Source organism: Scardinius erythrophthalmus, assembly GCF_964197995.2.
Source record: "Scardinius erythrophthalmus genome assembly, chromosome: 17".
Taxonomy (NCBI): Eukaryota; Metazoa; Chordata; class Actinopteri; order Cypriniformes; family Leuciscidae; genus Scardinius; species Scardinius erythrophthalmus.
The window spans coordinates 33,554,518-33,621,524 of NC_138237.1; the positions used below are offsets into that span (position 1 = coordinate 33,554,518).

The window sequence follows — 67,007 nt, forward strand, 5'->3', positions numbered from 1 at the left end:
TTTTTGCGGCGTAGTTTTTCACCTATATTTAACAGCACTTAGTCAGAAGTACAATTTCAACAGCCGTTTTTTAAATCCTATCCAATAGTTGAAAAGAAAGGAGTAAACCATAGACTGTAAAAAATAGGAGTAAACACGGTCACTAGTAGTGACGGTTGTCAATCAAAATGTGGACCGGTGATTCATTCCATGAGTTTCCTGTCAGAAAACAAATGGATAATTCGGTCAATTAAAATTTTAATTTAACAGAAAATGTATCAACTTGTTGCCTGCTGTGGTTGTTTTAATTCACGTCCTTTCTAAAAATATGAGTTTTTGGTTTAATATATTCTTAATGTATAAGACTGTCATTGATTTCATGTTGTTTTATATTTTATTTGTTCATTGTTTATTTAGTTGGACTTGGTCAGAACTGTTTCAAAAATAGTTATCTGCATGATGCCGCTGCCTTTGAGCTCAGTGATGTTGAATTTAAATGGCATGTAAAATAAAGACAAGTGATGTTACATTGTGATGTAATGGTGTTTTCTGGAAGGGACTAAAGAACAAAGAACTTTTATCAGCTGAAAGACACAATTACAAATGCTTTTATTAAGTTAGATAGACATTACATAACAGTTTCAGGTTATGTTTTAGTGTTGGTAACATGTCCCACATTGTCCCACACAAACTTATAATCGTCCCACATTTGGTTTGTTTGATGGTGGTCACCCTAATTGGTAGGCTACTAGGAAGCACCACCGAACAACAAGCTGAAAATTCGTTGACTTGTTTATGACATTTTCAGTTCCATAGGGAAACAAAACAACTCCAATCAGCAATAAATGGTAAACACAAAACTGTATTTCGAAATACCAGCTAATTTTAAAAACCTATTACGGAGAAGGCTTTGCTCATTAATATTTCTCGAACCGTCATGGAGAATCCAGTCACATTACCTACTTAATATTCATGATCCACGCCTTCAATAACAGGATTCGCCAGAGAACTGGCGCCCGCCCACTGACGCTGTCTTTCAGCCAATTAATTTGGACCATTCGCGTTACGTAATTAATATTCATAATTTTAGCCTTCGCCATAGTAGAAATCGCGTGCGGTTCCCCGCTACGTTCTGTCAGGGACAGTAACTACGCAAATGCGCACTCTAAAGGGAAGCTGCAGTGTTCCAGCCCCCTCCTCATACTACTGTTTATGTGCTTTGTCGGCTGTGTCTTGCCTCTTGCGCAAACTCCGGACTTCGAGCCCGAATCTCAAGCTTTATCTTCAACTATCTCAAGCTTTCTTATCACGTCGTGTCGCTCTACTGACCCACCCCTTTCGGACCTTGAGCAGACCCAACGCGGTCCACACTATTTTCCCTTTTTTTCTACCCCCACCCCCTCAAACTGTGAAACATGACATTAAATTCCAATAAAAACGAACCTGCTGTCACTCTGGAGCGTGTGAACAGCGCGCGCACGGCTCTCTCCGATCTCTATCTGGAACAGCTGCTGCAGAATAAACCCAAGTCTGACAAGGTAAGAGGATTCGCATTAAACAACACGATCTAGAACGCGACTCATTTCCTTATTTCAGCATTTCCATTTGACAGTCGGATGTTGACCGTGTCTGTCGATAGTTTTTTATCAGTGTCACAGATATACGAGTTTCTTCTTGTGTACATTGGGGATGAAGATGTGCTGGTTTAGACTGGTCTGGTGCAGCCCGGTTTGACATCACACACCGCTGCTCAGAACAACTTTCCTAAATACCATTAGATGTTTTGACCATTAGATGTTTTGACGATTTCAGCCTTGAAATAGTTCGCAAATGTTACATGACTCACATTTACAGGCTTTGAATACATTATAGAATATTATTTTGCATGACGCATCGTGACGTCACGTTAATAGTGGCTGGGAAGTCCGATTCATTTATGCGAATCGGTTCGTTCGAACACTATTAACCGGTCTTTAAAAAAAGTTACGGTGATTATTTTTAATGCCACGACGTTTTTCCAGTACGATTATATGTTTAATTTGTTTTTCTGTTTATCTATTAAGGCCTTCGGAGAATCGCTCAGATAGTCTGCTTTGTGAACAAACCTTTCATAACGTTTAGTGAACCGGTTCACCAATTCATTGAAAAGAAACGATTCATTTACGCAATAGCTACTGGCAGCTGTGTGCGCGTCGTTTCTCTCTGGAACAAATAAATTCATTTATTTAAGTATGCAATTTAATGCTGGTGGGCATTTTTTCTTCTCTGTGTCTGGAAACATATTCTTATGCTCTCAGATAATTTAAGACAGGCCTACTGTTTCTACTTTTTGTTGATGTCATATACTCGAATCACCGGTCATATCAAATGACTAGTTTGCAAATAAATAAGGAATTTGTATTGCTTAAAGGTTGCTCTTTTATAGCTCAATACATCTAGTAGAGTTCAGTTAGTTTATGTATGAACTTTTTTTCTGACACAAGTCTGTCAATTGTGGATATATTAAGAGTATAATAGTTTTAATATTTAATGTAGATATAATATAATATAAAAAATCCTGAGCGGGTCTGGGGTCTTTTTTAAGGAGTAAATAGAACTCTGACACTTCAGGTAAAGTCTTAATTTAATGTTGTTCCTTTCTAAGTTAAACAATAGAGACAACAAAAGTGATCTCATTAATTATTCCTATGGGCTAGCAAAGATTATAATTACACCATATAACATTTATCTTAAAACACAATCATACTTTGACTGATAATGTAATCAATCATCATAGTAATGTCTCAGATTCACAAGTCAACTCATCATTATTACCAGTCTCTCTACTCTTTACTTTTGAGTTAACGTCATTAACTGCTTTTCCTTGTATTATCAGCAGTGCTGGTGATTGTTCAGAATTCATAGACCTGGGATTAGGGATGATCAGATTATGATTTTTCTTGTCCGATTTCATTTCCTTTTTTGATTCCAATACTAATTGCAGATTTTTTTTTCTTTAAGCAAAAGGCAAGAAAGATTGCAAATGGTACATGAATTTGAAATTAAATTACAAATGAATTTTTATTTTATTATTATTGAGCAAAAAACAGAATGGTCTGACGTTATAGTAGCTTTGTAAAAGTACATGAAACCAAAATAAAATAATTAAAAACATTATTAAATGCAATCAAAAGATGTCAATGTGATTTTAAGATAAAATTAGGCCTAAATTACAATCGTACACAGAATAGCCTATATTGCCTTTATTCATGGCTTTTCTTTCAACAGCTTATGTAAGCTTTTTCTTCTTTTCTTTTTTTTTCAAAAACGAGCATTTCAACTTCGTCACAAGCTAGACTTTTTCTTTTCTCGTCCACCACGTTAAGCCGAGCTGAACCAACATTCACGGTCTTGTGCTGGGTGCACACAGTTATGTTCACAATTGTGCAGCAATTGACCAACTCTAGTTCGCTTCTTGGTATCTGTGTATGTTTAGCATCATTAACACATTTAAAATACTCATCGTGTTCTTCTGGATGATGGACTTCCAAATGTCAGATCAAATTTGTCATGCCGAATTTCTTCACTGTAATTCTTCTGCGATTAACTTGCAGTCTTAACATCCTGTTCACAGACTTTGTAATATGACATTTTGGGAAAGACTGTGACAGGTTTATTGGCAAACTCTACAGACTTTCAGCTGTTTGCAATGAACAAATTGAACAAAAGTAATTGAAATAGCTCAACACAACAAGTGGTTTCCCCAAATTCAAATGAAACTGCAAAATTATTCAACACCCTGAATAGAATCCCTCACAACAACACACATCTGCAAAACAGGTGTTGCCTCAAGCACACCTGATGCAACTAATCAAGGGCTTCATTAGTTGCACCAGGTGCGCCTGAGCTAGAACACATGAAATATCTGAACTGGCTGGGTTTGTTGAGTGTCACGTTTGACTGCATGCTAGAAATATGGCTAAGTCAAAAGAATGGTCCAAAAAGTTAAGAGAAGATATCATCGCCCTTTACAAACAAGGAACTCTGGGGCTGCTTTGCATCCTCTGGCACTGGAAACCTGCAGTGTTTGGAAGGCAAGATGGATTCATTTTTGTATATCAGGAAATTCTAGTAGAAAATGTCATGCCGTCAGTGAGGAAACTGAAGCTTGGGCGTCATTGGACCTTCCAACAGGACAATGATCCCAAGTATACCTCAAATTCCACCACTGCTTGGTTTCAGAAGAAGTCCTGGAAGATTCTACAGTGGCCTGACATTCACCTGAATTGAACCCATAGTAAATCTCTGGTGGGATTTGAAGGCGGTTACAGCACGCAAACTCAAGAATATTACTGAACTGGAGGCCATTGCTCATGTGGAATGGGCTAAGATTCCTCAGAAATGCTGCCAGAAGCGGTCATAACAGCAAAAGCCTGTTCTACTAAAGCCTGAAGTACTAAAGATGCTTGCCATGAAGGGGTTGAATAATTTTGAGACTGCATAAGACATTAAAAGTTGCATTTTCAGTTGAATTTGGGGAAACCACTTGTTGTGTTGAGCTATTTCAATTACTTTGGTTTCATTTGTTCATTGCAAACAGCTAAAAGTCTGTAGATTTTGCCAATAAACCTGATAAATAAAATAAATAAATAATAACCTAATAAATAAATAAAATGTATATTTATGGGCTTTTTCAGTTATTTCTATGCAAATGGATGAAATAAGTTCACAGAACTTTCATTTGCTTGCATAATGAGACAACAGAAAAAGATGAGGAGAGCAGCCACATTTGTTTATGCAATAATAGCCGCAAGACCCTGTTGAAAGCTGTGGGTTCACGCTAGAAGTCAGGACTTGTGGAAGAACATTATGCTCGGTATGATGTCCATCCACGAGGATGCAATGATTCTTTTTCATGTTTCAAAAAACCCCTTTTGCCCCGGCAAAATTTAAAACCCACCTGACCAGTGCGCTTTCCAACAACGCGCCCCACAATGATAACGCTTTAGGTCAGTTGGCGGAGAGTTGGCAGTCATTTTCGACTGTTCGAAAACATTCGGCCACAAGAGTTTATACTACAAAAGCAATCCGGTCAAATGTGTTTAAGACTAACTCTGAAAGTGGTCAAAAGTGGGCAAGCTCAAAATGCTTTAGACCCCGTTTACACCTGTATTTAGCGTCGTAAAAAAAAAAAAAACTCTTAAAATCTGCTTTAAACAAGTTGGCAAATACTCTCCCTTGTTTTTTAGATATACTGGTGTAGCGATAGATAGCCAGTAAATATTTTTATGTAATAATCAGTATACAAAAATCTAATGCTTACAATAAAGCCCGACTGTGTAATTTTATGCTAAATCCTAAATTGAAATCAAAACAATTTATTTTATGGTACAAAGATGGAAACCTTAAATATATTCTGATGCTGACTGTCCTGATTCAGTACTAATATTGGCCATTACATTATGGCACCAGTATACTGTGAATTGTCATCAGAATATCACTTGTAAGTGGATCTTTTGACTGAACCTGTAAGCTACCCTAGCATATGCCACATACACTGTAAAAATAAAAGGTGCCTGGAGGAACCTTTTGGGGTTCTTCACTTTGCCACACCGGCGGAACCGTCTGTAGATCCTCTAGGCACCCTTTAAAAAGGGCCGGTTCTCTGAGGAACCACACAGGTTTCCTGAGGAACTCTTATATGAAGCACTGTGTGGAACCACTTTGGGTGCCTCCAGGAACCAAATTTCATTTTTTTTAAATATTTAATTTCATGTTGTTACTATGGTTACCTTTGACATCTATTATAATAAACAAATTGAACCAAATACAAAATAAGAATTGTTTATTACATATTTGATATTCATTTTTATACATACACTTCCATGCACATGGGGAAAAAAGCTAACTACAGATTAATATCAATGACTACAAAATAGTGTAATACATAAGCAACATGAATAATCAACCATGTATATACAATAGATAAAAAAGAAAAGACATCTCAACAAAATGCATGGAAACACATATGTTCCACTAAATAAATCACTGTAAAAAAATTACATTTGAACTAATTAAAAATGTCCATCATACTTAACTTTAAAACATTTGTGTTTCAGTCCGATGGTTAGTCTGACATCACTGTTTCCAAGTCCAAAAGCTCTATCAGATGCCAAAAACAAACAACAGTGCTAATATACACTCATTGTGCTGTAACCTTTATCTCTATACCGAAATCTCAGATGGTTAGTTATTCAGCTATTTTGAATCATAAAATGTTTAAGTCTGGGATGCCGTTAGACTGGAGACTGTAATGTACACTATGGCTTTTGAAAAGCTTAAATGTGTGACTTGAATCAACAGTGTTCATAAATGGTTGTTGAGTATTCTCATGAAACAAGATAGAGGAAGTAGAAGTAGAGGCTTCGACCCGAAACAGAGTTAAGGTGCAGTAAAATGATCTGTTGTTCTGTGAATGTTCACTGGTGAATTCAGTCATTTCAATATGAATTCACACGATCAGCAATTTCGTTTGTGGTCAAAAAAGTCACTATGGGACCAAGTTGGTGTGAGGTACTTAACGAGTTAGAAAAGTGAAAAGGTACAGCATCGTTTTCCGTTTGTTTTTCCTCTTTTCTGGTGGATGGTCCAGGCACTTCGATGATTTTCAGGTCTACAGGAGGATTTTTATTCTTGGTCAAACTTGTATTTCAGCTTACTGAGATCCCTGCAAAGTACAAAATTTACTGTTAGTAATGTGATTAAAGTGATAGTTGTGAAATTTAAATAATTTCCTCAGCCTTGTGACGTTCCAAACCTGTTTGACTTTCTGTCTGTGGAACCCAAAAGCAGATCTCAGGCATAATGCAACCCCAGTCACCATTCAGTTTCACTGCATGAAACACAAGAAGAAAACAAATGTGTAAATCATTCATGAAACCATTCTTATGTACACTTGTCTAGTTCAATTCAATGCAACAATTTATGTAAAAATGGTTAAGCTCCAAAAATGTCCCAGAAAAGATCCTAAAAATAATCAATGAGTTCACAACTCATGTGTTATGGGTTGTGTTGCAAGTCTTCTGAAGCCTAATAGCTTTTTCCTTTTTTTTATTTTTTTTTGTCGAAAAAGACTAAACTTGAAGTTATAATTCAGAGTTAAAATGTCTATAGCATTTTTTGTGAATCAAACCTGTGATATTATTTTTCTGAGTAACATGAATGAGATTTGAGATCATGAGAAAAGATTTTCAGAGAGTAACTGATTAAAAAACACAAGTACACAGTCAAACAATACAATTTCACACAGAGAAAGTTCATAGTAATAAAGTACTTGCATGTGATGCAGGTAACTTACTGTAATTCAATGTTGCCACTGAAATGTTCAGATTATTTTAGAAATGTAATGGTTGTTCTGGGGAAACAAAAGAACAAAGATGATTATTCACAACATAATATTTATTGACCAGTAAATGGCTTTAAAATGGTATTTGAGAGAATGAGGGCACCTGTAGTAAAGTTAGGCTAAACAAAAACAGAGCAAACTATAACCTGTTTTTGTTATTCATAACAAACGCCAAGAATCAGAGAATTTTCTAAATTAGTTAGGCTATATCAGCAATTTGAAGACACAGTTGTACAAAATATGTTGAATTGAATGACTAAATCAATCTAAGACAATAAGTCAATCATTTCCATTTGTTCATTAGATCAACGTAGTTAGCATCGCGGCTAAAACCTTCATACCAGATACTGTGAAATAAACGAGTGGTAAACACTGTAAAAACGTAGTAATGTATAATAAATTTAGTTTATATATATGTGTGTTTAAATATATAGTGAGTAGACTCTGTATTTATATTTATTTGGCGAGTTTACAAACCTTGTAATGGAGAGCCGAATAAACGGCGGAAGCTTTGATGAGAGGAGAGGAGCCGTTACTTTCCTGATGACGATCAGCTGAGCTTTGTTGCGCGCGAGCAGCGCGAGCATCACTGAAGCGACGACAGCAGAGGAATAGCAGCAGTTTCGTGACAGAATAAACACTTTTCTCCTCCTGCTTCTTCTTCTTCATATAATATTATTATTATTTAGTGTTGTTGTTTAAGGTTTAAATGACTTAATAAAATAGGCCTATACTAAATATATGTAAGCTACCCAAGTGAAAAAGACTATAGTTACTGTTAAATGTATTAAAAATGCATTAAAGTATATTTGATTTGTAGGTCTAATAAAAACACACTCAAGTACATTTTTAATACATTTAATAGTACATCTTTTTCACCTGGGTATGTATACTGAATCAAACTTGCCTATAATAATAATAATAATAATAATAATAATAAAAATGCATTAAAGTAGGCTATATTTGTATTGTAGTAGGTCTACTAAAAACACACTCAAGTACATTTTTAATACATTTAATAGTACGTCTTTTTCACCTGGGTATGTATACTGAATCAAACTTAAAGGGATAGTTCACTTTGAAAATAAATTTTGGTATGTTTTAGCTTACCTCAAGGGCATCCAAGATGTAGGTGTCTTTTTTTCCGCAGTAGTTTCAATTTGGATATTTTTAGGTCAAACCGTTCTTGTCTGTCAGTCATATAATGCAGGTCGATGGTCACTGTATCAAAACACAAGCACAGAGTCCAAATTAAAACAATTCCCCATCGTCCAAATTAAACAATTCCCCATCGCAAGTACACATTGACGGCCTAAGACACGAAACGAGCGGTTTGTGTGAGAAAACGAACAGTATTTATATCGTTTTTACCTCTTGTAACACAGCACACGTCCAAATGATCTGACGGCGCGGGCGGGTATAGATGTATACATAGATGTCGCCTTGGCTACGGTTTCGTTCCAATGAACTGTAGTAGCAAAGGCGACATCTAGTGTATACATCTATACCCGCTCGTGGGCGGGTATAGATATATACACTAGATGTCGCTTGGCTACGGTTTCGTTCCAATGAACTGCGTAGCCAAGGCGACATCTATGTATATACATCTATACCGCCCGCGCCGTCAGATCATTTAGACGTGTGCTGTTTTCAAGAGATAACAACGATATAAATACTGTTCGTTTTCTCACACAAACCGCTCGTTTCGTGTCTTAGGCCGTCAATGTGTACTTGCGATGGGGAATTGTTTAATTTGGACGATGGGGAATTGTTTTAATTTGGACTCTGTGCTTGTGTTTTGATACAGTGACCATCGACCTGCATTATATGACTGACAGACAAGAACGGTTTGACCTAAAAATATCAAAATTGAAACTACTGCGGAAACAAAGACACCTACATCTTGGATGCCCTTGAGGTAAGCTAAAACATATCAAAAATTAATTTCAAAGTGAACTATCCCTTTAAGTAGCCTATAATAATAATAATAATAATAGGATAATAATAATAATAATAGAATAATAATCTAATTCGGGCCTCACTGAACCATTGGGTTCCTCCAGATGCTGGCTTTAACATTAGAGATCTTCCAGGAACCACTTAAATGATAAAAGATCTTCCAATAACCCTTTTATCGCATTTAAGTTCCTCTATTTTCCCCTAAAGCACTTCGAGGTCTCATGGTAATGAAAAGGTGACTCCAGAACCTCTGAAGTAAATACAAAGTGCTTAAAGGATCACATAAGTTCCAGCAAGAACCTCAAAGATTGTCAGTGCTCCTCCAGTAACCCTACTATAGGAAAAAGAGCTTTGAGGCACCAAAATTACATTTTGAAGTTCCTTGAGTATCCGACAGGATACTTGAGGCTCCTTTAGTTTTTACAGTGTAGAAACACTTTAACTCTTTTTAAATGAGAATCAAGGAGATAATAAACAAAACAGTTTGTTGCAAATCTACTCACCAACATCTCATCAGAATAGCAAACCTGTACAATGGTATTGCTGACAGGGGTGTCTATTGGACTCTGAGCATTGTGGGTGCTGGCTTGCTGGCTCAGCACCTTCTAGTCATAGATCTACAATGCTTCACTTCACTAGTCAAACTGAAGAAGCACACACTTTCTATAAATAGAAGCCATAACTTTCTCTGCTGATAAAAGGGGGGAAGTCTGGAGAACAGTTTGTAGCTGCTTGTGTAAAACACAGTGTCCCTGTATTGTGTTTGCTTTAGATAAAAGCAAAAGACATGTAGCTTCCCTGTTCACACATGGGTGATTGTAAGTGCTGAGACTCTAGTACATCTATGAGTAGCTGGTCTACCGTGGAAATGGATATTCCCCATGTAAACGTTTTGCAAAATCTTGCCAAAATGTGAGCACACCTTATATAAATATAAAATATAGCTGCGAGCAGCGATTGCGGGCCCGGCACCGGGGTGGCGGTGTCACTGGCTTGGACCCTCCATCGCTGCTCGCAGCTATATTTATATATATAATAATATATATATTTATTTGGTGGGAATAAAATAAACCATTTAGGAGGAGTAGCTAAAAACTTAGAGTCTGAAATATCCAAAAAATCTACATTCAAACCACAATATCTGACTTCCTGTTGGTCGGAGCTAATGACTTTAAATTAGAAAGTTGTCCGGCTCGATGAGAGCAATGTACGTACTGATTTTTGTAACTGTGGGTAAAAGTAACCCCCCCACTTTTGTCAAAAGCATTTTGAAAGTGACACACTTCCTGCTACCAGCTGGTGGCGCTATAACTTTGACTCACTTTAGTTACATCCATATGATCGGCCTCTTACCACGAACACACTGCTGAAGTTTCATCGAGATCAGTTAATGTATGCTGAAGTTATAACACACTTTCTGTTTCTATTTTCCCGCCATAAATTCGTTTCCTCGCCACGGCCAAACCGTTCGAGATATCAAAAATCCGTCCGCAATTTATCATCCTCAATGTTTTGACTTCATGCTGACCAAGTTTGGAGGCGAATGGATGAATTTCCTTGGAGGAGTACATCAAATTCCACAGCATGCGTTTCCAAACAACCCATAATAGCCAACTTCCTGTGGGGCTGGCGTAAAACTTAGAGCACGAAAGTTGTTTGGCCCGATGAGATCTATATGTGTACCGAGTTTCATATTATTACACCATTTTTTTTTAGGTTAGTGTTGGTGTGATGAGTTTATGGAAACTTTATATGTAAAGGATTCTTAAGTAAATACATCTGGTTATTCGGGCCAGAAAAGTAGCTACACTTTATTCCTCTTAAATTGTTACACTGATCGAGCCATATTAAAAATCAAAGTACAAATTACCATATGGGGAGAAAGAGAAAATCTGACTCCTCGGCACTGGCACCATCATGTAAGTGTTAGGGGTGGGCAATATGACCAAATTCTTATTTCACAATATGAGAAATGTTATTTCACGATAACGATATATAACAATATAGTTATTTTGTGTTATTTTATCTCATTTATGTTATTAGAAATAAGAAAAAAGAATCAAATTACAAACAATAGGACAAAAACAATATAACAAAAATATTAAATAAATTGTTGTTTTTTCAGGTACAATAGGTTTATTTAACATGTTAGAATTAGTACAACATTTAATAATAAAATTTAAAAATAAAATATTGCATTGTAGAATTCACTGTATGAATTAAATATACATGTATTCTTATTAAAGCTAAAAAAAAAGTAATTCAGTCAAGAACAGTAATTTATTTTCTCTTTTGTTTGATTCACATTAATCACACAGAGCAGAAGCCAGGTATATTAGGCTGCTGTCACTTTAAGATCAAACTCATGGATCCATCATACTGATACACATCCGGTTTACACCCAGCTGTATACCTTTACTTGAGACATAACCGGCTATGATTACATACTCTGATAGCAGATCACTCTAAATTGTAATGTGAACTCGTGCATTTTCTATAAAGCTGCTTTAAAACGAAGTGTATTGTGTAAAGTGCTATACATATAGCCTACATGTGAATTGAATTGAATTGAATTTAAGCGCAATAAGACGTGAAAGAGAACTGAAATTGCTATTGATAGACTGATAGACGCGGCTTACCGTGCACGTGCTTACGCTGTGTGTTAGTCAGTATGCACCGCATTGAGTTCTTTTTCACTGCTTATTGTGCTTAATAACACTTTTTAACATCGAGAACATCCCAAATTCGTGATCGCCTTCTGAGAGGCAGCTTTCTGTGCGCGCACTTTGGCAGTGTACCAGTCAGCAGGAGCACCGTACCGAGGTTCTTTCAGGAAATATTGCGGAAATATAATATTAACTCTTTTTAACATCAAACATGTCCCGCTCTTTATATTCTCATTCATGCATTTCATCACTCTGAAGTGTCAATAGTGCTATACATTTACATGCCACGCAAAATCTCTAATGAAAGACATTTATACTTTGGTAAAGATATATATCATCATATTCATACCACCCAGCCCTAGTAGGTGTTATATTTATATTTTGAATAAAATATTGTATTTATATGCGTTCTGTGGAGACCCATTACAATTTTTTTATCAGATAGCAGTCTAATCGAACAAGATTTATGAAGTGACCCTTTCAGGCAGGTTGGTCTACATGGTTTGGAAGATGACACAGCTAAATCTCAGTAGTGTTGTTTTAGCTTGTGTTCGCTCAGTGCAGTCTTCATAGATCAGCTTTGTCCCCCAGGGCTCAAGACTGGAGAGTCAACACACTGCAGATATCAGCAGAGACACTCAGTCTACCACACTGGTTTTGGTGAAGTGCACTGCAGTGCGTATCTCCAGAGCTCTTCTTTCTCTTAGATTTATTTGCTTGCTTTAGATGGAGAATAAAAGACTGCAGAGTTTCAGAATGAGGTGTTTGAAGTGATTATTTACATGATAAATGATTTCAAATTTTTAGGAGTGTCTTGGTTATTGCTGCTGCTCCTTTTTGTTTTCAGCACTCAAATTCAGGTGACCGTTGAACGTCTCAAGCCATGCGATGACACTGCCTTGAAAGCAGAGGGTTTTTTCTTTGTCTATTGAGTCACATGACAGTCCTGACACAGTGAAACTCTAAAGTAGGAAGTGTAGCGAGCTGAATAAGGCCATCATGTCGCAGACCATTATTTTGACATTGGGAATGAGGATGTTAGGGCCTGCCACAGATTTTCATCTTCCTCAAATCTACCACCATTTTTTGGGAGTGTACAAATAAAGTGCCCAATTAGCATTACAGTCAGTGGTTGGATATGGGATTTGCTTCCAGAGAATATGACCTCTGGCTGCTGTAAACTGCAATATCTGTAGTTATGCCAACACTGAATTCTACATGAAGTGTTGATTTCACAAGACCTGAGTCAACAAGTTTCTTTGCATGGACACGCATTAGTAGGTTCTCTTTAGCTGACTCATGCATTGATGTTTTATCAGCCAAATCATGGCATGCAAACTTTGCTCAGGATGTTTGGCTGTTTCCTATGAACATGTGACTTCCCTCTAATGACGACAGCTGTGTCAGCAGTATGAAGCGAGTTTACAGGAGGCTTTACTAGGAATGGGGACCAAACTTTACTTTCAAGGGCACCGACCGTACGTCGGTACTACCGAGTGCCGATTCACATTAAATCAATCGGAGAGAACGCATCTGGGCACGAGAGTATTTAAATACGAATCCTGCATGTTCTGCGTGTCTCTGTGTGAATGAATGGCATAGATGGGGTAGTAGAGCTGGGAGCCTACTATTTACGGGTAAATATTATAGTATACAAACATCACAGACAAGCAGTGTGTACTGACAATTGTCAACTTGTGTGTTTAAAGGTGGTATCAGTGATTTCAGGCCCAAAAATATTTTTATCACATTCATCTAATCTTTCCTAACGATCCGCTAGCTGCCCGCCCCATAAGCATGCCGTCAAAAAAACGCGTCTCTGTAGGCAGCCTAGGCTCTGAGATCTGCACACAAAAACAAATGGTTTAGCCAAACACTCAAAACCAAAACAAATAGTGTTCCAACCAATCACCGACAGGGGGAGGGTGTTGTGAGGTTTTGAGCCAGCTTTTTCTTCAGCTCTGACTTCGCTTGCAGCCGTGCACGAGCACAAAACCTTACAAAACCCTCCCCCTGTTGGTGATTGGTTGGAACACTATTTGTTTTGGTTTTGAGTGTTTGGCTAAACCATTTGTTTATGTGTGCAGATCTCAGAGCCTAGGCTGCCTACAGAGACGCGTTTTTTGACGGCATGCTTATGGGGCGGGCAGCTAGCGGATCGTTAGGAAAGATTAGATGAATGTGCAAAAATATTTTTGGGCCTGAAATCACTGATACCACCTTTAAGGGCATTGAGACATGATATTAAACTTGCACCTCTGCCTCTGGTCTTAATTTGTTCTATGCTATATTTATACTGAATTGAATTAAGTGTAAACGTATATGAGTAAGCACGTGTTTCAGGATTATCATACAGTACATGTGTGTGTGTGTTATGTGTGTAAATGGGTTTCTGCAGAGAATCCATATGATCGGGAAACATTATTTGATTTGCTTAGTTTAGTCTCCCAGACTTGGGGCTCCTCTTCTGTCCTGTTATCTCACACTAATGGACCCGGTCATAATACCTTTCACTGCCACTATCCTGTTTAGGCAGAGAAATAAATGCAGAGCATTATCCAACATGCTTTTATTCAATTACTGACTTCAAGTTTTCTTATGGAGGTTTAGACAAAAGCATCTTTGATAGTTGATTATGACCTAAATGTCATATAATGTGTCAAGTCAATTTTATTTGTATAGCGCTTTTCACAATTCACGTTGTTTGTTTCAAAGTAGCTTTACAGAAAATCATGATGTTAATATTTATAACATCTTAATATCCTTATGCATATAGACGATATATCGCAGTCTAGTCAAATGTATTTGTTCCATTTGTTAAACAGGTTATTGCCAAAACTTGTCATGTGTCATGGATTTCAAAGAATACTGCTGTTTTTCATTAAAACTTGTGTCAAGTTCAAACCGAAAAGATTCATGGCTAGACCATGACAAGCGAGATTTTGTGTCATTCTTTGCTTTCAAAAACAACTTCTTTCAACAGACATGTTAAAGATGTTAAAAGCTGCAGTAATCTAATCCTAAGAGTTTGTTCATATGAGTCTAATCCTCTGTTTCTAATAATTGCCCTGGTCCAATGGAAGGGGCCAGCTATAATACATGTTGATGAATTGCCAATTAATAAAACCATGTACCAAACTCTCCTGTATCAGCTACAACTAATGTTTGAGGACGGGTCAAAGTAGACGTAGCTCACTGGCAGCCAATGCTGGTATTTTGCACATTTTTTACAAACCTACATAAGTTCAAGCAGGAAGTAAGACTGTAATTACTGATGAAGAAAAAAAGGGACACATTAAGTGTTTTAGTTCTGCCCTTTTCTCCTTGCCTTTTTTGTCCATACAATAGAAGTCAATTGGCACCAATACTTTGTGGCTACCAACATTCTTCAAAATATTTCCAAAATGTGGAAAACTTTTGTTTTCCACAGAAAAAAGAAAGTCATTCAGTTTTGGGATGACATGAGCGTGGATGATATCATATTTAAATTATGGGGTGAACTATGCCTTTAAGGAAAAGGTGTCACATCTTATCCCACTGCCGCTCATGTGGAAACCCCATAAAAACATAGTGGATTTCACAATGTGGGAAAACATCATACTTCATCACAATATCTAGCTGACACCGGATTATGCTGGTTATCAAAATCTGACATCAGCCAGTCGTCAGTCATCATGTCTTAAAAGCCGAGTTCCAAAGTCCTGATCGTGTAATACTAATATGGTGTGAACTTTGCCCTGAGCTCGGGTCATTGATACACTGTTGATATTCAGCATCTAAGAGCTTTTCTTATATCACTGCTTGAAGGGTTGTAAAATGAAGACATGGCATTTTTATGCAAGTCTTCATAGAATGATTAAAATTACTGAATGCTGCCCCCTAGATCCACTGCTGTGTCTGTGAAAGCAGATGATTGACTAACTGAGCATCTCTGTGAGATCATTTTGCTCAAAAATAGGCTAATGCATGATGGCAGGTTACCAGAAATGGTTTTACCATAGTCCTGAACAATAAATAATTACAGAAGTTGACCTGAAAAGAAAACTGTCAATAAAAGAAAAAAAAATACTGAGAATGCAACATATTAAGTTTGTTATGAATTGCATCTGTGCAACAACACATAAAATCATGCTTTTGTTACTAAAAGCATTTGTGTTAATGTGCTTGAGCAAAAAAATGTTTAAGCCTAAAGTTTTAGAGCACTTCTGACACTGCAATGAATAAGATATGATGTCAGGCTTTGTGGTGTCTTTTGTAAAAGCATAAATTCAACAACAAAAAGTAAATTAATACAAGATGTAAAAACATACAATCTACTCTACTTTCCTGCAATGTAGAAACATTCTAATTCAGCTAACACCGCGTTTACACCAGACGCAAGCGGCACGACGTGGCAAAAGCAAATAGAGCCCATTATAATCAGTGATGCTGTCTACACTGGATCTGGCGCGAGACAACAAATACCCGACGCTAAACTGACGCCCCATTCTATTTCGGATGTACTTTAAGCGCTCGCACTACTTTTGACACAAAGAACTTTTTTTTTTTTTTTGCAACGGCTGCTTTGTCGCGTGCAGTGTAGACAGCCTCAAGCTGACTCAACAACTGTCACGTCCTGTGTAGACATGGTGTTAGAGATCACACTGAGATGTCTTGTTCTTCTTTTGGTCACACATCTACATGCAGGTCAGAGTTCACCAAACTTGAATTTTGGAAGGCCGCAAAATGCACAACATTTTGCACAAGAGTGCATTTCCAGTCTCTTGCATTCACATGGGCATTCGTCCCTGTGCGGAATTTTATTTAGCAGGTTTAGGTGTCTAGTTTGTAATACATGTGTTAATTCAAAATAAAGTCATTCATTTTATTTGAAATTTAAATTAAGGAATCCTTTTCTAATAGTCACATTCAATTGGAACTTCACCAAATGGATCTCGTTTGTGATTTCATTGACTTGAGTAACTTGATCTCAAAGTTAGGTAATGAACTGGCAGTTACCTGAAAACAGGCTAGTTTGTTAAGAACCTGACTATCCAGCATAAAGGTAAATACAGAGATGATTATAGTCATTGTAATGTATGAACAAAATTAACAAAGATTTGCAACTTTATTCTTATTTGAATAAAAATAAATAAAGATGGGAGTGTTTCTATCAGAATGAAAATACATTTTGAACCACTAATGAAAAGTTGTATATATATATATATATATATATATATATATATATATATATATATATATATATATACTTGCTCTATTTAACATATTAATAACAGAGCACTATAGAAGGTACCATTATTAAGTTGTGATGAAGTTTGTTTAGTCATGCTAGTCAAGCCCCCTCATCAGACAACATAACCATGCCAACCTGTTCCCAGCATTGCAGGATTTAATGAAGTGTTAAAATGTGGCCGTTTAATCGTTAACCCAGGACAGATGTCTACAATGACTCCTTAATTCTCCTCCTCCATCATACCACTTTATTTTATGCCAAGACAAAGTATCTTATATATGTTTGGTTACACTATATTTTAAGGTGTCCTTTTTACAGTATAATTATATATTTAAGTATCAAGTAATATTAATTAACAACATGTACTCACTATAGAGTTAGGATTAGGGATAGTTGCATGTAATTATGCATAATTTGCTGTTGTTACAATAGTAAGTACATGTAACATGTATAACTGTTATAAATGTGAATGTTATGTTCCTTCCTAATATCTCGTCACAGATACATGGATTCAGCTAAGACAAAGTTATTTGGATCTCAAAGGTTTGGTTCCTGTAATACAGAGCTTAATGTGCTCCCTGTTTGCATTCCCAGGCCGCCATGCAGACATATGACAACAAAGGACAGGAAGTCTTCACCAACGGCAGCGCGGGCCACATGAACGGCAAAGACATAACCAAGATGAGAGAAGTGGCCTTTGAGAAGAACGCCTCTGAGCCACTGGTATTATACCTTTTATTTTTATGTGTAAATAAATGTGTTATTTTGTATTTACCAAATTAAACTCACAGAATAATTCACAGATTCATTCTGTTATTATTTACTTGTGTTGTTTCATACTTGTATGCTGTTATTTCTTCAATGGGACAAAAAAAATTGTATTTTAAGAAGATCTTATCCTGTTCATAGTGACCGTGTCTACTGAGCTCAGAAATGAAAAGAAGTTTTGAAGTCTCCAAACTGCAGAAGTGTAATATTGTGTTCTGTGTCTATTCAGGGTGTAACTCTTAAGCTGAATGAAAAGCAGAGGTGTACAGTGGCCAGAATATTGCATGGAGGGATGATACACAGACAAGGTACAGTGTATTCTTGGTTTGTTTGTGAACAATTATGCAGTTTCCATAAGGGATGTCCTGAGCAAAATTTTCTAAATTTGTCTCAGACGGCCAAATCGCAGCCAAAATCGCACTGTGTGCACCGGCTTAAGCCTGATCCTTTATTTTATGTCAGCTGTTACGCAGATGTCGTGCAGTAGGTGGCGGTATGCACATTATAGTGAATTTGAATTTGAATTTTCCAAACACGGTTAAAAGGAAAAGAAGCAGCTCAATTGAACCAATGAGGTCTGTTCTAGCGTGTGAGACACTTATCAACACTTACTTTTAGCACTAAAATAGCTTCGCTACTGAATCACTAAGTTATATTTCTCAGCAAAAAGGGGGTAACATCGCTGGTTTTGAAGTAATTAAACTCACAGCTTCATTGTTTATAGAGAGAGACGCTGAACCAGTGGCGGAACTAGAGTTTTATACATGGGGTGACCAGTGGGTGGCCACTGCTACTTTCGGTGGCTACACACACACACACACACACACACACACACACACACACACACAGTGGAAGGAATTGGGTCACTCTGTTTGTGTCTATAAGTGTTGAAAAATGCCTACAGGCAAAACAATAAGCTGAATCTTGACTTACAGAATATTCAAGCCTTGAATTGTCCTTATACCAGGAGCTGTTGAAAGCCCTTTTCCTAGTACCACGCTGAGTTCTGGGAAATGTTTTCAAACATGGCTGTACAGGACCCTCTTCTCTGGATCTAGAGATGTCTGAAATGCAAAATAAATAATATTATAATATCTTAATAATGTGTCACATCTCTATGGAAATGTATAATTAAGTGATCCGCAAGATTAGATACTAACATCTGCTAACTAAACTGTGCAGTTTAAAGTAAAGCTCTGGCCTACCACTGGGTCCTTTTGGAACAGCAAATCTGGTGCTTGATGCAGTTGGGAGGGGCCATGACATCTCCTGGCAGCTCTGGCTCACTGTCTTGCTCAGAACCAGAGGTATCTGTGTCCTCCCTTGATGCATCTATTTATAACACAAGAACCATTAGTGCAGGGTTTCTCAAACTCGGTCCTGGAGGGCCACTGTCCTGCACAGTTTAGCTCCAACCCTGATCAAACACACCTGAGCAAGCTAATCAATGTCTTCAGGATCACTAGAAACTCACAGCTAGGTGTGTTTGATCAGGGTTGGAGCTAAACTGTGCAGGACAGTGGCCCTCCAGGACCGAGTTTGAGAAACCCTGCATTAGTGTATAATCACAATACAACTGCCACAGCCATCAACAACAAGAACACACATGAACTATCCTTTTTAATCTGACAAAATCATCTCAACTTAAATTCCTGAATTCGGTATGTGATTGACCGCCTGTGTCTGGTAGATGTTCCTGAAGTCTGACTCTGACTCTGAGGTAGGGAGCTGCTCTGGGGTCCAGTGGTGATGCAAGAGCTGGGGTCTGTTTGCACCTGATCTCCCTGTTTGTGCTTCTTTAAAAAGAACTCTGATATATCTCCCTTTCTTTTCATGATTAATTGATTCTGTGCAAAAATATGACAGCCTGTGGTTATATCTAATCATCCAATTACCAACATTTTTATCTTAACTCTTTCCCGCCAGCACTGAAAAAAAAAAAAAAAAGTTGTCAGCCACTGCCAGCGTTTTTGGTCATTTCCACAATTTCTCATCAAAAAAAAAAAAAAAAAAGCTTTGTGCATCCGTTTTTATCAACACCTGAATGTTGGTAAATTTCATAAAAAAGATACATGAGCAAAAAGCTGAGAAAATCGCATTTTTATCAAAGACCACATCCAGATCAGGTTTAGAATGATGATCAAAAGACAGATGAGTAGATTGAGTCCATCAACCTCCCAAGCTTCACAGTCCTATAGTGATCGCATTGTGATATGGCTTGTTTCTGCTTCTTCTTTGCCTGCGTTTTGATCTGGAGGTACTCGTTCAGGAGATGCGTAATAGAGCAAACAACCCTGATGCTAAACCTTAAAAACTTAATTCAAATATGATGTTTTCTTATTCTTTGGTATCTTGCAACCAAATTCTCTCATCCTCTGCTCGTCCGTTTGAAAACTGTGTGCGCTGCCTGCAAACGTAAAAAAAAAAAAAAAAATCAGCAACTGCCAGTAACGAATAAAATTAATATTTGGCACCCCGGACACCCCTCTGGCTCCGGCGCTCCGCCACTGCACTGAACAGACACAGGTAATTCACACACGCCTCTCTCTCTCTCTCTCTCTCTCTCTCTCTCTCTCTGTCTTTATAATGAATTCAAATAAATGCTAAGGTTCATTCATTTAAATAAATGTAATCTTACTCACTACTTAATATCTGTGTCTGATTCAAAGCAGAAGAATGCTAGATCTAACAAGCCGTAACTAACTAAAATATTTGCAATTTTTACCCTTCTGGTCAAATATTGTGCAGCAAACATCAATAACAGCTTTAACTTGTCAACGTTGGCAAACAACAATGGTATAAGCAGAATAATCCACGGCTAGCTGTGCATTAAATTATTTTAATTCACTCAGCGTTGTGCACTAAAATTGTTTAATGCACAGCTAACTGTGGGTTATCCCTTATGTATTTATATACAGGCTTATACATTTAACCAAACATTAGGAAAATATAAGTATTGGATCGGTATCGGCAGATACTCAATATGCAGTGACTCGGATCAGAAAAAAACTGGATCGGGACATCCCTAATCTCCATAGAGCTCAATGGATAACTGCTTAACTCCCATTTTTTTTTTTTTTTTTAAACAGGTTCTTTACATGAAGGCGATGAAATCGCAGAGATCAATGGGAAAAGTGTTGCTAATGAAAGTGTAGACCAACTGCAGAAGATTCTGGTGGGTTGTTGTGTCTGCACACTGAAAAAGAAGTACACTTTAACATTAACTTTTAAAAAGTGTGATTATTACAGAAATAACACTTTAAAAAAGAAAATGCTAGTGGAAACTGATTGTAATGTCTTCGTACACTTAATTGCTTGTTATTGTAACTTTAAAGTAAAATTTAATTATATATTAAAATACAAGTGCACTTGAGTGTGTTAAGAAACGTAATCAGTGGCCTTTTATTTAATTAATTCTATGTTGTTGGGAAGTACAGTTATATATATACACATTATGTATACATAAATAAGAAAGATACGTTTTTTGCATTACACTAATTAGAATTTGCTGTGAAACTGAGCAAAGAAAGCGTCAGTGTAAATTGCTACTATCTGTTTGTAACTTTTTGTGTAAATACTTTATTAAAAGATTAACTTTAAATTGTGATTTGCTTGTTGCTTGTCTAGCTACAGTTTCAAAGCAGCTTCCCCAACACTGGCACATTTTGAGCAGTTTTTAAGAGGAATTGACACTCAGAGATGATATTTGTGATTATGTTACTCTTTATTGTATGTTGTTGGATGCTTTTTAACATTACAGAAAGACACAAACGGTGTTGTCACATTGAAAATCATCCCCAATCAGCAGAGTCGCCATATGGCATGTGAGGTGAGTAAAACAGCAGCAAAATCAATCTCACATCATACCTTTTTCTTGCTTCATTTTATTATTATTATTTTTTATGATCACAATCAACTCATCTCGCTTTACCCTTTGATCTGTAAATATGCGCTCAAATGTGATTTGATCACTTCTTTCTTTGTCTATTCTGTATCCTTGGTTAAATTAGGGTGTGGGGTTTATCATGGGAATGGGAAACCAATGAAAGACACAGGTGACTATTTAAGCATCAATAGCAGATAACTGTACACTTACTTTTCTCATTAGATGAAGTAACTTCAAACCCTCTTCTGCCATCTTCTGGTCACACAGCGTCAAACTGCACTGCAGTTGATTGTGAAACATAGTTTGACGTTGTGATGAGCTATGGCAGTTTTCTAAATCCTCTTTCACCATATACAAGTAACCATTGTGCTACGTTTAAGTCAGAACATCTAGTTCCATCTAGAGTTTTGCTTATCTGTTTTAGACTGTATTTGCACTAGCTGTAGATATTGTCACTAAAATCTATCTATCTATCTATCTATCTATCTATCTATCTATCTATCTATCTATCTATCTATCTATCTATCTATCTATCTATCTATCTATCTATCTATCTATCTATCTATCTATCTATCTATCTATCTATCTATCTGTCTGTCTGTCTATCTGTCTGCTTTCTGTCTATCTGTATCTTATAAATAAAATCAGCATATTAGAATTATTTCTGAAGGATCATGTGACAGTGAAGACTGGAGTAAATCACAGGCATAAATTACAAAATATATTAAAATAGAAAACAGTTATTTTAAATTGTAATAGCATTTGCTTATTGTAACAATATTGCTATTTTACTGTGTTTTTGATCAAATAAATGCAGCCTTGATGAGCATAAAAAAAAAAAACTTAATTATTTCTTTAAATCTTTAATGACAATTAAATTAAAAGAATAGTTAAACCAAAAATGAATGCATTACATAAGGGGAAACTTATCTATTTATTTATTTATTTATTTATTTATTTTGAAGATGCTAGTTATAGCTTCAACTTAAATTGAACTGAATTATACAACAGGATGATGTTTATATACACAACATGATTTACTCAAGTAGGACATGTTCCTGGATTCGTTGACCCTGGAGAAACCGACCACTAAAATTGGAAGGCACTGATTGGCTAAATCATCATTATGAAGCACTTGTGATGGTTTTATGAGAGAGTAATGTTTTCCGGATAATGTTTTTGCAGATGTATATGAGAGCACAGTTTGACTATGACCCTGCCAAAGATGACCTGATCCCATGCAAAGAAGCTGGCCTGAAATTCCAAACGGGCGACATTATTCATATCATCAATAAGAAAGATCCAAACTGGTGGCAAGGAAAGGTGGACAGCTCCTCCACAGACTTTGCAGGACTCATCCCATCTCCAGAACTTCAGGAATGGTGCGTTCTGACCTGCATTCTTTTCCTGCATTTGATGACTGTTCAACATTCGCAATTAATTAGTGATGCATGTTTAAGATCTCCCTCTCTTTCATACAAACTAAACATTTCTGATGTTCCTTCAGGCGAGTAGCAAGCAAAAGCAAAGCGACACGGGAAGCCGGACAGTCCTGCAGTCCTTTTGGCAAGAAGAAGAAATGCAAAGACAAATACCTGGCCAAACACAGCTCAAGTTAGTGAAGCTCACCTCTTTATCATCTCTAAGGCCTGTTTTACATCATTATTTTGAGAAAATGCTCTTATAACACTTTTTTGAAAAATAAGGCTTTTATAAAGCAATATAAAATTCTAGCGCAAACTACTTACCCATTGTTTGAAAATGCACTTTCTGTGCTGAACTAAATGCAGGTGATTTAAGCTGTTGATAATCTGCACTTAAATATGAGTTCCCTTTCAAAAGCTACAATCGATGCTGCGCTGCTTAGCGCATTGGGAACGTCTTTAAACGTGACCAGCTGTGAATATAGTGTGTAAACACGTCAATAGAATTGACCCGGAGGTAATATAGCCTCAGTCGGTGACGTCATCGGCGCCCACCCGCGACACGAGGCTATAAATAGATGAGCCACAGGTGCATCGACAGGTCTTTTGTTTTCAGACCACTCTTTGTATGTGTGTCAAGCAATCTCTCTCTACAAAACTCACTTCAGATCTTTGTCAGGAGTCACGCCCGTTTCACACATACTCCGTTTGCAGTGCGTGTGCGGTGCGTATTTTTTTCTGCACCCATGTTAACAGGTTAGAGCTTTCACACTGCACACGGATGCAGTCCGTCGATCCGTTCCAGTTGCGGTGCGTATACAGCAGTGCAGTGATCGTTTCTGTACCGAGTCTATTTTTTGCTGTGCTGCACGCGCTGAATTAAAGTGACAACGCATGGTTCGTGTTTAAAATGCACACAGATTGACATGAAAATGTAATAATTTCACCATAAATGCATTTAATTAAATACAATGTAGGCTAGTAATCTTACCATGAATGCATTTAATTAAATAGTACCATTTTTCACAGTCATCTTTTTATTTTAAGACGAGGTAAAGCAAGGAAAACTACAATTTACTTCAACAAGGCAACATAACGACACTCGTCTCATTCGTGGAGGTGGACAAACAAGTTAGTTGTGACATGCAAGACTTTGTATAACGATTTAAATAGAAAAGGTATGAATCTGCTGTTTTTGTAAATTAAGTTTTAATTTAAAATGTATGCAATTTTAATATAAGTAGCTACATGGTTCAATATTTTACCACTGCTTGAGCAACTTAATATATAATCTAGAAGTAATGTATTGAATAATACGTTGTGTTACGACCTCTCATAAAAATATCAACTCTGAGAGAAGAGATCCTAAACAAGAACAAGTAAACGGCGGAATCAGTGCAATTATTTATTTACTCACTCACAACAGACGTCACAAAGACTCACAATAATAACGAACATTCCATCCAGTGAACGAAATATAACAGCACGGACAACAACTAGCCTAACAAAGAAAACAAAAATACAATTCTAAAGACAATTGTTTGATCTGTCGACGCTTCTTTCTCCTCCTCGTTGGCGTTTATATTAGTCAGCTCAAAAAGATAGAGCGACGCCAAGACAGACAAGGGAGGATGTGTACAAAGAGAATCCTACAACTTTTTTAAATAAAAGTTGCTGATAACTTCTGGATTTGAAATAAAAATAATGAGTAGGTCTATGTGTTTGTGGCTACAGCCGCGGATCAGTTCCGCACTGCAAACGCAGCATGTGTGAAAGCACTATTGCGCGTGCTGTTCCTGCACCGCATACGCACTTCAACACGGACCGCACACGCACTGCACACGGAGTATGTGTGAAACGGGCGTCAGTGTTCAAAACTGGCAGTGTGCAGATTTCTCTCTTTCTCATCTCAACATACAAGTGAAAAGAGTTCAAGTTAAAAGAAATCAGCTGGTTAAAAATGAGTGAACATCAGAGTAAGCGCTGTGTCCCTCCATGTTCTCGTCCTATGTCAGAACTGGATACACACACTTACTGCTTTGTTTGTTTGGGGAAAGAACATGCTGCCCTTGATTTGAGCATGGTGATTGCGAGCACAGTGGAATGTTCACAGTTAAAGTGCTTTGCGTTCGCTTTGCTTATTTCAAAGGGGTAGCGCCCACAATGATTGTGGGGCTCGCGTGTCGATCTGGCTGAGGAGCGAGAGACGGTGCGTCCCTATCGCTCGCTCTCTCTCCAGATCGCGATGTCCTTTTGCCTGACTTCCGAAGCGTGCCACTGCGCTTCTTCGGCTCGGGCAGAGGAAATTGAATCTTGTGAGTTCGACGCCTCCGAGCATTTCTCCCGTGATAATAAAAGGAGAACTGCTTGGGGCGATCGCTTGTGCAGTGGCCAGATTACTCTGATCACAACAAAAAGAGTCCCATAAAACACTCACAATTTATAAATAAAGATTGTAAATATTTGTGTCTTGTGTCCTCGACATCGAGCCATTCTACTATCGCGGGTGCAAGGGCACGCGAATATGATGTTGCCTCAGTTTTGAGAGACGCTCGTGGGCTATCTCTCCCCTGGGATCACATTATCAGATGCATTTTCAGTGGTCAGACTGGTACTGCGCTGTACACTAATATTTTATTAATATAATTATATATATATATATGATATGCATGTATTATATATAATATAATATTGTCTGGCTGTTCTTTGGCCACATTTAATTCCTCAGAATTAAAGCTGCCTCCGAACACTTCTCTCGTTATATTAAAACGTTTGAGAGGTTCTCGAGGTGGTGACTTGTGTGATGGCCGGATTACAGCTAGACTGCCTTCCTTGAGGATCTCCATGACTTTAACTCGTTCATGGGGAAAACCTTATTCTTCATGCATCTTTGTGCCCTCGACGTATTAAGACTATCGTGGGTGCAGGGGGTGTGTGGTTATACGATGATGGGCCAGTCCGAAGAGACACTTGCTAAAATCTCTTCTTTTTGCTCATCATCATTTAAGGAGGGTTCAAAAGCAGAGTGTAGCGAGTTGTGCTCCCCCTCGTAAAAACTGGGGACCTGCTCGTTGCATTCAGCAGCCTCATAATACACCTAAGACAAAATCCTGAGGGTTGTTTTGTCCCAGGTCTATGGGGGTGTGCCCCAACGGGACGAGGCATGTAAATCAAACAGCTCCTACCTGTTTATTAATCGTCCTCCGCGTTTCAACGGCGTGGTATCCATTTCTGTGAGACCGGAAGTGGTGCATGTACTGTCACAAGAGCTACAATCTCTGCTGAGCAAAGAGGCCATAGAACATGTTCCTCTTCCAGAGAGAGAGTCAGGCTATTACAGCAGATACTTCCTGGTACCAAGAAGGATGGGGGGTTGCGTCCAATCTTCGATCTTCGAGGCTTAAACCGTATAGTCAAAGCGCTCAAGTTCAATATGTTAACTGTAAAGACGATCGTGTCGCAAATTCAACATCACGTTTGGTTCGTCATGATCGATCTGAAGGACGTATACTTTCATAAAGAAATATTGCCACAACACAGGAGGTTCCCAAGGTTTGCTTTTGGGGGCGAAGCTTATCAATATCGGGTCCCTCCATTCGACTAGCCATGTTACATAGACTGGCCCAGTCTTAAGAGCTTGAGCTTCGACACTGAGATCGATCTACGCTCATCTTCTCTATATGGGGCTGAGATGCAACACCAAGAAGGGCGTACTCTCTCCCGCCCCGAGGGTAACTAAAAATCCATGTTTATGGTAAGTCACGCGCTGAACGCTTTGTGCACTTTCTAAAATCCATGTTTATGGTAAGGGTTGTGCGCTGCGGCTTCATTCCCTTTCTACGTGGTTCAGACCCCGGTTCCTTGCCTTGGGTCCCACTTTAGGTGTGTCTTGCCGTCGCAGAATGCTAACGACAGACGCCTCCCTGATGGGCTGGGGAGCGGTCTTAAGTGGTCGTCCAGCTCAAGGGGAATGGGACGGTCATCAGCTCAATTGGCACATCAACTGCCTCAAGCTGATGACTGTATTTCTGGCCCTGAAATACTTTTTCCCTCAGTTGAGAGACTGTCATGGCCTAGTGCAGCACAGTGGCAGTCTCTTACTTAAATCACCAGGGAGGTCTGCGCTCACGCAACCTGAATATGGGAGCGGATTTACTGTCCAGACAGAAACTACCGATAGGGGAATGGAAACTCCACCCAAAAATAGTCAAACAGATTTGGACCAGATTTTACGAAGTGGAGGTGGACCTCTTCGCCTCTTATTAGAAAGCGCAATGTCCCCTCTACTTCTCTCTGAGTCACCCAGCCCCTGGGTCTGGATGCGATGGCGCACACATGGCCCAGAATGTGCCTGTATGCGTTTCCTCCAGTTTCTCTGCTCCCGGGAGTTCTAGCCAGAGTTTGGTTCTCCGAGATAATATCTCTCCTTAACGGCTCGCCATGGACGATTCCGGAGAGGAGGGACCTTCTTTCTCAGACGGAGGGCACGATATTCCATCCCAGGCCCAACCTCTGGAACCTTCATGTTTGGCCCCTGATGGGTACCATCTGAGGGACACTGGGCTTTTTGCCTGCCATTATTGAGACCATTCTAAGTGCTAGGTCTTCCTCCAGTAGAAAGAGTTATGCCAACAAATGGAGTGTCTTTGAAAGGTGGTGTGTCATAAATAATGCAGATCCGGTCAACTGCCAGATTGCTTCAGTTCTGGAATTCCTGCAGGAAAAATGATCAACAGGCACATGCCCCACCACTCTCAAGGTTTATGTGGCCGCTCTTTCGGCTTGCCACACCTTGGTTGACGGGGTGCCACTCGGGAGACATCTCTGTTCGCTCGTGTCATTCGTGGGGCCAGGCGACTGAGGCCTCCCGTAAAAACCTATAAAGATGTTTTTTCTTATGGCATTAACTTCTTTGAAAAGAATCAGGGATATGCAGGCTCTGTCAGTCTCGCCATCCTGCTTAGACTTTGCCCCAGGAATGGTGAAAGTGATTTTGCATCCTCATCCTGATTACCTGCTTAAGGTACCATTTTCGGCTGTACATCCGGTCACTCTAGAGGCCTTCTACCCTCCACCGTTCACAACGCCGGAGCAGGAGAGATCTCACAGACTGTGTCCAGTCCGTGCTCTTCAGGCCTACGTCCACCGCACTAGCCAGTGGCGTAAGTCAGAGCAACTATTCGTTTGTTATGGGGGCAGCAATAGAGGTGCTGCCGCCACCAAACAGACCATGTCATATTGGGTCAGGGATGCTATTGCTCTTGCCTATGAGGCGCATGGCCAAGCTTCGCTAACGGGTCTAAGGGCTCACTCCACCAGAGGGGTCACCTCCTCTACTGCCTTGGTAAGAGGTGCCCCCTTTGCAATTTGTTTGTGATGCGGCAGGTTGGTCCTCTCCACACATTCATAGGATTTTATAGTTTGGATGCTCATGCCACTCCGGGCTCTCACGTCCTTGAGTCAACATCACAAGCTAATGTCTAGGGCTTTCTTGCGTTCTTGTGAGCACACCTACACAACTGTAAGGAGTCCAGACACCTTCAAGCACGGCGGCATGGGCATTCTCATTCCCAATGCACTAAGCAGCGCAGCATCGATTGTAGCTTTTGAAAGGGAACGTTCCGGGTTACTTGCCTGTAACCCTGTTCCCTGAAAAAGTGGAACGAGATGCTGCGCTGCATTGCCGTGCTGATGATGTCCCAGGACTGCTCTTCAAACAAAAGACCTGACGATGCACCTGTGGCTCATCTATTTATAGCTTTGTGTCGCGGGTGTGCGCTGATGACGTCACCAACCGAGGCTATATTACCTCCGGGTCAATTCTATTGACGTGTTTACTCACTATATTCACAGCTGGTCATGTTTAAAGAAGTTCCCAATGCGCTAAGCAGCGCAGCATCTCGTTCCGCTTTTTCAGGGAACAGGGTTACAGTCAAGTAACTCGGAACGTTCCATTCCATGTAGATTCATTTTCTTTTTGGATATAAAGGTGACAGACACCCCTACTAATGCAAATTTGATTTCAAAATGATGAGTTATTCTCCAATGCCATCTCCCAATAACCATTTTATGGCTGTAATTAAAAAAATACTCATTGTGGTAACCCAGAAATCATTGTGTTTTCTGTATAGAGCTTCAGCTCTGTTACGCAGCTCAAATGGTGTCTGAGTTAAAGCAACAACATTAGTCTGGTCCTGTAAAAAAGGCCTTAGACAGATACACTTGTCAAGCATTAACTGATGTTTTTTTCTTCCTTAGTCTTTGACCAGCTTGATGTAATATCCTATGAAGAAGTGGTGAGACTTCCTGCATTCATCCGAAAAACTCTGGTTCTGATCGGTAAGCATTATCATACCCTATTAACTTTAAATATTGTGCCTCCGTCACCTTTGACACAGCTTAGACCAACAGGGATTTTTTAGGAATGGAAGATTTATGTGTCACATCGTGGTTTCAGCAGGGTAGAATAAAACTTTTAATTGCAGCAGTTCATTTATTTTCCAAAACACTGAAAACTCTAGATCAAAAACATTAAAGGAGCCGTATGTAAGATTGTGGCCAAAACTGGTACTGCAATCACTTTCAAATTACTGTAGAGCGGTGTATCCCCAACACCTTTAAAGACATTAAATTTAACATTTAATTTAATATTCAAGAATAATATTGATCTGCCTGCATTGACACCATTATATGAGAACTGAACTGAGCTGGATGATGACATCATGGTTTTCTCCAGAGCGGCTGTATATATAAATCAACTAAAATAATATATATTTTTTTAAACAAAACTGAAACATCACTGAACTTAAGCTGGACTGTGACCCTATTTTCATCTGGAAACAAGCTTTGTTGCATTATATTCCTTGTATCTCTGTAAAGCTGCTTTGAAACAATCTGTATTGTAAAAAGCGCTATATAAATAAATGTGACTTGACTTGACATGGCCTTGGAATTTAATTCCAGAACAAATAGTTAACACTGCTATGTGAGTGTTTCCAATACAACTGCTTGATGGGTAATTTGGAGTGATGGCTAATTAAAGAGGGAGTGATGGCTAATTTGTCATGTTCTCTCTTCTGACCAGGCTATTGATATGTTTTCCTTTTTTTGGAAAGGCATCGAAACGCTATGTTTTTTTTTTTTTTTTTTTTTTTTTTTTTTGCTGTTGGGAATACAGAAATGTATATGCTGAATTTTCATTCAACACTAATTGAAGCGTATCAAACTATGACGATTTCAGCTTCTGAAACCCCTGGAAATGTAAAAAAGAATCTGCCCTATATATATATATATATATATATATATATATATATATATATATATATATATATATATATATATATATATATATATATGTATATATATATGTATATATATATATATATACCTTAGTGAAAAAATTATATACCAAAATGTATTTGAAATACATTTATTTTATGCCAAGTATACTAAAAATATGTTTACATTTTTTATGTACTTAATAAAATACCCTGCAATTGTACTTTTGGTATACTAAATTGGTATACTTAAAGTCCGCTAAATTGGAACAGCTAATTTTGTTCTTAATGCACTTTCAACTAAAGTTCAACTAAAGATATACTTAAGTATATTTGATTGTGCGGTGCACTTTATCTTGCATTTAAAGACTGATGTTATACAGAGATCATACTACTAATAGTGATATTAAACACATTTTAGGCTTAATATTAAGAAATGTGCATTGTGCAATAAAGAAGTAGGGTACAATGGGACTAAAGCACCAGGGTAAAAGGCACCTTTGATTTTATTTTCCTCTAAACCACTAGATGGCACAAAAACTTGCACATGTTGTTGATTTAAGTAGCAAAATAAAATATTATTTATTGTTACTACTGTACATATATTTAATAGTTATGGGATCTCCTTCAATGCTTTCAAAATCTTTACTTTAAAAAAAAAAAAAATTCTGTATTTATTAAAATTAACATTTTATTGAACAAAAATCAATTATTTTATAAAAATAAACCAAAAATAGTACAAACTTTGCTGAAGTGATTGTTTTGAAAAAGTATTAACTTTGGCTAAAATAATATGTTTTTAATAATGTCTAAGTATTTGTATCAATACTGTGTGCCTTTTGCCCCATGCTGGTTTTACCCCGTGTGTCTGTGGGGCAAAAGCTCCACCTCGCCACCGCATACACTTATCAGATTTTTAAACAAAATAAACCACTTTTATGGTTATTTTCACACAAAATCTGTTGCTCCATCAATGTTCAATACAAACATTTTTTTTTTTCTGCAATCATACACTATGGGAGAAGTGAAAAGCAAATTTTTCTTAAGATGTGCCTTTAGCCCCTTTTTACCCTACTCCAAATAAAGTTTAATTATAATATTTAAATCAGGAAGTCTCAAGTGATATGTCAGTAAATATGTTAATGGTTTTGTAGTATACTTACTATAAATATAATACATATATAAATACATTTTGGTATAGTTTTTTTTTTTTTTTCATTAGGGTAAATTACCATTTAGATCCACAAAAAGGAGCTTAATATTTGAAAGTGTGCAGCTAAGTTTACAGGCTAAAATTTTATATTCAATGTTTTGCTCTTGTTTAAAGGTGCACCTGGAGTTGGAAGGAGCCATATTAAAAATGCACTGCTGACCAAATATCCTGAGAAGTTTGCCTACCCAGCACCACGTATGTACAATCCAGCTGCTTAACTCCAAAGTCTTCCACCTGTATTTAGGAATTTTAAACAGTGTTTAGAAATGTTTAAACATAGCAAAACAATTATATACAGTCGCAAATCCATGTATGGATACCCTGCTGAAAAATCCAGTATTGCTGTTCACCAGCATAAGGTATATTTGCATGCTTAGACAGCATGAGATGCTGGTTTCTGGTTTGCTAATCCCTTGCATGGGAAGCAGATGTGCTGGTGGACGAGCAAATTATTATTTTTTTTTGTTTGTTTGTTTTTTTTTGCTTGATAACAGCTTGACTATGCTGGTTCACCAGCTAGACCAGCATCATACCAACTCGTGAAAAGACCGGACCAACATGGATTTCACGCTGGTTTATTTAGGATTTTTCAGCACAGTAGTTCACCCTAAAAATTTGTCATTCATTACTCACCTTCACTAGCAATGTCAAGTTGACATGACACACCATTTCTATTGTTTATGTACTTGAAGCGAAATCGCAAAACAAATGGATACGAGGTCATTTTGAACAAAATCTAGCCAAAACAAAACCATGACTATTTGTATAATAAAGTAGGTTTACTCTGGGCCCCAGCAATCTGTTCAGGTTCCTTTCTTGACTCAATCAATTTCTTCATCAAGGTCAGACATGAGTAAAAATGAACACACTGGAGTGTTACTTTATAGTTGAAATTCAATTCAAGTTGTTAGTCAATGGCTACCGCCAATTTTCTTGTTACCAACATTCTTCAAAATACCTTCTTCTCCTTCTTTTTGTCAATTTTGTCTGTTTTTCTGTGTAAGCATGTGCTAGATGGACATCTTTGTTTGTTTCTTTTAATGCAGCACTCATGTTAAACAAAGTTCAACTTTTAAAAAATGTGTCACTTGACCTTGCACCCTTTAAAAATGTTAATTTTCAATTTAAAAATGCAAAAACATGTTAAAAACACTTAAGGCTGTTTTGACAACTTTTTGCTTCAAAATTATTTTCTTAATTTATAGTTTTATTTTGTTTTCCAGTATCCTATCATCCTTAAAACAAGATCAACTGAATAAGATCTATATAAGACTATAAGATGATATATATTTCAAAGATTTAAAGATTCATATACATTTATTATGTATTCTCTGTAAACAAGTTATACAGAGTTTTACTTCTTAAATACTTTTTTTTTTTTACAATTGTTCACTGGAAAACATGACAAAATAATGAATCATAAATACAATTTTTTTTGCAGACACCACTAGACCTCCAAAGAAGGACGAGGAGAATGGCAAAGAATATTACTTTATTTCCAATGATGAAATGACCAAATGTATCGTCGGGAATCAGCTACTTGAATATGGCAGTCACCAGGGACACATGTTTGGTACTAAGATCGAAACTGTTGACAAGATTCACGCACAGGGGAAAATTGCTCTGCTGGATGTGGAACCACAGGTAATGCCACCCTGTTGAGTCAGCTATTAAATAACCATAAGCATTTGATCCCTAGCATTGTGGTGTCAAGTTTTGCTCAGAAAACACCATTCACATTTTCTTAAAAAACTAGTTTGTTTTTATTTTGATGAACCATCACTATTTCTAGCCTTATTAATCAATTGCTTTCTGAACTCTTTTTGTTTTTTTTCAGACGCTGAAAGTGCTCAGAACGGCAGAGTTTGCTCCTCTTGTGATGTTCATTGCTCCTACTAACACTGGCAATCAGGTTAGAAACTGATTAATTCAGGCTTTAAGCCCCAGGGGCCAGATTCACAAAACATTCTTAAGAATAAAATTAAGAATGTATTTCCAAAAAAATAAGAAACATGTATTTCCAAAAATACTTCTTAAGAATGTTCTTGAAAAGAAATCAAATTCGTGAAAATAAAAAAGAGCTTTCAATAATGATTATTTTGGTAATAGAGTAATTGGTCGATTATTTTGATGATTAATCGACTAATCGGATATTTTTTGTGGTAATAATAATAGACTAAGTGAACAATAGCCAATAAAATGAATTCAAATACATATATAATAACAATGAGGCAATAATAGTTGGTTCAAATAAAGTACAAAATGTAATATACATAATATACACAATCAACTTATGCGCCACTTCTGGTATTTTGCCAGTTAATCGACATGGGTAAATTGCAATCAAGGATTTTTTTTAAATCAAGTACTCAAATTTAATCAAGGAATCATGGCAGGCCTATTAAAAACCATCGTAAATAACTTTTCAAAGTTAGGATAACCTCCAACTTGTCTTAAATCCTCAAACGTAATATCTTTAATGCTTTTATTAGGTTGTTTCAAATTCATTTTTGCACTTAAGCATTACAACATAACACTAGCTTACATGTATTGCATATTACTGTTAATAGGGTTGTGCATGTTTTCTTTGAAGTTACACCAATGTAAACAATGATTGATCCTGATGATTATGCGTGACACAACAGTTTGCTGAATTTGAAATTAAGGAACAATCAATTCAGCACAAATGAGAGAGCTCGTTCACCAGGACTGAAAACTACTACTCTAGAGAGAGACAAAATACAGCATTTAAGAAAATATTTGAGAACATTTTATCTCAAGTAATTATTTCATAAGAAGATTTTTGTGAATCTGGTCCAATAACCCCACCCTTATGGCCCACCCAATCTGCCCACCTATCCATGCTTACGACCTGAAGTTTATAATAAAGCAATATTTCCTTTGTACACTGAAGATTTGTAATCTATGCTTTTCTACTTTTCAGTCAGAGGCAGTGCAGAACATCCAGAAAGAATCCGATGGCATCCTCGGTTCATACCGCCACTTCTTCGATGAAATTCTCGTCAACAACGATGTAGATGAGAGTGTTAAGGGTGTTGAGGAGGCCATCGAGAGAGCCTCCTCAACCCCACAGTGGGTGCCAATCTCATGGGTGTACTAAAAACCCCAGTCCCTTTCCCTAATCTCCCCTCCAAATATACCATAAGAGTAAACCACACTCACACGGTCATCAAGACAGTTTGCACATGAATAAGTGGTTTATAGAATGTTTTAAAAAAGCAATAAGTTTGTTCTTTTTGTTTAATATGTGAATGATTTTTAAATGCCAGAGTGCTATAACCATACCAGTACAGTATATATATATATATATATATATATATATATATATATATATATGTATAGCAGTAAGCGATGACATTGTTAGCGATGCAAAAAGGACCTCTACTGTGATTCAAAATACCACTCAGTTCATTTTTGATCTTCCCTGGAGTTTCAGTGTATTTTTTATACCATGTACCATGGTGTTCTTCTGAAATATAATTACATTAAAAATTAAAAATAAAACGTGTTAAAAACACAGGGAAATTGTATCAATCTATATTTGAAAGCAGGTTTGTCTTGTCCTGAAATGTTTCTCATTATGATATATGGATTTACCTGAAGTCATAATGTAAGGCACTTTTAAAAGAACTGAATAAACGTCTCCCCACACTTCAATTGTGACTCTCTGTGTTAAAGAATGGAAAACATTTCGGTTACTAATGTAACCTTAGTTCCCTGAGATGACGGGAATGAGCATTGCGTCAGTTACTGATGCTTATGTTTTTCTCCGAATACTGAAGACAAATGGCATTTGTCTTCAGTATATCAATATCTGCTCTGACTGCCAGAACTGACTCGAGCGTTCAGTATTATCTGTACCTGAAGAGTAGGGCCTTCCAAGTTGTAAAACCTGGCGGTGTAAAAACAAGTCAAGTCTCATTTATTTATATAGCGCTTTTTACAATACAGATTGTTTAAAAGCAGCTTTACAGAGATAACAGGAAATAATGCAACGTTTGTTTCCAAAAGAAAATAGCATCACAGTCCAGCTTAAGAAAGTTCAATGTTGTTTCATTTTTGTTGTAAAAAAGTTATTAATTTAGTTAATTTATACATACAGCCGCTCTTGAGAAAACTGTGATGTCATCATCCAGCTTAGTTCATTTCTCATATAATGGTGTCAATGCAGGCAGATCAATATTATTGTTGAATATTTAATCAAATGTTAAATTAAATGTCCCCAACTTAGCAAGCCAAAAGCCAATGGCGGCAAAGGGCAAAAAAAGGTGAAAAAGGCAACAGTGGCAAGGAACCAAAACTCCATCAGGTGGCAGAATGGAGAAAAAAACCTTGGGAGTACCCAGGCTCGGTCGGGGGCCAGTTCTCCTCTGGCCAACGAACGAACAGTGTATGATTATGATTCAGGCAGCATTACAGGTCAGAAGTCAGATTGGATTTGACAATCAGAATATTATCCAGTTCCAACAAGGTGGGCGGCACTATAGGGCACTGCAAGTTCAAGGACTTGTAAGCTAGTGCTATTGCGTCCACTATCAATGAGAGAGTCTCTGCTTTGTAACTGGCAGTCCCTTAGATCGGCCTCCGAAGCACACAAATATCTGCTCTGACTGCCAGAACTGACTCGAGCGTTCAATGCACTCCCTAAAGGGGAGGACAACTCAGTCAACTTTATGGCCAGCAATATTGTTATGTTTAAGGACATTATGAAATTAAGATAATGTCTGTACCATGTTATGATTGTACTGTACAATTAAATACAATCGTTGCTATGGGGTGTAACGATACCCTTGTAGACTTGAAAATCATGCTTTCCCCCGTTATGGTTGAATCACGGAAGCTACACCAGTTACTTTGCCAAGAGATTTATTATTTATTATGTTATACATGTATCAGACAGAGAGAAACAAGCATATCAGAATAAGGCTACATGAGAGCTCCATTTCTCTATCCTCTCATCCCATCATGCCAGCTGTAAATGGTTTCACCCCCTCATCTCTCAGTTTCTCCTTCCTCACCCCATCATGCCTCTATGTTTCTCTGGGGTGGTACAGTAAGATTGAACTTATATACACCACAGAGACTCTTAGAGGAAGGGTATCAATGGAATTAGGAGCTAGAATCGTGTGCATTCTGATTTTGACAATGAAGCTGTTCAATATTTGAGGAGGAGACTGATCTGAGTTAAACTTGAAGGAAAAAAGCAAAAGCAAAGAAAATGATCTAAATTAAGAAAAAGATAACAAAAGAAACTGATCTGAGTTAAACTAAATAAAAAAAATTAAAAAGAAAAACTTAAGGGTAATATAAGGGTTAACTTTGCTTTTAACTTTTCCTTGAGTTCCTCGAGTGAGAAGGGAGAGTGAAGCAGCCCCTTCCTTTGGAATCTAGACACACACACACACACACACACAGAGAGAGAGAGAGAGAGAGAGAGAGAGAAATAGAAAGCCTGTTGCTTCTCTAGTATACACAGACAGTGTTAAAATGAAGTAATTGTATAGCAAAACATCTTCAGGTATTTGAAGAGAAAAACAGAAACAAGCTAAGCTTTTGAACAGAAATCTCTGGTGTTAATGTGGGTTTAAAAGTAGATCATTGTTTAACGTTATAAAGTTTCAGTTTGAAGTCTGAAAAAAAAAGAAAAAGATAAAAATAAGATCATAAGATTGAAGTTAAGGGATTACTTTGAGGAAAGATCTATGATAATAGTTTTATAGTAATTGACAAGTACAAGCTGATGTAAATTATAGTTGACTCCAAAAGAATGAGATTTGAAAAATATATAAGGAAAAAAGACAAATATAAACAAAGATGTTTATTTGAAAAAACATGTCACTTCGGACTAAGTGAGTAGAATGAAATTATAAAAGTTGTGAAAATGCAGAGTTACTCTGAGGCAGTCTGGACTTTCTCTCAGAGTCTTTCTCTCATTCAGAGTCAGTTAGATTAGCTATTTGAGCCTGTGTCATAAATAACAAGCTATTTATAGTAAAGCACAGTGGCTCAGTTGGAAATGATAAACACAGAGATTTTAAAAGAAATGATACATGCAATTGGTAGTTAAATGTTTCAAGAAATAATAATATACCTTAAATGATAGAAGTGACCATTTTTATTTGTTTATCCCATGACCAGTAACTTCTTTGTCTCATCTTTGTCACCATGTACAGGGTTGATGGTAACGGTCATTGATGTAACAGAACATTACACTGAATGGACGGTTATAATAACTAAATTCACTGAGTATAAACTCAGCATTGCTAAGTTGATGTTTTGAAGATGTCTAATGGATTTTGGTGATGAAATACTACTATCATTAATTCTACACGTTTACACTATTAGGCATTCCAAATGGCTCTGATGGCTCTTGAATGCACTTCCCTGAGCTCAAGAAAATACCTGTTAAAATTCTTAATGGGAAGGAGCGGTTACCAGTGTGCATGAGGTGATTTCTCAAAGACGAGTAAGATCCTCTTTTGGCCAAGTGGAGGGCAACCTAAGGCAGGGGGTCACCGCCACTGGGCACCTACTCTGAAGGGAGGTGTTTGTGTGAGATGGGTATGGTTGAGCGGAGGTTTGTTAGGCCAACAGCATCATTGAGGATTACAGCAGTCTGCCCAAAAATGTGAGCTCCATGCCTGATCACCAGAAACCGCATTCCTTGGATGACTTGAATATAGTCCAAGTGACTCCAGTGGCTCAATCTTAAGTTTATAAAGCGACGAGAATACTTTTTGTGTGCAAAAACAAACAAAAATAACGACTTTATTCCACTTTTCATTTCCTTCTCTCTGGACCTCGAGTCTTTTTACGTAGTGTAATAGCGTAGCGCGTCTGTGTTTCACGTCACCACGTAGGCTCACTATTGGGCGACTCTGGTCATGTGTGATACGTGGTGACGTGAAACACAGACGCGCTACGCTATTACACTACGTAAAAAGACTCGAGGTCCAGAGAGAAGGAAATGAAAAGTGGAATAAAGTCGTTATTTTTGTTTGTTTTTGCGCACAAAAAGTATTCTCGTCGCTTTATAAACTTAAGATTGAGCCACTGGAGTCACTTGGACTATATTAACAATGTCTTTAATACATTTTCTGGGCCAGCAAGTTATAGTGTCCATAAGCCTATGGAGGAGTGATCCAGCACTCAGATTTCATCAAACATATCTTAATTTGTGTTCCGAAGATGAACGAAAGTCTTACGGGGTTGGAACAACATGAGGGTGAGTAATTACTGACAGAATTTTCATTTTTGGGTGAACTAACCCTTTAATAATAATTCATTACATTTACATAGCGCTTTTATCAGCACTCAAAGCGCTTTACATATGGAAGGGGGAATCTCCTCAACAACCACCAATGTGCAGCATCTACCTGGATGATGCGACGCCAGCCATATTGTGCCAGAACGCCCGCAACTTTATTGGTGTAGAGGAGACAGAGTGATGAAGCCCATGAGTTTATATGGGGATTATTAGGAGGTCATGATGGACAGAGTCCAATGGGCAAATTTGGTCAGGATGCCGGGGTTGCTGGGATGTTTAAAGACCACAGAGAGTTAGGACCTCCGTTTAACGTCTCATCTGAAGGGTGGTGCTTTTGAATGTAAAACTAAATGTATCTTGCAGCACAGGGTGAATTCCAGGGACAGTATACTAACGACCATTTCCAGGAAGTAAACAATAACAAACGTGTTGCAATGATACTGCTTATCTGGTCCTGAAGCATTTCTGGTGGCGCCATTTTTAAATCACAGAGCTGTCAAAACAAAATGACTAGCACTTATGTTTTAAGTCAAGCTAAAACAGAACAGTTAAGATATTATACGCGGACATTAGAATGCTGTAATGTCATGTGAACAGCCTATGAGGCCTTATTACTTAATTTTTTTTAACTAATTTTTTTTTTTTTTTTTTTTTGTCGTCAATGTAAACCATGTAATTTATTGTATAATTTGGGGAGATGGTGGGTCTTAGGGGGGTACATGCTGTGAATGATGTCCTGTTGAGTTTGGTCTTTATTTCTGTGCTCTTTCTTTTTACATGTGTTATTGTGTATTGTCATGTTTTGAGCATCTGTGGCTCTTGTTGTTATTTTCAATCAGTGATTGAAAGGACCCCCTTGAAAATGAGATGGTACATCTCAAGGGGCTATCCAAAATAAAAGAATAAAGAATTTTAAAAATATATAAAAACAGACGATAATGTGGAATTACCCTTTGAATCAGGCCCTGAGGTGACAACTATTCGCTCAGGACGTAAAACGTTTACCTGAAGTGACGTATCCAGACGTGTATCATTATCTGGTTGAGACCGAGTGTGTCTACATGAGAGAAGCGCTCAAGGCATATCGTAGTCTAAATGCTTACAACTACTTCAATAGCGGAAAAGTTAGAAACATTTGTTCTCACAATGTGGACGATGTTTGTCTTGTATTTGGTGAAGTTGGAGCTGTGTGTGGTTCGTTGCTAAGGTGACCGGGGAGGTTATTAGTGAGCACTGCACTTGCATGGCCAATATGAATTGTTTCAAAGCAGCTTTACAGTGATAATAGGAAATTACAGTAACAGATTGTTTTGGCCTTACAGCAGATCTAGGATAAAGTTACTGTCCAGCTAAAGTTAGTTTTGATTGATTGATTCACTTCCATTGCGAAGATCATTAGTTATTAATTTAGGGGCCGCTAACACGACATCGTTCTAACAGGAAAACCCTCAACGCGCTCCGGCCGCCCATCCGCACAAAACAGTGCCTGGTGGCTCGAGAATGCACTCCCTGAAATAGGTTCCAAGGTGCAAACGATTATCCGTTATCTCAGCGCAAACCTCAACACTAACACGACACCGTTCTAACAGGAAAACCCTTAACACGCTTTTGTCGTTTGGACAACAGAAGACTGCCACACTCAGAAAGTAGAGTTCTCTGAAGAGTACTGGGCTCAGACCAGAACTGCATCTCTTCTACAGACAGCACATTCTCACAGGAATTTGCACACACAAACTGAGGAAACAAATTCTGATCGCAGAGACTTCCTGTTTGTCTAAAAGTAGGTCTAAAACACGTGTCACACAGTGCTCTGTCTGTCACAAAGGTGTTTCATCTGAAAAGTGTAGGCTTAAAAAGGCACCATGGTGAGCAATGGTTTTGTTCAGTGTGTTCTTCATAATCCAAATAAATGTGAAATCATACGCAGCCTTTTAAGTAAACTGTTAAAACTGTTCATTTTGTTGTGAAATACATTCAATCAATTGCACAACAGCAAATGTTCTCATTAACAAACAAATGTTTAATAATTGTAGATAGTTAGAAAAAAAAAAATCAATAAAAATCTATATACAAAGGATATACACAATGCAACATTTCATGTGTTAAATCTGCCACCAATGTTAATTCAGTACATTCAATAATGAAATAAAAGGTTTCCAACCACTGTATTTTTTTTTTACTTGATTAATGACTTGTCCAAATTAGATAATGCAGAACAAACCAACAGAATTTTATCAACAGTTGCCACTGTGTCTTTTGACCTTCGCTTCACCAAGTTCATGGGGAGCGTTTGTCGCAAAATGCAGTACTTTTTAATGCGACCAATAGCTCTTTCCACATGACCCCTCAACCTTGACATGTGACGTGACACAGACACTTCCTGTCCTGAAAGCGGTGTCTTTCCACGGGTCGAAGCTGGTATGAGTAGCTGGACTCCTTTCGAGGCAAAATACTCCGGGAAACTGAACCCTCTGTTAGCCATGACAATGTCTCCCTCTTCCAAAAGATCAATTAAACCAGATGATTTGGTGATCGTTTCGTCACTGGATCTCCCACCCCAAGACTTGGAGAGGAATGTGATTGACCCTGTTGGACTGATGCCAACCAGGAATTTGATGGTGTTGTGGGACTTAGAGTTGGAGTATGTCATTGTTCTTGCGCTGAGTGATGTTGGTTGGTCAATAAAGATCTCGCTGCAGTCTATGATACATCTCACTGAATTGAAAGGGGGGCTTTTGAACAGGGCAGGAAGATTCTTCCTAACCTCTTCCCTAGAAGGCCACTGAATTAGAAAGCTGAAGCGCTGTGTCATTACGTTCAACCAGTCATGAAATATTTCAGAGATTGCTGCACAAGTGCACTGAAACCTGAAGGCAAGATCTTTATGAGTGAGGCCAAGTCTCAGTTTCATTAAGACTAAGTAAAACTGGAGAGGTGTTGGAGGACTCGGGGTTCTCGGACTCCAAGAAGTGGTAAGATGTGTCAGTAGGGTGAAAAACACTTTGGATGAGCGAAGGCCGGTGTAGAAGTGAATGATTTGATCATCATTTAAATCCACATCAAATTTCAGTTGTTTCCACTCACAGGTGAGAGTTTGTACCTTTGATTCTAGGCTTCTCGCTTGCTCTTTGTAAGATGCGTTCAGTTTCTGCATATCTTCAATATCACTCGTCGTGAGATCTTTTCTAACACACATATTATTGTAGGACTTAACTTCTGTTACATTTATGTCCATGTCCTCTACTTCCTCGGTAGGCTGAACTCCACTGCTCATCTCAGAGACCTCTGATGCTCGTCTCAGAGACCTCTGATAACGGTCCATTTTCCTGGAGGTTTCAGGTCTGTGTAGAAGCTTTGATGGTGTGTAATCTGGATTTAGAGGGTCATTCGATGGCTTTCCTAAAGACAAAAGTAGAAAAACATTATTGGGATGGTTATAGCTTTCACACATCACTGGTTGAAGATAGATGATGACAAAGGCCAAGACTATTTTTAATAATGTAATCTAGCAATAAACTAGCTAGCTAGCTTTCAGTATGATCACTGCATACTGCACTGTATATATATATATTTTGTATAAGACTGTCTTATATCCGTACATATTTTAGGTATCATAAACAATTCACAGCTTTTATTATTAATTCTAATTAATACATTTACAATTGTTCACACGTTCATAATGCACAGCTTGTTTGTGTTTTAACATAATTCCAGCTTATGGCAGAATCGGGTTAAAACTTTATAACGCTTTTTAAAAAGATTTTTAATAAAAAAGTATTTCTTTATTTAATTAAGTTGATTTGACTGCTTTTATTGCTCTCTTAATTTGTAAGTCGCTTTGGATAAAAGCATCTGCTAAATGATTAAATGTAGTTAATATTTAACTTAACCAGGTTAATGAGCAATGAAGAAAAAATATCAATACTGTTGTTTATACCATGGTCTGGGTGAATACTCGATTCTGATTGGCTGCAGGGTGTCCATTAAAACGTGATAGAGGACACCTAGTAAAGGAGTTCTGGTGAAACTGACTGTTTACCGTTCGAAATTAATAAATAAATGCGCTGGCTACATCAGCTGTGAGTAACCATAGCAACAGGCAGTCAAAGTATCTATACATACAACCGGCGTAGCGTCATAGAACGTCTCTGAAAAGGTTCACGCCCACTTTTAGGGGAAAACAATCCGGCGAGCGCCATACACAGTAACGGATTGAGGACGTGTACTAACCCTTACAAACATGTAATTTGTATTTAAACATTTTTTTTTCACACAGTAGGCTACCCCTATTATGTATTTGTATTTAATTATTTTTTTCCACACAGTATTTTGTATTTTTTATTTTATTTTAAATACATTTCCATGTATTTATGCCCATCTCTGCCTGCCATCATCATCAATTTCGTGCTGTTATGGAAATATCATGAATTACGGATGATGCTATCGAAAGCTAAATCAGGCTAGTTGTATAGCTGGACAGAAACGTGCACTCAGTAGCTACTCTAAATATAAAGACACAATATTATACATTTAAAGATGTTTACTTATTAAAACCGTAGTAAAATCATTCACTGGCTACCTGGTGACTCGATGAGGTACGAGTAAATGTCCGGGTAAGCCACTGGGTGGGGTTGATAGACCAATTTGACGCTGGTAGAATGAAACGGGATATGTTTTTAAGTTGCCCAAATTAAGTTTATAAATGTATCGTTCACGCTCTATGGAAGGCAGGGTGGACATATAATTACTCAACGTATTTCATCTAAGTGATTTCTGAAGTTATACACGTCTGCCGGCTGTGTACGGACGTTGTTTTGTGCCGCTATTTTGTATTGCAGTCTATAAGAAGTCTGGTTTGTTTTCCCCTAAAAAGGGGCGGTTACAAAATTGACAGTTAAGTTCCCGGATGTGCCGGTTGTATGTATACGGACTATAAATCGAGCGGACTATAAATATCTCCGGTTGCTAAATAAACCGTCAGGCGTAACCAGGGAAACCAAGTTATTGTTTGTAAAAACTTTAGACTTCGATTGTAAAAGTAATTAAAATATAAAATAATGTTTTAAAAATGTGTTATTTGGCAAGTGACCATGGTATAAGCGGGTTAATGGCCTTCGAGGTGTCCATTGTCAGGTATTAATGGCCTTCGGCGGGGGCGACCTCGCCGTCGTCCATTAATACCTGACAATGGACACCTCGAAGGCCATTAACCCTTAACGTTACTTAAAGGCCAACTGAAATCAAAATTGACCCTATTTACTTTGTTAGCGCATATTACTAGTCTTGTGGTGAAAAATGTATCCGTGCAAGTTAGTACACAGAAAAAAAAAATTGTTTGCCGTCGTAATCTTTAATCAAAGTCTGAAAAGTTACTTCCGGTCTGGAATGGCGTTCCTTCTCTGATGATGTAGGTTTGACGGCTTGGTTTGGGAAGCGCTTAACCACTCCCCTCAAACCGTTAGTCTGTAATGAGCGAGAGATGGAGAGGAGGAGGAGCGCTAGAGTAAAACCCTGCCCTCTGTTCAATATTCCGTTTCACTGGGAAATACGTCACAACACTGGAGAAAAGTCGTTTGCAACTTCCGGTTCACGCGGACTTAAATGCATTAGTGCATGTTGGAATTAACATTAAACAAGCTTAATAAGTGATGTAAAAATGTTGTTTATCGTTATCATTTCTGAAATAATGCAGTTAAGTTGTACACAATGTAACTTACAAGTATAAGTAACGTTACACAATGAAACATTATTATAAAGTATTAGCCTATACACTGCATCTGTCAGCTGAATAGATAGCTAGACAACTAATGTACGGCTACCTTCCTAATTACAGCATTTAGAAATCAAACTGAAATAAAAACCTGGCTTTTTCACTACAAACGTATCAAAACAAGCTATTTACATGCTATATATATTTGAAAACAATGACGGAGCCACACTGCTAACGTTAGCTCAAATAATGATACACCATACTTAACTAGTGAACGTATAGAAATAGAAATAATTCACAAAATTTACTTACCAGAGATAAAATGTGTGCTACATATCCTAGAGTTGCTTGTTGGTATCCAGCCTTCTGTCTTCACTGCCGCAATCCAGGCGTCACATTGTTTTTTGTTTCTCGGAAATCTAAACGCTTTGATTTCCGACAGCAAGTTAGTTCCGGCCCTGAGAGAACATCCAGCCACCGAACAGCATGGTCCTAATTTTAATTTTGACATGTTTTATTCGTATGAAGAAGTAAATAAAGCGCCACCCGAGTCTGCCGATGTTTCGAATGTGCGCGCAAAATAACCGGAAACGTCTTAGGGCCAAATACGTCACTTCCTTACATCTACAAATAGCCGTTGAATAATAACAGAGAATGTCTTTGATAATAATAAAATACATAATAAATACATATTTCAGGGAATTCCTGCTTAGCTTCAATGGGCAACCAGTCTTGGGCTACATGTGATTTTGGACAGTGGATGTGCAGGAAAAAGTGTTAGAATGTTGCTAAATTCATTTTCTTTGTATCACACATCTCTTAATAAAGTTTAGTAATAACAGAGCCCGTCTACGGAGAGCCTTGGCACTTCCTATTAGCTCCATTGTGTAGATGGTTGGTTGCAGTTCCATTAGAATTCCACTGGAGGTGATCGCGGGCGAGTGCAGACTGAATGGGAGTCAATGGGGCTATACGGCTAAATGTGTCTCTTTCACCTGATTGCCTTTGAGAAATCTCAGATTTTATTGTAGATTTTCCAAGTTCAACATGGGTTATAGGTCGAAAGTTGAATGAAAGAGTACTTATTTCTTTTCGATTTCTTACAGGTTGAGTTGTTGTTGCCCATAACACGCTAGCATTCTGCTAATGACGTCAGCATTCTGACGTCATTGACATTTTAAAAGACTTTTTAAACCAAATAAGTGACTCTAAAAAATCTAACACCCAGCAATGTGTAATTTCTTTGCATCTCCTTTCGAATACAACATTCAAATTACTAGACAAAAAATTATATCCTGAGAAAAGTGGATTTTGAGGGTTTTACGCCATAGACCTCCATTCATTCTGCACTCGCCTGCGAGCGCCCCCGCATGGACAGAGACGTGTTACTGCAGCCAGTCCAGAAACCGGAAGTAAGCAGAGAGTGCCAATTCTCTTCCTATTAGACATTCTCTGGTAATAACAGCCTTGCATTCTGCTTTTGTTAAACTGAACATTTCAGACCACTAGATGTCAGTATAGGATCGTGTTAAAGTTGATAGAGAATAATTAGCGAGTGAACTATGTAACGTTAGTGCACTTGCTGAATTCAAATATTCTTATTAGCATACAGCTTCTTAAATTGTCTGCCATATAAAGATAAGGTCCAACTTGTAAAGTATGTATACACTAGTAGTATGCTAGCACACGTCCTAGTCAGAGCAAACGCTCTGGCCTGAGTTTGGTGGATGTATAAGCTCTTCATTAAAAAAATGTTAGTCTCAGAATAATAATAATAATCTAATAAACTTAAATAGGAACAGAATATTGGTTTTCTCAAGCCAACACAATAATTAAAAGCAGCTCTACAGAAGACAATATACACAGTGTAGTTAAGCAGGCGGGTTGCATAAACTGCTAAGACTAGTCTTAAAAAAACATTTTTCTTGTTTTTTTCTTTAAGACTATCCATAACTGTTTTAAGTCAGTTACATACAATTTAGATATTGGTCTAATTGTGTACTAAAGTAACAATCCACTAACCCTTGATTAAGTTGGTTACTAGTAGTAGTCTACTAAATTGTCTTAACAATGCTATGTTTAATACAACTGGCCCAGGTCTTTATTTATTTTTTTATTCTCATTAGATAGTGTCAGTAGGCTACAAGTCAGCTCGATGGTATTATTCTGAATATTATTAATAATTTGGGGTGTTTTGTTCTCATTTTGTCCTGTGATGGCGCTAAAGATCACAGCCGTCTGACTGAGATCACAGGAAGCTCTAAGGCAAATCTGATCTGATGAGGGCTGTGGCTTCTGGCTTTGCCATTAACTTGTTAAAAATTTTCATTTAGACAGTTTGTTGCTTGAATTGTGTCTTTGCGGGAATTTTCGTTATCTTCTCAAGCTCGCTGAGGATGGCTGAGCCAAGTGGGAGATATCAGCAGGTGAGTGAGTCCTTATTTTTAAAGCAGACCAGCGGCAAGCGCGTCCACGTCGGAGAGCATTTTCGTGAAACACCGAGGCTCTGACAGGATGCAGGCCGCAGTATTTTGAAATGAATAACACGACCATTTAAATGATTGTGGCATGTCAACACATAGACTGCATTTGTGAACGTATTGTGTTTAACCAGTTTGTTATTTTAAAATAGTTGGTAATACTATAGCCTAGTTTCTTGCTTACGTCAAAGTTTTCATTCATGCAACATAATCCTCGCATCTCATTTAACGTTACCATGCAAGCAAATAAAATGAATGCAGGGTGGGTTAACGTTACTGCAAATGGGCTGATATTTATGTAGTAGGAACCAGCCTTGACAAGTTGACAAAATATCTGGTTAGATTACTGATAACTTGTAGTGATCAATGTAATATAATATTCCACTACAGCAGACACGTTTGATCATATTTTTTTTATTTTTATTAAGAAACAAACTACTCAATCACATATTTTTTCAAGGTTATTACAATGGCCTTTATGTTGTACTATTTTGCAGTTCTGATATCAGATGGTAATACCTTGGTAACGTTACTTTGATACTATAGAATGATTATCATATTCATACTTTGTCCAAGCCTCTTCAAAAATACGTGCATCATGGTAAAAAAACATGATTCTGGACATTCAACATATCTCAAAAACCACGGCATTCCCATTAGACATGACGGCAAAACACTGTATTACCATGATGTTACTATGGTACATGTCTGGAAAACAGTGTAACTATTATAATACCTTTTAATATGTAAATGTACTACCTATGTAGTACATTTACCCTCGGTTTCACAGACAAGGCTTAAACCTAGTTCCACACTGACTAAAATGCATGTGCAACTGAAAGCAACTTTTCTTGCACTGTCATGTCTTAAAATATGTCAGTGACATTTTGTCTCAAGATGCACACCAGTAAAGTGTTTTTTTTTTTTTTTCTAAGGCATATTTATACAAGTTAATTAAATTTCCTAATTTAACTCAGGAGTAATCCTTGCCTAATCTAAGCCTTGTCTGTGAAACCGGGCCTTAACCATGTAGCTAAAGCCTGACATAAAGCCTGGAAATAGTCAACATAAATTTATAATAAACTGAAATGGAACACTTTATTGAACCTTTATACAAAATATATGCATGATATAACATCTAAAGTTCAAAAAAATGATGGTAATGTAAATCAATGAGATTTGTAGCAGTATAGCAGACTACATACCAAACATCTCCCAAATAGTGTATTAAAGTGACAGTTCACCCAAAAAATTTAATTTCTGTCATCATTTACTCACACTGATGTTCTTCCAAAACTGTACGAGTTTATTTCTTCTGTTGAACACAAAAGAAGATTTTTTGAAGAATATTGGAAACCACACGGTCGATGGCACCCATTAACTTCCATAGTGTGTTTTTTTTTTTTTTTTTTTTTTTTTCTACTATGGAAGTCAATGGGTGCTGTCGACTGTGTGGTTTCCAATATTCTTCAAAATATCTTCTTTTGTGTTCAATGGAAGAGACTCATACAGGTTTGGAACAATTTGAGGTTGAGTAATGATCATCAACATTTTCATTTTTAGGTGAAATATCCCATTTAAGATATTTAAATACTCAATTTTATTATCAAAAGCCCTGTCTGTGAAACCAGGCCTATGTATGGTTGGATGATCAAGTAAACCTAAGTTTCTTAAATGTCCATCTTGAAATATTACTAACAATATAAAGGTTATTCCTACTTTACTTTATAAAAAAGCATACAAATGTCACAGCAAAAAGACATGTGAACCACAACCTGAACCATTTTTAGAATTATGCTAAAAGGCCTTTTACACATTACTTTATAAAAAACATTAAAATGTCACAGCAAATAGACATGTGAACCACAACCTGAACCATTTTTAGAATTATGCTAAAAGGCCTTTTACTTACTAAAAAGTTAAACCACCAATCAAATGACAGAAGGCAATGTGATAGATTTTGTTCAACAGGTTTTTCTGCAGTTTTGATCATGTTGATAATTTAAAATTAATGTATCAAATTTGATACAGTATTGTAATACAGGCTTGTATACAGGCTTTTTAGGGTTAATATTGTTATTACTGTTTCTACAAAAATGGTGTAGCCTAGTTTTTATCATGGGACTGTTTATTTACTTTACTTACTACTGAATACAAATTAAGAAAGTTTTGCATTGTCCAGATTCCTTGAATGTTGTTTTATGTAATGACTATTTCTGGTCATCATTAATGAAAGGCGGTTTGGTAGCCCAACCTTTACTTTATTTATGAAAGGCTGAAGGTGAACTCTTTCTTGGAACACATGTGAGTGTTAAGTGTATGGAAAGTCATGTGAGTTTCAGCTTCGGGTTACATTTGTCATGGTCTTTTACGGTTTCAGGAAGTACTACAGAATAGTATACAGAACCCATTCATTTAGGCTTGACTTGAACCAAAAACAATGATCTCATATTTTCATCTGCCTTTACACCAGGATCGTGTTTACAGTGCAACCATATCACAATGAAACTGGGCAGGCAAAGTTTAGGATTTGTTGCAGCCAATGAACTGTCTCTTGTGTCTCCAGCTGCCCAATGAGGAGGATCCGGAGGAGGGGCCTCAGCTGGCCAGTGATGCTCCGCCCCCTTACAGCAGTATTGCAGCTGACAATGCAGGTATGAAACACTTATAAGGCTCTATGAAATCTGTTTTATTTTGTCCCAAATTCAGTTTTATTTATTTTTCCAAAATGCATGTTTTCTGTTTTAAGTTTTCTGGATTTCGTTTTAATGGTTGATTAAACTGATCGCTATTGAAATTAGTAAAAAATTGGGGTGGAGACTAGAGGCGCCATTGTGTCAATGTGTCAAAATGGAGGTCCACTGACTTTGACTTTGAAAACCCTTGAAATGACTTCAAAACTCCTGAAGTGTTTCACATTTTGTGTGCCCTATGCATTGGACGTTCAGCCAACGGTCCATGACGTCTGAGGCTGTGACTAGTTAACGTTTAATCATCAAAAAGGATGTCTAATCAGTTGAACTAAAAAAATGCTAACAATTTAGTCATTAATTAAAATTTTAGCAATATTATTGCCCTATGAATATTTTTCACAAATTCTGTATTGTGTGTATTCTATGTACACAAAATGCCTATTTCTCTCAAATATTGTTCACAAATCTGTCTAAATCTGTGTTAGTGAGCACTTCTCCTTTGCCGAGATAATCCATCCACCTCACAGGTGTGGCATATCAAGATGCTGATTAGACAGCATGATTATTGCACAGGTGTGCCTTAGGCTGGCCACAATAAAAGGCCACTCTAAAATGTGCAGTTTTACTGTATTGGGAGGGTCCGGTATAAAGACGTGTGAGGTGGATTTTGAGGAGGTAAAAAGCATGTTATTTTAACCAAAGTATGTTACAAACTTTACGTGAAGACCCTAAAGAATCATACCAACTTGTGGAAAATGGGCATTATAAATTATTTAGCTTATAAAAATGTAGTTCAGTGTTTTTTTTTAGCTTGTTTGGTGTACACCCAGCTTTTAGGCATTGTTCTATATTTTGTTAAAGCAAGAAATGACAAGGAGGCAGCTTCACTCAATACAAAGTGAATGGAGAGGGTTGGATTGCCCCCCCCCCCCATGTGGGCGTGGCCTAAATGTTCTCTGTCTGGATAGCTGAGACCTATCAGATAAAAAATCGCCCAATACTGATTCTTGAGATAGGTTCAGGACATCCCTACAAATGTATTATCTATAACAATGAAAATCAAATGAATGCATAAAACATTTTTATTTTTTGGCAAACAGGTTTATTTTTTAAATTAAAATGATTATTGTTGTTGCTGTTACATTGAAAAGTACATTCTACTTCTAAGGACAATAGTAATATTTCTTCATGTTAAACCAATTTTTATTTTTTATTTTTTAGTGAAGACCTTTGAGTTTCTGTGTGTATCTTAAGATAGTTTTATCAAATGTAATGGTGAACTGCTTGTAAAGTGAACTCTCAGAGTAGCTCTGGAGATGAAGCTTGTGTGTAGTGTTCTTGTACAGTGAGATGGAAGATGCTGGAAACACCAGAAGCGTCATGCATGCTCGAGTGTGTGGTAAAAGAAACTGCTCGGTTCATTCACACAGAGACTTGTGATAGATTTTAAATTAGCAGTCTTTTTGAAGTTTAATATCCACAGACACTAGTCCGTATCGTGATTTGATTAAGTGTACAGAATTTTGTGATTTTTTTTTTTTATACAAAAAATCTGCATTGTGGAAATCATAGTGCCCTAATTAAAGGAGCCCTACAAACTTTCAGCATGCTTTTTCATCACATTATGCAATAGCATATATGTAAGTAATCTCTATTCGTATTCTTTCCCTCTTCTCAGCATATTTTGATTACAAAGACGATGCATCATTTCCCAAGCCCCCATCTTACAATGTAGCCACCTCACTTCCATCGTATGATGAGGCTGAGAGATCCAAAGCAGAGGTTACCGTCCCACTGGTGTCAGGTCGAGTAAGTACCACACATCTCACTCACAAATCCAACAAACGTCCTTAACAACATCACCACAGGAAATACTGTTTTAATGTGATGTGGTTTCCCCTGTTCACTGCTCTGTTTCTCTGCCACACACTGCTTGCGTACAGCACAGGGAACGTCTGGACACACTCGATGATGTAACTCGCTGTGCGCTGGAGGTACAGTAACAGAGTGTGTGAGAATGTAAAGTGTGATGGTGCAGGTGAGGTCCATGGAAGACCCCAGGGCTTGAACCTCGCTGCATGTCTTGACTAGAGAGAGGCATACAACATTTTTTTGGAATGAAATATATAATTTGCTGTGCAGAAGAACAACAGTAATAACAGCAGACTTGGCATGTTTGATCAAATTATTAGCGTTTGGAGAACAGCACTGTTTTGGTGCTTTTCAGGCCATGAAATGTTGCCCCTTTTGGAGTGTTAGATTTTAGACGCAATGATTTCTATAGATTGCTATAGAGTATTTTAAGCATTTATTTCTAGAGGTATTTTACTATTTGAATTTATAATTCTGCAAAAATATTTAGTAATTTAGCACAATCACCTTCAAAAACGTGTATATATGACATTCAGGGTTTTTTTTTAGCCTGAACAAGTCTGTGTCTGTCTGTCTGTCTGTCTTTCTGTCTCTGTCTATCTGTCTCTGTCTATCTGTCTGTCTGTCTGTCTGTCTCTGTCTATCATTCTGTCTCGCTGACATGGCATTAAATAAAACTGTCTGTCTCTGTTTATCTTTCTGTAAGTCTGTCTCTGCCTCTGTCTGTCTCTGTCTATCTTTCTGTCTGTCTGTCTCTATCTTTCTGTATGTCTGTCTCTGTCTATCTTTCTGTCTGTCTGTCAGAGTTTCCGCTAGAAAAAAATGGTGCCGGTCAAAGTGACCGGCAGAGGTTTCGTTTTCCGGACATTTAAATGATATGCCGGTCAAATATCGCCTCTTAATTAGTCAAGTTGAGGAAAACTGGAGGCAGGCTATGTAACTTAAAAAATGACATAATCAGGCCGAATGCAACATGTTTATTAGCCTAACTTAAAAAAAAAAAAAAAAACGGAAGAAAAAAAACATGAACGTCCGTTTGGCGTCAATCAATGCCAATTGTTAGGGTTTCAAATTCATAGTTTAACAAACCAATCCCCCTTCTCCACATAAAATATCTGAAGCCTATTGTTTTTACTCAAGCGAACTTCCCAGTGTCTCTCTACAACTTGCAGTGCGCATAAGCCGCGTAACCTTGTTCTCCGCAAGGCGACTTTACTGCTTCGTCTTGATCCGATTCTGCAGCGAGAACCCCCTCTCTGCAGGAACACCAGAGACCCATTTTCTACGTTTCTTCATTCGGATCTATTTGCGATCCATTCCATTCTAAACAAACAACGCAGTTTATATGCTTCGTCCTTGTTTCATTATTCATTAAGATAATAATTAGCCTAATAAATGCGCGCATAATTATCAGTGAACTTGATAAATGTTGCAGATATGTTTTGCTATCCATACACAAACAAATGCCTTTCAACTTATGTGTGCAAAATTCAGAATAAAATGAATGCGCAGCAATTTGTACAAATAGAGAGTCTGTCTACTATACGTGTTGTAGCCATTAAATAAGCTCATTTAGTTTAATATTTGTTAAAATATTCTAATGTTATTTTTTTAATTTATGTTGATTATGAAAAGTGAACAGCACGAGTAAGATAGAATGCGCAATATCGAGAGACACGCGGGTCAGACATGATTTTGACCACTTAATTAAGTTTGGTTTTGTAGAGACTTTTTTGAAGTGAATTTCGTTTTGTATAAATTGTAACTTAATTTTAATAATTTTTTTATCAACCAATTGCCTGTATTTAATATATAGCTAAGCAGCAAATATAGCAGACGATTGGCCTAATCATGGAGGCACCCGCGCGGTCACTTGCATTGCTCGTGAACTGGAGCGCATCTCATCGTAATTGAACGAAACTCAGCGTAGGCCTCACAGACATGAAATATATCTTAAGAAAGCTTGAAACGTCTTTTAAACAATTTAAAACGAAAAGAAATAGGCTACTCTCTGATTATGTGATCCATGATGTGCATTTCTCTCTAGAGGCGCGTTCATGGAGATGGCGATCGTCAACTTCATCTTTACAGCTGTTGTTGCTGTTAATAAACTAAAAATAATAGGCCTATAATTTTATTAAAAATATATTCAATGAAATTGTAATTGTATTAAAAAAAAAAATCCTGTTCAAGTTTTTTTTTTTCGCATTAAATTCAGGTAGGCTACTGAGTCGCTGTCCTCAGTGCCAAAGCGCTGAAACGGAGATGAAGGGCAACCCGTTTTTATTTATTTTTTGTCTTATTTTAACTGGCCCATCCAGTTTTCTGGAAGTGCACCTCAAAATCCTGGCGCCGCTAGTGCTTCAGCGGTCTGATATCAAGAAATAACAGACCGCATTCCACATTGGAATTCAACCAAGCCATGTAATAATGTTTAATAACTTTCAAACGGTAGAGCCTGTTCCTTTATAACATAGCCAAATGTCAGTGTATTTTTGCTTTATACATTTTAGGCTTATTCTCAAATTCAGATTGTGTTAGGGGGGCGGGATTATTAGGCAATTTTAATCGGACAATTTGACCGGAGAGATTTATTTTTGTCGGACATTTCATTTTTTTTCCGGTCAATGTCCGGTAATTACCGGACAACGGAAACCCTGGTGTCTGTCTGTCTATCTTTCTGTCTGTCTGTCTCTGCCTATCTTTCTGTCTCTGTCTATCTTTCTATATGTCTGTCTTGCTGAGATGGCATTAAATAAAACTGTCTGTCCATATGTCTATGTCTATCTATCTGTCTGTATCTATCTATCTATCTATCTATCTATCTATCTATCTATCTATCTATCTTTCTATCTCTGTCTGTCTGTCTGTCTGTCTGTCTGTCTGTCTGTGGGGAAAATGTCTCCATTACCCCAAATTAATCCTACATATATTTTAAGAATTCATTGTGCAATTAAAACATACTATAACTATGAAACATTACTTTGATTAGTTAGATAATGTGTTGAAGCATTGCTTGAATTAACAAGCTCAGTGCTTCTTATGCTTTAGCCCTTAAGGAGCCGTCACAGTCACACTGGCCTTTGTACGGTGAAACTGTCATCTCGGTCATGATCTGGAATTTCCCATGAGGGTCGCATGCACACTCCTCATCCTCTGCTATTTTTGCTGATGCGTTTTGTTCATAGACGTGTTATTTGTTGCAGTAAAGTGATGTGACTGGTGGTTGTTTTCTGTGCATATTGCGCAGATGGTATTATTCAATAATCAAGTTTGTTGTTATTTACTTTCATTATCAAATCATTTTTATCTGTTAGTTTTTGCAGCCCTAGATTTTGAAACAGGTTTTAAAACCAAAGTACAAAAGTGAGGTGAGCAAACACTACATTTTGCTGCCTTCTGCGTACCCATTATCTCGCATCGGGAGCAAACGGGTGCTTTGATGCAAACGTGCCACTGACCCATTAAATACAGTGTGAACAGAATCCATATGAGGACGGAATGAGCAGTCAAACTCTGGTTTTGATCAAGCAATCAAACAAGTTTGAAAGCACCATTAAGGCCCTGATATACTCACAGAAAAGTTCTTTTTGATTTTTGCTTAGGGGTAAAAAATAAAAGTTTACAATGGTATACTGTAAGCAGTCATCCTGACGCTGCTTGGAGTAGCATATGAATAAATTTGTAAATGTTTGCTGCTCTCTTATCTCTTGATGATAAAATAAACAGAACAAAAATAACATAAGAGAAAACATCAGATAAGAAAGCATCTGATTATAGCGATGTGGATATGTTTGCACGAGCTCTGCAATTTGGCTCGTTTGGCTTGACCAAAAGTAATTTATACCACTTTATACAATATTGCTTTTACGCACGCAGCTTTACAGTATTAAACATGAAAAAACTGTCAGTATTTCTTCGTATTGAAAAATTTCACTTCAATTTCTACTATAAAGCAGCGTCTGGTGTGTCCACGTTTTTACTCCTGGACGTCTGACTTTGACGGACTGAACCAAAAATGTCAGAGAAGGCGGAGCCTCGGAGCTACACCAACCTATTACGTAATCGCCATGGACCAATGGTAGTACGAAGGTGTTTACAAGCAGCCGGACCGAAGTTCGCTTTGGCAAGCTGTTTTGAATTCTTGAAACAAACTCCAATTGAACTTCGTTTCGGCCTGTTTTTTGTTCGAAGTTTTGTTCAAACAGATCGTTATTCGGTTTCGCTTGAAGTATGTCCGGGCCTTTAAGCTACATTTCCACCAAGTTCGCTCTTAAAATGTTGCTTTAGGCATCACTTATATGTATGTGTGTCTGTGGTTTTTGTTACTATGAATTTTACGCACTGCATCCAGTCACGTTTCTTTTCTGACATTATGAAATTCTCTATTTTCTCATTTAAACGATCACATGATTTTTCCCAGTGTGTTGTTTTAGTCTTGTTTCCTTCTCTGTTGATATACATCTATGTCTCTGTGTTTTCCTCCAGGATGATGACTTTGTGGCCAGAGATGACTTTGAGGATGCTGACCAGCTGCGGATAGGCAACGACGGCATTTTCATGTTGACGTTTTTCAGTAAGTGTTTTCAACGATGGAGGATTCAGAAACAGTTTTTGCACTTTCTCTTTGTTCTTTTATCTCCTTATGATCAAGTGGGACTTTCCATGCATAAGTTAAAGGAATAGTTCACTTCAAAATGAAAATTCTGCCATCATTTACTCACCCTCAAGTTGTTTCAAACCTGTATGAATTTCTTTCTTCTGCTGAACACAAAGGAAGACATTTTGAAGAATGTTGGTAATTAAACAGTTGATGTAACCCATTGACTTCCATAGTAGGAAAAAAAATACTATGGAATTCAATGGGGTCCATCAACTGTCTGGTTAGGGACTGTTCTTTTTTTATTTAAGGGGCTACCGGAGGAATTTTGAGATCTATAGTCAAAATAGACTTGACCCTCACTTCTCCAGCAATAATTTTTTCTATGACCCTCCAAAATGATTGTGAAAAAAGGCATGACCCTCCCCGATGATTTATTGATTACTTCGGTACTGGTTCGTGCTTGGCAAAGATGTTCAGATAGCCACTGTTTTTTTTACGACCATGACAAACGACTTACGCCCGTTTCACACATACTCCGTTTGTAGTGCGTATTTTTTTCCGTACCCATGTTAACAGGTTAGAGCTTTCACACTGCACGCGGATCCGTTCCAGTTGCGCTGCGTATATACAGCAGTGCAGCGATCGTTTCCACACCGAGTCTATTTCTGCTGTGCTGCACGCGCTGAATTAAAGTGACAGCGCATGGTTCGTGGTCAAAATGAACACAGATTGACATGAAAATATAATTATCTCACCATAAATGCATTTAATAAAATAAAATGTAGTAATCTCACCATAAATGTATTTAATTAAATACTACTATTTTTCACTTTTTGTCATCTTTTTACTTTAAGACCGAGGTAAAGCAAGGACAACTACAATTTACCTCAACAAGGCGACATAATAAACAACACTCGTCTCATTCGTGGAGGTGGAAAAACAAGTTCTTTGTGACATGAAAGATTTATTGTATTAAAATTTAAATGCAAAAGAAAAGGCATGAGAGTCGGCTGGTTTTGTCAATTTTAAGTTTTGATTTAAAATGTTTGCGATTTTAATGTAAGTACATGGTTAAATATTTTACCACTTGCTTGGGCAACTTAAAGGACAAGTTCGGTATTTTACACTTAAAGCCCTGTTTACAGATCGTTTCTGATGAAATAGAACGGTTAAGATTAAAATTTGGACACATGCTGCTGTCCCGAGAATTTTAGGTTTATTTCGCTCCCCCCCCCACCTGGATCAGTTACGCACTGCAAACACAGCATGTACACAGCACAGCAAAAGAGCCACTTTGAAATTTTGCTGTTTTCATGAATACAAAAGTTGGGTGACCCTCCTCCAGACTATAAAAAGTTGGATGACCCTCCCCTCTACAAAGAATTAAAAGACATGACCCTCCTCTATTTTCCTCCGGTGGTCCATTCCATAAATACAGAAACGGTCCCTTACCGACATTCTTCAAAATATCTCCCTTTTTGTTCAGCAGAAGAAAGAAATTCATACAGGTTTGAAACAACTTGAGGGTGAGTATATGATGACAGAATTTTCATTTTAAAGTGAACTATTCCTTTAAGGCATGAATGTTGACAACCAAATAAAGACACAAAAAGGAAATTATGTTGGATAAGGTTGAATTTTATTACATTTTTTTCTGGGAATGTGATGGTGGTACAGGAAAGTTTCCTAGAATAAACAAAAAAACAAAACAAAACAAATCTCATGTGATTGAATATCTATTATTTTTCCTCAGTGGCTTTCCTCTTCAACTGGATTGGCTTCTTTCTGTCATTCTGCCTTACAACCTCAGCAGCCGGGCGTTATGGTGCCATATCTGGGTTTGGTCTGTCACTCATCAAATGGATCCTCATCGTACGGGTATGCCACCACCTAGACAACTGCTGCTAATTTTCTATCTATTGGTTAACCATTTTGGCTTGGCTGGGTTTGTGAGAACATTACAGAAGCACATTACAGCGCATTATGATCTGACTGAACGAGTTAAAGGCTGTGATTTATTGTAATGTGTTTTCTTGACATTACAAGCCTGAACATGATTGGTGTTTTGTTCTTGCTTCTGATTCTCACTTGTCCGCTCTCTTTGCTTTCTCAGTTTTCCACTTATTTCCCTGGTTACTTTGATGGCCAGTACTGGCTGTGGTGGGTGTTTCTGGTGCTTGGTAAGTATAAGGGCACTAAACACAACTAAGTTTTTGCTGCTTTCCAGTCGAAAGACATTGAATGATATCAGTTGATTTTCTTGTTGATCTAAAATGTTTTGGTTGTAAAATAGGCTTAAGTTGTGTTTCAATAAATACCAAAACTTAGTTTGAGTTAAGAAATTGTACATTGTTGGGCTAATCAAAAGGCCGTTAAAAGGAGCGAGAGGCGCAAGCGCTGATGTGAGTTTCCATGACCTACAGGCTTCCTGCTCTTCCTCAGAGGCTTTATCAACTACGCAAAGATCCGAAAAATGTCAGACTCCTTTTCTACTCTTCCACGGACCAGAATTCTCCTCATCTAGGTTCATTTTTGTCAGCCTGGTTTATGAAGGCAACTTGTCTTAATTGTCTTGGGATTTACCTTCAGTTGTTCATTCTGGTTATTATTGTGTAATTACATTTTAAAGACATGAAATCCAAATGTATGCCCTTTTTTGATCCTGGTCTTATTGTGTCAAGTATGACCACCCTGTGTGTGTGTGAGATATTAAAAAATGTATGCGATATTAAATTAAAAGCCCCTTTTCCTATACTTTTATGAACACCCTTTTTTCAGGATCTAATGAATCCCTGATTATTCCCCCCCCCCATATATAATAATAATAATAATAATAATAATTGTGTGTTTGTGTATATATATATAAGTGCTGTCAAATTGCGATTAATCGCATCTAACAAAAGTTTTTTGCATAATGTGTGTGTGTGTATATATATATACACAAACACACATATTATACATGTACACACATTATGTAAACAAAAACCTTTGTTAGATGCAATTAATCATGATTAATCAATTGATTTGACAGCACAAATATATAAACACATAATGAATGATATATACATTTGTTTAATCTACTCTAGTCACTTGCTGGAAATGAAACCACATGTATGGGCCTGTGTTGAGCCATTGACCCGGCGGGGAAAATATCTTTACAACAACAAAAAAAAACTTCCTTCTGTAATCTACCCATCTGAATGAAAGACTGCGGGATTCCAGAGCGATGGAGGAAGAACTTTTCTTTTCCACCCTCTGCTTCTGAAAATACTGTTTGTGTGTCAGATTGCAAGATACTCTTTTTCGTTTCTAGATGTAAAGTAGTGGATGCTAACAGCTTTATACCTGTTCTGAAATCATTCGTGGTTTGATGTTGAGTGCTATTTTCTATTTTCAGTCTGTAATGTATGAGGTCTTGCTTGTTGTAAAGGCATGTGCTATGCGCACTGTTAACCAGTAGGGGGAAGTCTTGCTTTTATATTTCAGTCTTCTTTTTTTTTTTCATTTTTTTTTTTTCATTCAGTCACGTTTGACAAGACAGCAACCAGTCACTGCTGGTCACCATTCATGAAGAGCTTTTCTCTTTGTGAATGGCAGTGTGAAATGAATTGAATCTAAAACAGTCAATGCTTTTCTTTTCTTCTATTCTCTTTACTGTTTCTCTTTCTCTCAGCCTCCCTACATAACATGAAATTAAAGTTACTGTTTTTAAGTTGTCACTTTTGATGTGGTTTAGACATGTTTTATTGGCTATGTAGTTGTTTGAAATGGCTTATTAAGACCAAAGTTAAGATCCAGAAGGCATATGAATAGCATCTTGCATCAGCAAATGCAAAGTTTTTTCACTGAACATTTGGCGTCCACAAAGGGGCTCTTACAGCACCATGGTTGACTACTTGCAACTTTGCAAAGAAAAGAAAAGAAAATATGATATTATCTGCGTTGCAATTCAAGCAGTCAAACCTTTTTCCTTTTATACTATGGCATTGCAGATTTTTCCTTTGAATATACATTTAGCCGGATGCCTCTCCCCCTTGTGCAGTGGCCATGATAGGGGCCCGTTTGATCTCTCTCTGTCTAATCATGCATGATTCTGCTTTGGCTTGTCTGCTCTTGTCACCTTGGGTCTCGTCCATGACACAGGAAGTTACTCTTTTGTGCTCTGTTTTCCATACAGCTTTGCGGTCACCCTTCAAATTCCAGTGGATGTGCACATGTATTTGCTTTTAAATAAGATACTGCTATTAAATGTGTCTGGTGTTCAACGTTTAGTGGTAATGTTTTTGGTGCATCTTTGTCATAGGGTTGATATCTAAATATGAGTTAACATTTACAGTCAGCTTTTATGCAAATAAATGCATAACTAATAACTTTTACCATATATATATACACACACACACACACATGCACACACACACAAAGGTTGAATTTAATAACCTTTAATAACCCAGCATTTGTGAATCAGTAATTATAATTACATTAAAATGTCTACGCAATACTTAAAGTAATTACTTTTTTGCTAGACTGTTTCAAACTGTTGTTAAAAGTAGTATAAAATATATTCAAAACCATCTAAACATCTGGCACCTGCATTAGATTTTAAAAAGATTTTTCTATTAGTCTTTCTTTGCACAATCTTATTTGTCATTGACCATTTTCTAACAGCAAAAGCCTTTGCAAACTTTGGAAAGAATTATCTGTTACCAAAGGTTTGTTTTCAGCTGTTAGCCTGAGTTGCTGAACCTATAAAACTAGTCTGACCTGATTTCCTTGGTCGGATGTAGAGGAAAAGTATTCATGTCAACAAGGGCAAATTTCTGTTGTGGTTGCAGCTGGAGACTATTGACAGGCAATATATCATGTCAGCGAAATGAAAGTAATGAATCATGTGGAATGTAGAACATAAACAGCTGGTTTTGAATACAATGATATTTTTTGTGGCTTGCGCATCGGTGATATTTGCCGATGTTCGTCTAATAGCTCATGAATGCAGTATAGTTGAGTATGTGAGTGTGGGTTTGAGGAGCAGGCACAGGCTGTCTCCTGTTATTGCCTGTTTGTGCCGTCCATTTGAGGTGTGAAGCCAACAGCTCTCATTCCTCCTCCTGGTGTGACTTCCTGGGGGAAGCGCACAGCATTTAATAACCTAACACTCTCCTACCACTGACAATCATCTCCGCAAACACAAACACGCTCATGCTCTGGGGTCCTAAATATATCCCAGGATAGCTTTCCAAGAAGGTGACCAGAGTCCCATTTGGAGGGAGGTGTTTGCAGAAATTAAAGTTGTCATGGCAATCATTTATTATTATTTATTTTTTTTGGCCTGATCATGCACCAAAAGGGGTGTTTTGCTGTGATGCCATATAAGAACAATTTTGGGTTCCCCAAAATAACCTTTCAGTGAACCCTTAAAGGCAGGGTAGGTGATTTGCTCCAGAAACATTTTTGTTATGCTGGTTGAAAGTCTGTTCACATCCTGATAGCAATCACTAAGTGAAGTGGTCTAAATGTATTTATATGTAAATATCTTGTCTATGGAAGGTGTAGGGCCATAAAATGTTTGTCCAATCATTGCATTAGTTCTAAATGCTATGATGTCCTACCTGCCTGTCAATGTACAGTTGTAATTGAAATTATTCAACCCACATTGCATCAGGTTTATTGGCAAAATCTACAGACTTTCAGCTGTTTGTAATGAATAAATCAAACTAAAGTAATTAAAATAGCTCAACACAACAAATGTTTTTATGTGGTTTCCCCAAATTCAACTGAAAATGCAATTTTTAATGACTTCTGCTGTCTCAAAATTATTCAACCCCTTCATGGCAAGCATCTTTAGTGCATAGTAGAACACTGCTTTGCTGTTATGACCTGCTGAAAACAAGATTTATAACCAGACACCAGCTTCTGGCAGCGTTTCTGAGGAATCATCCCATTCCGTATAAGCAATGGCCTCCAGTTCAGTAATATTCTTGGGTTTGCGTGCTGTAACTGCCTTCAAATCCCAGCAGAGATTTTCTATTCAAGTCAGGTGACAGTGAGGCCACTGTAGAATCTTCCAGCACGACTTCTGCAACCAAGCCTTGGTGGAATTTTAGGTATGCTTGGGATCATTGTCCTGTTGGAAGGTCCAATGACGCCCAAGCTTCAGCTTCCTCACTTAGGATCCTGATACTTCAATGAATCCATCTTGCCTTTCACACACTGCAGGTTTCCAGTATCAGAGGATGCAAAGCAGCCGCAGAGCATCACCAAGCCTTACCATGCTGAACTGTAGACAGTATTCTTTTCAGCTTATGCTTCATTCTTCTTCCTCCAGACATACCGCTGATCCATAGGGCCGATAAGTTCCAGTTTTGTTTTATTGCTCCACAGAATAGAATCCCAAAACTTCTGTGGCTTATTTATATGATTTTGAGCAAATCATTTTTCTTATGCTTTTGGGTCAGTAGTGGTGTATGTCTTGGAGTTCTGGTATGCGTTTAGCACGTGCCTTACTGTGCAAGCTGAAACCTCAGTGCCTGTTGCCACCAAGTCTTGCTGCAGGGCTCTTTGCAGTCACTTGAGGGTTTTTCTGAACCTGCCTTCTCAGAAATCTGGTTTCAGCCCTTTTTCTGCCCCGTCCAGGTAGTGTAATCACTGTTCCTTTAACTCTGAACTTGCAAACTATGCTTCCAACGGTGTCTCTTGGAACATTTAGTGCCTTCGCTATCTTTTTGTATCCTGTACCTTGTTTGTGAAGGGCGATGGTATCTTTTCTTAACCTTTTGGACCATTCTTTTGACCATATTTCTAGCATGCAGTCAAACGTGAACACTCAACAAACCCAGCCAGTTCAGATATTTCATGTGTTCTAGCTCAAGCACACCTGGTGCAACTAATGAAGCCCTTGATTAGTTGCATCAGGTGTGCTTGAGACAACACCTGTTTTGCAGATTTGTGCTGTTGTGAGGGATTCTGTTCAGGGGGTTGAATAATTTTGAGACTGCAGAAGTCATTATAAGTTGCATTTTCAGTTGAATTTGGGAAAACCACTTGAAACATTTGTTCTGTTGAGCTATTTCAATTACTTGTGTTTTATTTGGTTATTGCAAACAGCTGAAAGTCTGTAAATTTTGCCAGTTAACCTGATTTTCTAATGGGGGTTGGATCATTTTGATTACAACTGTATGCATTTTCATATTTTCAGGTGGTACAGGTCAGTGCTCTTTAAGTTGTTTATGTTCTTTATTATTGTAATTGTATGTGCTTTGAGACATGAGGAACAGTTAGTTCATGTGTTCATGACCTCAAGGCTAGATTATTGTAATGCTATTATGGGTGGTTGCCCTGCATGCATAATAAACAAACTACAACTGGTCCAAAACGCAGTAGCCCGGTTCTGTCACTGTTCATTCCTTGGCCAAAGGAGAACTGGCCCCCCGACTGATCCTGGTTTCTCCCGAGGAGTTTATTTTTTTCTCCATTCTGTCACCTGATGGACCTTTTGGTTCTTTGCCACTGTTGTCTTTGGCTTTTGGCTTGCTTAGTTGGAGACACTTAATATTCAACAATATTATTGATCTGCATGCATTGACACCATTATATGAGAACTGAACGATGACATCACTGTTTTCTCCTAAGCGGCTGTATAGATAAATGAACTGAATTAATAACTTTTTTACAACAGACATAAACCTTACTTAAGCTAGAATATGACACTATTTTCTTCTAGATCTGCTGTACAGCAGAAACAAACTCTCTTGCATTATTTTCCTGTTATCACTATAAAGCTGCTTTGATACAATCTATATTGTAAAAAGCGCTATATAAAAATAAAGCTGACTTGATTTGAGTATCGTGGTACCGCCTCAGCACTTAGCAAAGGTGGGGGCGGGGGATTTAGTCACTTATGACTCATACAGCCCCCCATCCTCATCCCCCCCCACCCCCCCCCATAAACACACATTTGACATAGATGTTTTGTTGGTGTGTGTGTGTGTGTGTGTCTCTGTCTCTGCCTCTGTGCTGATAAAGTCAATCGAACGGCGCAAGGACTCTGACTGGTTACCGTGATGAGGGCGGACCAGTTACCAGGAGTGACGGCCAAGAGATTGGTGACTCATCGGCGGCTGCTGCTGCTGGCGGTGATGAGTCCAATGTATTCTGCTCACACTTGCTTTCTGCACCTCTCTCTATCATCCCTCTGTTTGTGAATGGCGTTCATTCACAATCTCTGTATTTTTGCAAATCCTATATCACCTGATTTCCCCCCCAGCAATCAATAACCGTCATATAAACTGCTGCCATGACTCTACAGATCAGTGTTTACTTACCTTTTTGGTTTTATGAGTCCCCACAGCCACATAAATTAAGCTCAATAACCACTTCATAGCATCAACATTTCTATTATTAAAATGACAATAGTTGTGTCCCAAATACACTATGCACTTATCTTATACTATGCAGTATGTACTCTACTGTCTAGTGCAGGGGTTTTCAGACCTGTCCTGGAGTACTCCTTTATTGCCCCCTATTCTCTCATTCACTATTCCCTACATTGGTCCACTAATATAGTTCACTTGAGGGAGTGAACTCGGACACTGGGGCCCTGTTTACAACCCTAACCCTGGTTTTAAGATGCGTTTTAGTCAAATCGGATCACAAGTAGACGAGGCATTCTCTTTTTTTCCACTTTCAACCATTTCGTCCTGAGGGTCTATGGGTGGGTAAATGTATGGGCTTTTTCAGATATTTCGTTCTAATAGATGAAATAAGCTCACGCAATTTACATTTAAACGCACCCAGAGACGATGGAAGAACATACAGAGAGCATCTCAAAAACCATGGTCTCAAAGTTTAAATCCCATCAGGCTAGCGCACTTCCCATAATGTTTGGGCATTAGAACAGTACATGGAGAGTAGGCGTCATTTGAATGTGTGTTCGACTACCTCTGGAAGTGGTCAAATATGGACAAGCTCAAAATTCTTTAGACCCCATCTACACCTGTATTTAGCGTCGTCCAATTGTGATCCGATTGATCAAAACACATCTTAATACCACGTGTAAACAGGGCCTGAGTGTGCCGGAAGGGCTGTCGCTTTTGGATAGTTTATGTTTGCCGTTTAATAATCATTTGCAACTTAGAAAACTGGCAGTTCCAGTAGCAAGATGAAAAGATTTATCTTGAACTCTGTCATTGAAACTATGTATAAACCTTATTTAAACAATTTAATAATCAATTAAAAAGGAATTTATACCTGTATGATATTACGCTGTACCCACATTGGACCAATGTTTTGGAAAATGGATTGGTGATTCAGATGCAGGCGCCATCTTCTGGTCAGACACAGCAATTCATTCGGCGCGCGACTCTTACAGTGCATTATGGGTATTCTCTAGCCATTGAGTATACATGGGTTGTACAGTCGTTATTGCGGTGCATTGTGGGGTTGAATAAGTTCACTTGATAACATCAACTATGGTTTCAAACACCACTACAAATGTCACCCTATTTAAGAATATAGGGGGCCATTTTGGACACAGCCCAAGTCTTACAATCTCAACTAATGAGCTGATGAGTTGAATCAGGTGTGTTAGATGAGGGAGACATATTAATGCTGCGTTCACACCATGTCGTAATTACCGTAAATAAAGCTCTGCATGCTTTCGAATCACTCTCGCGGTACTGTGATGTCATACACTGTTCGGTCTGCACAGCGCCGCTTCAAGTCGAACACATCTTAAATCTGCAGTGGTCAGGTGGTACAGCGGCCACATGGTACAAGTCAGAAAATTATGAGTTTACACGTTGTAATTACAACTTCGATAAGCATGTGAAGGCTTTTGTTAAGTTCAGAATTGTGACGGCAATCACGACATGGCGTGAACGCACCTAAAATGTGCAGTGCTGGGGCTGCTCCAGGACAGGTTAGAAAACCCCTGGTATATATATATATATATATATATATATATATATATATAAGTATACCCCTAGATGGGAATCACTTCTATGAGGCATAGAATCATGCAGTGATGCAAGTGTCCTACAGAGTCTTTGAGATGCTGGAATGCAGGCCAGCCTTATTATCCAGCTATCTACATCCACATTTCATATTTTTATGAATGAGGAGAGATACTGAATGCTGGGATGCTGCGATTGGCTGCAGAGGACTCATTCAATCACACCCCCCCAAACACACACACACAGAAAGAGCGAGGAGACGTCATGCTACGCTTCCGCAGTGCATCAAGGGAATCAGACTGCCTCTGACTCATGCTGGAGACATTGAGAGAAAGAGCGAGTGGGGAGGGCTCGCTCTTCATTCTGATTTTCTCGCTCGCTGCTCCTGGAGCCCAGTGATGTAATACAGGTGACCTATTCGTCACAGACCACCCCCGCTTCCTCCTGGCAGCCGATTGGCTGAGTGCTTGTATGAATGAGCCGCTCTGTTCCCTGTGGGGAGGGGGTTTGGGTGGAGTGAGGCAGAAGCACGTCACTTGTTCATTGAGGGGAAAAAAAAGGAAGTGGAGAAAAAACTGCTGGCTTCCTTGGCAGCAGCTCTGAATAGAGCTTAAATGAGTTTGCA

At 37.9% G+C, this 67,007-nt stretch overlaps 3 protein-coding genes across 5 annotated transcripts; 2 read left to right on the top strand and 1 right to left on the bottom strand.

The window, feature by feature from the left end:
- Positions 1-1,111: 1,111 nt before the first annotated feature.
- Positions 1,112-35,042, top strand: mpp1 (MAGUK p55 scaffold protein 1). Its single transcript, XM_081390714.1, has 12 exons — positions 1,112-1,517; positions 17,816-17,944; positions 18,219-18,297; positions 21,079-21,164; positions 21,750-21,818; positions 23,061-23,257; positions 23,383-23,489; positions 29,558-29,638; positions 31,904-31,984; positions 33,231-33,433; positions 33,627-33,701; positions 34,734-35,042. Exons 1-12 carry the CDS (start codon positions 1,395-1,397, stop codon positions 34,908-34,910), a joined length of 1,407 nt encoding a protein of 468 aa, XP_081246840.1. The 5' UTR covers positions 1,112-1,394; the 3' UTR covers positions 34,911-35,042.
- A 5,968-nt stretch (positions 35,043-41,010) lies between these two features.
- LOC308705545 (uncharacterized protein) lies at positions 41,011-45,376 on the bottom strand. Its single transcript, XM_081390590.1, has 2 exons — positions 45,100-45,376; positions 41,011-42,476 (listed from the first exon to the last, which is right to left on the bottom strand). Exons 1-2 carry the CDS (start codon positions 45,296-45,298, stop codon positions 41,254-41,256), a joined length of 1,422 nt encoding a protein of 473 aa, XP_081246716.1. The 5' UTR covers positions 45,299-45,376; the 3' UTR covers positions 41,011-41,253.
- Positions 45,377-46,985: 1,609 nt separating this feature from the next.
- On the top strand, positions 46,986-60,700 carry ndfip1l (Nedd4 family interacting protein 1, like). Of its 3 annotated transcripts, XM_081391342.1 has the most exons (9): positions 46,995-47,213; positions 49,834-49,921; positions 51,639-51,769; positions 51,904-51,954; positions 56,321-56,408; positions 58,189-58,313; positions 58,549-58,615; positions 58,859-58,959; positions 59,522-60,700. In XM_081391342.1, the coding sequence occupies exons 1-8, from the start codon at positions 47,184-47,186 to the stop codon at positions 58,957-58,959; spliced, it is 681 nt and encodes a 226-aa protein (XP_081247468.1). In that variant the 5' UTR covers positions 46,995-47,183; the 3' UTR covers positions 59,522-60,700. The 3 variants fall into 3 exon arrangements, with proteins under 3 accessions (XP_081247469.1, XP_081247468.1, XP_081247467.1); XM_081391343.1 differs by lacking the exon at positions 51,904-51,954 and having other exon boundaries at positions 46,986-47,213; XM_081391341.1 differs by lacking the exon at positions 59,522-60,700 and having other exon boundaries at positions 58,859-59,188.
- The last annotated feature ends 6,307 nt before the right edge of the window (positions 60,701-67,007 follow it).

Coding starts and splice junctions, on each gene's coding strand:
- mpp1 (XM_081390714.1), top strand. CDS start 1,395: ATGACATTAAATTCCAATAAAAACGAACCTGCTGTCACTCTGGAGCGT. Junction 23,258..23,382: donor TCTCCAGAACTTCAGGAATG/GTGCGTTCTGAC, acceptor ATGTTCCTTCAG/GCGAGTAGCAAGCAAAAGCA. Junction 33,434..33,626: donor TGCTGGATGTGGAACCACAG/GTAATGCCACCC, acceptor GTTTTTTTTCAG/ACGCTGAAAGTGCTCAGAAC.
- LOC308705545 (XM_081390590.1), bottom strand. CDS start 45,298: ATGTCAAAATTAAAATTAGGACCATGCTGTTCGGTGGCTGGATGTTCT. Junction 42,477..45,099: donor TAGCACACATTTTATCTCTG/GTAAGTAAATTT, acceptor TTTTGTCTTTAG/GAAAGCCATCGAATGACCCT.
- ndfip1l (XM_081391342.1), top strand. CDS start 47,184: ATGGCTGAGCCAAGTGGGAGATATCAGCAG. Junction 49,922..51,638: donor TATTGCAGCTGACAATGCAG/GTATGAAACACT, acceptor CCCTCTTCTCAG/CATATTTTGATTACAAAGAC. Junction 58,616..58,858: donor GTGGGTGTTTCTGGTGCTTG/GTAAGTATAAGG, acceptor CATGACCTACAG/GCTTCCTGCTCTTCCTCAGA.